At 33.4% G+C, this 72,089-nt stretch overlaps 1 pseudogene; it reads left to right on the top strand.

Annotated features, from left to right (window-relative positions):
• Nucleotides 1-12,652: 12,652 nt before the first annotated feature.
• On the top strand, nucleotides 12,653-26,142 carry LOC141489462 (large ribosomal subunit protein uL23-like; annotated as a pseudogene).
• The last annotated feature ends 45,947 nt before the right edge of the window (nucleotides 26,143-72,089 follow it).

Genomic DNA, 72,089 nt, shown 5'->3' on the forward strand with positions numbered 1-72,089 from the left:
AAAATAATTCCTTAAAAATAGAATTGAGTAAATGACTTTATGAGAAATCATGAAACAATAAAATAAAACAAAAATGAAGAAAAAATAGATGTGAAATATCCCATTGGAAAAAACAACTGACCTAGAAAATAGATCCAGGAGAGATAATTTAAAAATTATTAGATTGTCAGAAAGCCATGACAGTAGCTAATTGGATCCAAATGATGTCAGGATAGGAAGACTCAATTAATCTGAAATTATAAAAATGTAAGATGGTGAATGATACAACAAACATATAATTCATAGGAAGAACCACATTTAGAGGAAAAGAAAGTAATTCAGCTTCTGGACAAGTGAATTTCAATATACACGTTGAACAGACATGTAAACAGAGATATTCTTCAGGTAAATGCACATGTGAGTCTGTAATTAAAAAGAGAAATCAAAATTGGAAGAAAGAGTTAGAGATATCTCCAAAGAAATAGAAAGCAAAATTATGGAATTTTATAAAAATCTTGACAGGAAAAAGAGCAAAATAATTCTATAGGAAGGAAGACAGAAATGGAGAAGCACCTATTTTCAGAAAGATACGGAAGATTACACAAAAAGGATCAAGAATAAGGAAGTAAGCCTGGACTGAGCATAAGCAAGAAATCTGTATATTTAAATGTGTATCCAGCTGATAAATATAGTCAGTATTTTTGAAAGTTTTGAGAAGATAAAGCAGATGAAAAATGATAATATATCTTGTGGGCTTTTTAATTAGTAAGTGTCCAATGACTTTAGAGAAAGCAATTCTGATAAAGTTATTGAGTAGAGGTCAGATTTTTTTTTTTAGATTTTTCAAGGCAATAGGGTTAAGTGGCTTGCTCAATGCTACATGGTTAGGTATTTATTAAGTGTCTGAGGTCGAATTTGAACCCAGGTACTCCTGAGTCCAAGGCCAGTGCTCTATCCACTGAGCCACTTAGCCATCCCCTGAGGTCAGATTTTTTTTTAAAGTATCAAAGAATAGGATCAAGCAGGGGGAAAAAGAGAAATAAAAAAATGTCCTCTAATTGTATCAATGAATCAAAGGGTGATGGCATAAAGCCATGTATGTATACTGGAAGGAGCATGCAAAGAATGAGATTGAATATACATTAAAAATAATAGAGAAGAAAAGTACATAGTTTAAACCAAGAAATTATCCTTAATAAGAAATAGATATTTCTATGCTTAGGAGGAAGGAAAATGTGATAGATGATGTTATTAATTTTTGAGGAATGCTGGAAGGGAGATGATGAAGCTCAAATCAGATTGAGTAATCATCTTAAGAAAAAAATCTAAGTAATCTATGATAAATTGTAGTGAGCATATGTGAATGGGGGTTTAATTGTGAGATAAAAAATGTAAAAATGATTTAGTCCATTCATAGGATTTCAATGGAAAAATAAAATTTGAAATCATCAAATCCAACTCACCCATTTCACAGATGAGAAAGATTTCAAAGAAATTGTGTGAGTTCACCACAAAGAGTAACAAAATCAAAATGTGATTTTAACTGTCTTCCTTTTCCCCTGATTTTAGGATCACTTTTCCAACTTTTATACCTTGGCAAAGGTTATTATTCTTGCCTAGAATTCACCTTCTTTTCATTTTGATACTTTGGATATTTATCTTCTTTCTATACTCAACTCAGCTCTCTTTACTTTCCCTTATTCCTATTGACAAGTCCTTCCTCATATCTCTTCCTCCTTAAATTATTTTATATTCACTTAAGTAATTCACCAAACCTCTTTTGGCCTCAGTTTCTTGAATTATGAAATGAACAGGTGGATTAGATATCTAGTTCTGGTAAGGCAGGGTGATAGAATGAAAAAGATTATTTAAGGCCACATTTTGTTTCATTAAAATTCATGGGATGGGAGGTGAGACTAAACAAAGATGACAGAAGAAAGGTCTACTGCACTGGGGATCACCCAGTGATAGAGAATAGTGCCAGCACAGGAAACACCTGAGCAAGACTGTGCAAGCCCACTCATTGTGTACCAGGAGCAGGTCTTGGTAGCACTTGAATTGCAGCAATGGAATCTGGAGCTCTCATTCCATAGGTGGTAGAAGGTTTGGATATCTGTTTAGGATTTCAGAATAAGGATTCCTTTATTGGAATAGATTCAGGAATCCATTGCATTGCACATACCCAGATCTATACCACAATCCTGGATCATAGTACCAAGGTGAGGAAAAGAACTAGTATACCAGAGCTTGAAGTCACAGGAGAGAAGAAACCCTGATCGATGATCCAGGACAGAAAAGAATGCTTATGGTGGCAAACAGATTGGAATACAGACTAGAATAGTAAAGACACTCTCCTTAGAAGAACTGAAAACTAACAACCTCTGTGAACTAGCACTGAAGACAGCTTACATAATAAATTGGAAGTTCTAACAACAGGAATAAAGTCTAATTTTAACAGCAAGTTTTAAGTAAAAAAATAGGCTTGAAAAATTGACCAAATAAAAATTTGGCTACATCCAAATCCTTAAAGAAAAATATAAATTGCTCTCAGCCCCTAAAACAATTACTGGAACAGGTCAAAAAGGATTTTAAAAATTAAATTAATGGGAAAAAAAATTTGGAAAAGAAATGAGAGATACAACAAAATGATGATAAAAGATTAAACCAATTGATAAAGGAGGCAAAAAAACTTGCAGAAGAAAATAATACCTTAAAAAGGACTATAGGAAAAATGATAAAAGAGGCAAAAAATTCAAAGAAGAGAAAAATTTCTTAAAAAAACAGAATTGACAATCCTGAAAAAGATGTATGAAAGCTCACTGAACAAAATAATTCTTTAAAAATCAATTTGGACAAGTAGAAGCTAATGACTCCATAAGACATCAAGAAATAATAAAATAAAGTCAAAATGAGAAAAAAAGAAGAAAATATGAAACATCTTATCAGATTAAAAATGATCTAGAAGACAGATTGAATAGAGATAATTTAAAATCCTTAAAACTTATCTGAAGTAGCATCCTATACCTGTCAGATTGGCTAATATAAGAAAAAAAATGACAAATGTTGGAAGGAGTATGGTAAAATTGAGACCCTGATGCTTTATTGTTGGTGTTGTGAACTGATCCAGCCATTTTGGAGAGCATTTTGATGCTATAACAAAAGGGCCATCAAACCCTTTGACACAGCTATACCACTAACACTAATAGATCTATTTGACAATGAGATAGTACAAAAAGCAAAACGATCTATTTGTGCAAAAATATATGTGGTAAAGAATTGGAAATTGAAGGCATGCCCATAAATTGGGGATAGCTGAACAAGTCGTAGTAAGTAATTGTGATGAAATACTATTGTGTTGCTGCTATTGCTGCTGCTTGTCCTTGCTCTCAAAGAAGACTTTGATATCAGGTAGGTGATGCCATGACATGAATTGGGTTTGAGTTGGGGGGGAGGGAGGTTGTGCTAAGTCACCAGCCTCACTTTCTCATCTGGAATCATCTGAGTCCAGTGATAAGATATGAATTAGGATGACTGGAGATGGTCCTGGATGCAAGGCAATTAGGGTTAAGTGACTTGTTCAGTCATACCGTTAGTGTCAAGTGTCTGAAACCAGATTCAAATTGCCATCCTCCTGACTCCAAGACTCAGTGCTCTATCTATCTGCTGCATAGTTTCAGAAAAATTCTGGAAAGGCATATTTTTTCCAGTAATGTTAGTATTTTGGATATGATAATAGGGAATTAGAGGTCAGTAGAGCGTATTAGGAAAGATAAGTAGATTTGAGAATCATCAACATAGAGGTGATTATTAAATGCATGGAGCTGATGAAATCACCAAATAAAATACTATTTAGAGGGAGAAGGGAAGAGGTTCTAGGAAAGAACCCTGAGGCAACATCTATCATTAGAGGGCATAAATTAGAAGATAAGACAGAAAATGAGATGGGGGAAGAACACCTAAAAAAAGGAGTATATCAGGGTTGAGAGAATGATTGAAAGTGTTAAAAGTTACAGAGAAGTCAACAATGAGAAATGAGAAATTGTTATTGGATCTGATAACTAAGAGATCATTAGTAATACTGGGAAACAGTTTAAGTGCAATGGTTAGGTCAGAAGCTGAATTGTAAAGATTTAAGAGAAGAGAGGAAAGAATGTATTAGCATCTATTACAGATAACCTTTTTTTCCCTTAGTTTTTGCAAGGCAGTGGGGTTAAGTGGCTTGCCCAAGGCCACACAGCTAGGTAATTATTAAGTGTCTGAGGCCAGATTTGAACTCAGGTACTCCTGACTCCAAGGCTAGTGCTCTATCCACTGCGCCACCTAGCCACCCCTTACAGATAACCTTTTCAATGATCCAATGATTTCCTCAGGATGCATAACTGTAACTTTATGAATGTTCACATGTTCTATACCTGAGTAGAACACAATTGAACTGATGGAATGCATGGCTTATTTCTACCTTCATGTCCCTGGCACCAAGGTGCTCTAAAAATGTTAAGAAAAATTTAAATTTAATTGATTTACTTTGTTCTTGTAGTAGCATGGAGTATGTGAACGAGGTGGCAAATGACCATATTTTTATAGAACACTGCCCTCCCATATATCTGTAACTTTCATGCCTCACCCATGGGTCATTTTCAATTTTATTTTAAATTCTCTTATCCACAGTTCAATTTCTTTTAAATCAGTCTAATTTCTTTTACACTCTAAGCCTGTGAGCCTCTGCTAAGTCTCAGAGTTGTTTTAATTCCAGCTCCAAATTAAGATTTAAGGTATAGTCAATGGTTTAAATCAGACTAGAAATCAGCTGGGATAGTTCCATCGTTGTCATGACAGCCATGAGATTCTAAGCTAATTTACTTTAGTGGTTGGGTATTAAAATGACTCATTAAAATAAACATAACGAAGTCTAAGTTCAGGAAAGGGAAAGAAATCTACTTTAGTTGGGATGCATTTGCTGCAGTATTTAACTGCTTTCCTTCTTTTTACACAGAACATTCTCAAAGAAAAGTAGATTTGTAGTAGTATACCGAAATGATTTATATATTGGAATCAAATGTACTTCTTAAACATGGAAGGGAAAGATATTTCAGATGGAAAAATGGCTAGCTCAATGGATTCTGAGACAAGGAGGTAATTCTTTGCTGAGTTAGAAAAACTGAGGCTAGGGACACTTTAGTTGTTTTATTCAATAATTTGTATTGGAAAAATTATTGTAATTATAGTCAAGTTCTTACTCTGCCAATAAATGCTGTAATCTTGGGTTGTTTACAGAAGCACTCTGAGCTAAAGTTTTCTCGATTTTATAATAGGTATAATCAAATTTACTTTAAGGGTTATATTTCTCAAAGAAGACAATATAGCAAAAATAATTGAAAGTGATTCATAAAATATAAGTCACAAAAGGAATCAAAATTAATATCATTAATAAAATCTTGCCACAAATAATCAGCTATGAGAAAAAGTGGGAGGAGATAAAAAAGAAAATTGAGGGAGAGACAGAGAGAGAGAGAGAGACAGAGAAGCAGAAAGAGAGAAATGAGGAGTTAGAGAGAAAAAGAAATAGAGACATTTCAGGTTTTTTAAGCTTTCTTTTGGTTTAGCCTCAACCCAAATGTAGCAGCAAATGATAACTGAAGTCAAGGTGGTTTAATTAATTGAGAATTGTCAAGGGAGCAAAAGTGTAGGTTTGAGAAGAGGCAAATAAAGAAATGTTATGGTACACTCACTGCAAATGGAGAGAGCAATAATAGCAACAATAAACAAAACAAAAAACCTAATCACTATTTCACTATAATGACCAAGTTTATTCTTAAAGAAGAAACAAGAGAATATTCAATACATGGGGAAATATGGGTGTGATTGATTACATATTCATTTTGATTTGCTTGATTTTATTTGGTTGACTTTATTTACAGTATCTCCATTATTCAGTTCAGTGGTTTGCACATCATAAGGATTTACTAAATGTTCATGAAAACAATAAATGTAAAATGGATGTTGGGAAGGATGAATATTAAGATTTTGAATATTATATATGAAACTTTTGAAAAAAATTATATTAGTAGCTGAGAAAATAGGTGTTAAAACTTTTACAATAGAGTAATGATAAACATCAAAAAGATATAATTTTCATAGATGGGACATTGGGTTTAAATGCAAAGAGCCTTGATTGTTTGGTAGACCAGCAGCAACTCTATTTGGCCATCTAAATATTTTATCTATGTCTAATATATTTAGCCCATTATTTTGTGACATCTTATTATTAAGTAGTAATTATACATAAATGAGAGATTCATTACTTATGACATGTCAGAGATGTATTAGCTCTTAACTGATCAAGTTTAACAGAGTAGAATTAGGGATAATTTTCCCTCCCTATGTCCAATTTGGTAATTTAAATTACCCAAGGGAAGAATTTTATAAAGTCTTTGAATAAAGGTTATAAATGAAAAGGACTAGAACATGTACAAATCAGACATACAGATTTAGGGATTATTTTATTTGGAAAATAATAATTGAAGCAAAATATCAAGAGAGAAATTTATGTCCAATTTTTTGAATAATTAAGGGTTATCATTTAACAAATGCCATTAATTATCTTCACTACTATCCTCCTACAATTCTAAAACTTTATAGCATCATAGTATTTACAATGAAGCTGACTTTAGCAGTTATCTATTTTCAAACAAGTCATTTAATGGAGGGAATTGAGGCTGAGACGGGAAATATCTTGCTCAAGGTTGTATAGGTATGAGTCAACTAAGTTTTGCAATAAGTAAAATGTTGGTATTGGAATCAGGAAGACCTGAAATCAAAGATTGCCACACATCCTTTCAAGTGTTATGATATTGGGCTAATACCATAACCTCTCTCAGACTTGTTTAATCATCTGCAAAATAGTGTAATCATAGTAACTTCCTTGCAGGGTAACATTTGAAGATCAAATGAGATAACTCATATAAAACATTCTGCAAACTTTAAAACACTGTCTAAATGGTACTGATTGTTACAATTAGTAGAACAAAGATCTAGACCCAATATACTTTTCTTTATAATTCTTATTCTCACAAAATAGTGACAATCAAGAATAAAGTTATGACTAACAGAAAATGTCCTAAATGTTTGAACTCTATTGGAATTATTTGATATTTTGTTACATTATTAATTTTAGTAGTGGTGATTTTGTGTGTGTGTGTGTGTGTGTGTGTGTGTGTGTGTGTGTGTGTGTGTGTTCTAATGTGGCTAAGTCCATTCATGGAAATTAATTGCTATCTGCTTTATACTCTCCACACTATTATTTAGCCACAATTCCCATTAGAAATATGTGTTCTTGGGGTGAAGTCAAAATGACAGAGTGAAGGCAGGAAATCCCAGAAGCCATCCCAAGACTACTCCAAATGCCTTTAAAATTATGACTCTAACCAAATTCTAGATAAGTGGAACCCACAGAAAGACTGAGAGAAGCAATTTTCTAGTTCAAGACAACTGGGAAGGACCACAGGAAGGGTTTATTCCACTGGAATTGGAAAGAGTCACAGCACAATCAGGGCCTTCACCAGCCACTGGAGCAACATTGGCTTCAATCATCCAGGAACAGCCCATGGGGCACCTAGATCCCTGGGGGCTATTGGATCTGTGACAGCAGGGCTGCTTCCAGACCTCTCTGTCCAGGGATTGCTAAGGAGAACTTGGAAGGTCAGAGGGAAAACTCTGCTGCTCCAGAATAAGCAGGGAGCCTTCAGAACACTCAGTCTATGGATGATAAGGCCAGGGAGATAGCAAAGGTTTCTCTGCTATCCCTGGTACAAGACTCTGTTGCTTTGTCCATACTTAGATTCAGGTCACAACCTTTATGAAGCAAGGACCCTCCTCAAAATTTCAGGGCAGAGAGGAGTGCTTGTGGTCATCCACAGACCAGAGCATAGTCAATCAAAGTGTCTCATAAGACCTCGAAGGAATTGAAGTTCCTGGGTTGGGGGTATGTATGCAAAAACCCTCAAAAGTTCGAGAAAGTGAATCCTCCACCCTAGAAGCAGAGCAGCACCTTAACAAAGAGTTAAAATCAAGTCATAGACTAGGGAAATGAGCAAACACCAGAAAAAAAAAGAATTTGACTATAGACAATTATTTTGTTTCCATGGATCCAAAATACACTCTTGGAAGATGACAAAGTCAAAGGTTCTATATTCAAAACCTCCAAGAAAAAATACGAATTTGTCTCAGACTTTGGAAGAATTCAAAACAGATTTTGAAAATGAAGTAAGGGAGGTAGAGGATAAATTGGAAGAGAAATAAGAAAGATGTGGGAATATCATGAAAAACAAGTCAGCAAGGTGGTGAAAGAGATATAAAAAAGTACTGAAGAAAATAACATCTTAAAAACCAGTTTAGATGAAATGTAACAAAAAGAAGTCTTAAAGGAAAATGAGGAGAAGAATGCCTTAAAAAGCAGAATTGGCCAGATGGAAAAGGAGATAGAAAAAGCTCTCTGAAGAAAATAATTCCTTCAAATGCAGAATGCAGCTAAGGGAAGCTGATGACTTTGTGATTAATCAAGAAACAATAAAACAAAACCAAGAGAATGAAAACCTAGAGGAAATTGTGAAATATCTCATAGTAAAAACAATTGCCCTAGAAAATAGATCCTAAAGAGATAACTTAAAAATTATTGAGCTACATGAAAATCATGACCAGGAAAAGAGCCTAGACTTCATTTTTCAAAAATATTCCCCAGGAAAATTACCCTGATATCCTAGAAGAAGAGGATAAAATAGAAATTGAGGGAATTCATTTATCACCTCCTGAAAAAGATCCCCAAATATAAAGTCCTAGGAATATTATAGGCAAAGTCCAGAACTCCCAAGTCAAAGAGAAACTATTACAAATAGCCAGAAAGAAACAATTCAAATATCATGTGCTACACAGGATTTAGTAGCTTCTCCATTAAGGACTCATAGGCCTTAGAATATGATATTCTGGGAGGCAGGGGAGCTTGAATTACAGCTGAGAAACAACTACCCTGCAAAAATGAACACACTCCTTCAGAGGAAATTCAATGACACAGGGAAATTTCAAACTTTCCAGTTGTAATGACCCAAGTTGAACAGAAAGTTTGATCTCCAAGAATAAGACTCAGGAGTAGCATACAGAGGATAGACAGGTGGGGCAAATTATGAGGGATTTAATGATGTTGAACTGCTTGTATTCCTGCAACTGACAGTTCAAATGAACCTTCTCATTTATTAAGGCAGTTAGAAGCAGAATATATGGATAAGTCAAAGGAAGGAGCTGTATATGAAGGTATAACATATTATAAAGATGGAGGTAATGGATAAGAAAGGAATGTGCTGGGAGAAAGGGAAAGGAGAGGCAGAATGAGTAAAGATATTTTTTTTATAAAAGAGGCAAGAAAAAATATTTACAATGAAGTGGAAGGGGGAAAATGAGGGGGACTGATTGACCCTTCATTCTCCTCAGAAATGTCTCAGAGAAGAAATAACATACACACTCAATGGAGTATAAAAATCTATCTTACCCTAGAGGAAAAAAGGAGGGGGGGGAATAGACAGAGAAGGGGGGGGTTATAGGTAATAGAAGAGAGGAAAGATTATGGGAGAGGATAGTCAGATACAAGGTACTTTTGAGGAGGGACAGGGTGAAAGGAGAAGGGAATAGAATAAATGGGGGTAGGGAGAAACGGGATGGAGGAAAAGACAGCTAACAGTAGTAACTGTGTGAAAAAAATATTGAAGCACTTTCTCTGATGGACTTATGATAAAGAAAGTGTTCCATCCCAAAGACAGAACTGATGGCATCTGAATACAGATGGAAGCACACTTTTTTTCTTTCATTTTATTTTTCTTGAGGTTTCTCTTTGTGGTAGGGGAGTGGGGATTATATCTATTACAAGCCTATTGTAGTAATGTGAAAAAATAAATGAATAAATTAAAAAAGAAATAAATATTGATATTCTACCTCCATTCCACCCCACCCCAAATAAAATATGTGCTCTTAGCTTTTGTGCCATTAAATTTCAATTATTTGACTGGGTGCTCTTGTTCTATATTTGATAAAAAGAGTATAGAAATATCTATAGATCTACATTTGATCTATAATTCTATATTTGACAAAAATAGGGTATAGAAATTATATCTATATATCTATGGCTGTATATATAGCTCTCTCTATATAGAAATAGATATATAGATACACATCTACTTTGTTCAAGTACCACTGAATTGAATGGTTCTAAAACTTCCACCCAACCAATTTTCTATAGCTTATTTATATTCCTATATCATCTGATAAAGGTTCAGCAACATCATCCTACTGGATGTTGAGCATTAAAAGTCTTAAGTGGAGGTGGCTAGGGGGTGCTTGATAGAGAACTGGCCCTGGCTTCAGGAGGACTTGAGTTCAAATCTGGCCTCAGATACTTAATAATTACCTAGCTGTGTGACCTTGGGCAAGTCACTTAACCCTATTTGCCTTGTTAAAAAAAAAAACCAAAACAAAACAAAAAGTCTCAAGTGAATAAGACTACTTTAAAAGTTCTATTTCGCTATGACCTACTCTCAATGTACTCACAAGGTACTTTAAGGTGCTGGCCAGCTCCATTAGAGTTTGACCCTCCTTGGACAGAGAAGATCGGGTATGACAAGGCTATACCATTTAACCCTAATTCTGAGGGTGCAAATTGAAATATGAATTTGGACTCATCAATAGATGAACACTAGTGCCCCTTCCCTCCCCTTCTTCCAGGAAGAAAAATAAATGTGGGCTTATTCTTCATTCACAGTTGAGGCAGCTAGATGCCAGAATGAATAGAACACTCTCTTTGGAGTCAGAAGGAAAGGAACTCAAATTTGACCTCAGACATTTAACATTTACTAACTATTTGAGCTTTGGGTAAATAATTTAACCTTCTTTTCCTCACATCCCCAGGTCATCTTCAGTCATCCTGATGAACATCTGGCCATTGGACTCAGATAATTTTAGAGGAGAAAGTGAGTCTGATGACTTAACACAGTCCCCCCCCCCCAACTTCATGAAAATCCAGTTCACTTGCTTAGCATGGTTTCACCTCCCTGATGTCATGCTCTTTTTTGAGGACAAAGGATAAGCATTATCATCATCATCATCATCATCATCATTGTTGTCGTCGTCGTCGTCATTTATAGTGTTGTGGTGAGACCTTCTTTGAGTCAATAGAGGAAGAACCCACTTGACAGGAACCTTTGATGAAGGAGGAAGACATTGCAAATTGTCCCATCACCTGGATTCCACCATCAGTGTCCTGGGGCAATCACTTTCCCCATCTTCAGGAAAGTCCCCTGCTGACCATTCAGCAGTCAAGAAAGGGAGCAAGAAAAACATTTGACAGAGGCTCATAAGTGGCTTTAACTCTGCAGGTTCACTTAGAAGGGGATGTTCATCCACCTTAATGCCTCTCCTGTGGACCACTCTCTTGCCACCAGTCTCCCTCACTAGACTGTCCTTCAGACAGCTGGGGTAATCTTTCAGAGCCTATTGGTTACCTCCAGGGTTCATTCCATTAGCCTCCCCAAACCAAATATTCCTCAGAAATATCTGATCACTTCAAGCCAAAGTTACCTTGAAAGGGATTTATGAAACTTGTCTACCTTAGGAGTATAGAATGGAAGAGGAAAATGGGCATGTGTCAGAATTTAATATCATTCTAGCCTAGAACACCTCTACAACAAGAATGGGAAGGGGAAGGAGCCTTTGAGACAGGCAGTCCTTGAGAATACCTTTGACTAATTCACATTCATATACAACATCTGTTCTAGGCACTGTGTCAGTGCACAGATCCCAGCGTCTGGGAGAGATAGTCTTATTTCTCTTTCTACCTTGTTCCTTTGTCTGTAGCTTGGGGAAGTCAACATCTCCATGTTAATCAATAAACTGCTACCAACCCAAGGAAGGAATACCCCCACTGCCCCCATCATGTCCATGAAGATATAAGACTTGATCATTCCCTTAGAAACCTATGCTTCAATTTGCAGATTAAAGAAACAAATCAAATTTGTCAATTAAATAGCGATATGATACACAGTTTGGTGAATAGCAATCAAGTTGATCAAAGAAATTTATTAAACTTCTATATGTTTGTATTTGATATAGAAAAATATGTCCAGGTATGAATATATTATGTTTATGTATAGTCATATGTTTATGTTTATGCATTCACTCAGCAATAGATCTGGAGAGTCAGGAAGAAGTGAGTTCAATCCTATCTGTGATATTTACTAGTTTTGTGACCCTGGACAAATCACTTGACCTCCATGTGCCTCAATTTCTTCACCTTTAAATGAAAATAATAATAATAATAATAATATTAATAATAACCCCCAAATCCCAGGGTTGTTGTGAGAATCAGTCAGATAATAATTGTAAGACACTTATCATAGCGTGTGCCATAGTATTCATTAAGTTTAGTTATTAGATAGATAGATATATGTATGTGGATATATGAGTAAATGTGCATTATATGTATATATTTGGGCAGATATCTACATTTTATATGCATGTATTTTTACATATGTGCCTTTGTGTATGTCTGCATGTCTGTATGAAGTTTTATTTATTCCTGCAAAAGTTAAATGCCAAAGGTTTCCATCACTGATAAGTGAATCTAGTTAAGATATAACTACTGCCTTTCCCCCAAAGTGGCACCGAAGGCCAAGATGGAAGCTGTCCCCCCCCCAAGACAGAAGCCAAGGCCAAGGCCTTGAAGGCCAAGAAGGCAGGGTTGAAGGGTGTGCACAACCACAAAAAGAAGAAGATCCGAACATTGTCCACCTTCCGGAGACCCAAGATACTAAGACTTCAAAGGCAGCCAAAATACCCTCAGAAAAGTGCCCCTTGGAGAAACAAGCTTGATCATTATGACATCATTAAATTCCCCCTGACCACTGAGTCTGCTATGAAAAAGATTGAGGATAACAATACCCTGGTCTTCATTGTGGATGTCAAGGTCAACAAGCACCAAATCAAGCAGGCTGTAAAGAAGCTGTATGGTATCGATGTGGCCAAGGTTAACACACTTATCCGGGCTGATGGAGAGAAGAAGGCTTACGTATGACTTGCTCCAGATTACGATGCTTTAGATGTTGCCAACAAGATTGGAATCATCTAAACTGTCCAGCTGCCCTGCTTCTTCACCCACAATAAAAAAGTTTTCCAGGAAAAAAATAATAATTATTGCTACAGTCAGAAGAATGAGGTAAATATCATTGATCAGGTATTTAAATTCATCGGCAGTGAACTTTGGGAAATTCCTCTTCTTGGAGAGGACTTGAAAATTTAAATGAGTTCTGCTTGAATAATGCCCAGACTTCTTTTATCTAACCATATCTTTGTCTAACCTTATGAAGATTTGACATTCCATAGACCATTGTCAGGGCTATACTGTAAAGGTTTAACTGGATAACTCCCTAAATATTAAAAAATAAAATAAAATAAGAAATCCCATTTCTCACTTTCAAGTTAATCTATATTATTAATATTTCCTCTGTCAATTTCTTTAGTGTAAAATGAACAAAACACTAAAATAACCCTGATTTGTACTTTCTTTCAATTTCTTAGTTGTGAATGATCACACAAAGAGTTAACAATCATCTTTCAAAAGCTGGTTGGAGGTATTTTCTGCATACCCCTAATAGTCATCCTCGCTCTTTGTCTTACATATCCTTCAAAACATTTGTTTTCAGATTAGATTTGCATCTTTTTAACTAACTCAATGCTTAAATGCTTATTTATATAATACTGAAACTTAGGAATATATAGGATACTCAAAAGGACAATTCACTAAATGTCAATTTGCCTTCTTTAACTGAATTATTTTTGATAAAGAACATTGTACTCTGCTTCATTACTAATTATATTTGGGCATCTTTGGACGTACCTATATGCCAGCATAAATTTTCATTTCAGATCTAGAGGAAAACTGGAAAAAAGCTCTGGAGACCTTTCAAAGCAAGTTGTAGGGTGTATACCACAATTACAGGCTTCATTTTTGCAGGGATCTTTTTTGAAGACAGTAAAGATTAACTAAATGTTAGTTGGTTGATAGACTGTACTAGAAAATTGAATATTTTATTTTAAAATTACTAGTCTGTGGGTTCCATCATATTTAATTTTTTAAAGTGATTTGGAGTCGATAAAATTGAAATGCATGGTTTTGGAAAGATAGAGGCTGCATGCTATTAAGCAAGAAAACCTAGACTGTTAATTCCCATAACTATCTGAAGTGGGAGGTTTGTGACAGACTTGTGACTGATCCCTTTCCTCAGAGACTATTTGCTGAGTATGTTGGTGTTCAATAAAATGTAATATCCTTCCCCTGATAATAGATATTTGTTGCTTAGCAACAAGTTCTACTTGTATACACCACAATGCATCATTAATTTATACAATTATTCCCTCCAAAAACGAATGGTTTTTATGTTTCAGATTGAAACAATAGCACAACTGGAACAAAATAATTATAAAATTCAAATGTAGCTCTACTAATAGCACTGAAAACCAAAACTGGAATAAAAAATAATTTGGGCTTATATTTTAAGTTAGATTAAATATAAAATAACTCAGAAGTCACTGGATTTAATAAATATATTAGGACAACCAGATTTCAATTCTTTGGTTGAATAAGAAAAACTAACAGTAATTGAAAATATCTTTTTTTAAAATTAATGTTTAGAGTTTCAGTGACTAGAGAGAGGGATCCAGTCTCAAAGTCAGATAGAAGTGATTTCAATTCTGGCCTCTGACATTGTCTTTGAAACCCTGGAGAAATTACATAACCTCTCTATGCCCTCTATGTCCAGAAATGAGTTGTATAGCTCCATTAGTAGATAGTATTCCTTCACCTGGAATTATATCTAGTCTATGAAATTAGTGGTCCAAATTTAAAAATAGTAAGTAAAAAGATTATAAAGAAAATTTTTTATCCTAAATAGTTGTTTTAATATTTAAATTAGAAATAAACTATTGCTTATTCAATATTAGATAAAAGCTGAGGAGATAAGAATAGTATTACTAAAAGCATGTAAGAAGGAAAAATGCTTAAAATCAAGGAAAATTTCCTTTTATCTTTGATTCATTAATACACCTTTGGTATTCATTGGAAGTAGCGTGCCTTGTATCTTCAACACATATCTTTTGAATTGGATTGAATAATTTTAAGTATTGAAATAAGAATTAACTCAAAGTCTTCTAAAATTATCATTTAAATGTTAGAAATTCTGTGGAGAAAACCCAAATCTATGATTATTGAAGAAAATTTCAGTTTGAAATGATAAAGATTTATGCCATCAATATCTTTGTGTTAAAAATGGGGAAACATGGACTTAATGATAGAAGCAGTGGAGTAGATTTGGAAAGAATTGAATTACTGATTTTACACAGGAGAAGTCAATGAATCAGTGCCAATCTTGAGGCAGCTTCACTATGTATGGAGTGCTCCAGGGATAATTTTTACTCTATTTTTTCTTTTTAAAATTTATTTATTTTCATACATTTACATATTCATATTTTCAAGTTACAAAATTTCCTTCAACTCTCCCTTGCCCCTCCCCTCAGCAGTGAATAGTCAGGTATTTTGATAAACATATTTACAGATTAGTTTTAATTATTTTTGGTATGAGGAATTAGGATTAAGGGAAAGAGATACATAAGAGAAAATTTTTATAAAGTGTTCATTGATTCTGGAGGGTTGCTTTGTTTTTTGTGTTTGGGTGTATATTGTTTTGTTTTTCTTCCTCTGGATGGGGACAACATAGTCCATAACTAGTCTAATATAGTCCTAGCTTTCTGATTCTCTGAGAGGTTGGCTCTGTTTTAAAGATGTTTTTAATTTAATAATTTTTCACTAATTACATCTAAAACATTTTTAATTTTCATTTTTAAAACTGAGTTCCAAATTATCTCCCTACTTTTCCTCCCCCCCCCTTAAGAGGGCAGACATTTGATATAAATAAGATCTGTGTGGTCATGCAAAAACATTTTCATATTAGTCATGTTTTAAAAGAAAATATAGACCAAAATAAAAGACCCCCCAAATATTTCTTTTTTAATGTGTACTTTGATCTGTATTCAGACTCCATCAGTTCTTTCTCTGGGGATGGATTGCATTTTCTATGGTTAAGTCTTTCAAAGTTGTCTTGAAGCATTGCATTTTTAAGGATAGTTAAGTCATTCACAGTTGATCATCTTACAATATTGCTGATATTGTATACAATGTTCTCCTGGTTCTATTCATTTCGCTTTGCATCAGATCATATAAGTCTCTTCAGTTTTTGCAGAGAACATCTAGTTCATCATTTCTTTAATATATATTTGTTTTTATTTTTGTACAAATTATGTTTTTAATACATCACTAAAATATTCTTGTTTAAGAGTAAACATAATACCCCTCCCCTAAAATATAAACCCTCATGAGCAATAAAGTAAAGAGAAAAAAAATAAAAAAATAAAAAATGTGCTTCAGTCTGTGTTCCAACACCACCAGCTTTGTCGCAGGTGGATCACATTCTTTATGATAAGTCCATCAAAAAAGCTACTTCCATATTTTTCCACCAATGCCATTGCTGACTGCAACTTCCTCCATTCATACCTCCCCACTACCATATACTATATTTTCTCTCTCCTTTCACTCTGTCCCTCTTCTTAAATGTGCTGTAGAGTAGCTGAGTGGTGGAGCAGACTGATCACTAACCCTGGGGCCAAGAGGTCCTGAGCCCGCATGCCACCCCTAAGGCCCAGCAATCACCCAACCCTGTAGTCCTTGGACAGGCCATCCAGTTCCAGCCCCTTACAAGAAGTAAAAAAGAAAATGTGTTATATCTGACCACTCTCCCCCACAGTCCACCCTCTCCTCCATCACTCACATCCCCCCTTCCCTGTCCCCCTTCTCTTCTTTTTACTATAGATGTCTATATCCCACTGAGTATATATGCTGTTTTCTCTCCAAGCCACCTCTGATGAGAGCGAAGGTTCCCTCATTCTCCCTCACATTCTCCCTTCTATATCATTGCAATAATAAAAATATCTTATTATATGAAATTAGTTCATCATTTCTAATACCACAACAGTATTCCATCACAATGACAATTTAATAAAATGAAAATATACCGGGGCGGCTAGGTGGTGCAGTAGATAAAGCACCAGCCCTGGAGTCAGGAATACCTGGGTTCAAATCCAGTCTCAGACACTTAAAATTACCTAGCTGTGTGGCCTTGGGCAAGCCACTTAACCTCATTTGCCTTGCAAAAACCAAAAAAAAAAAAAAAAGAAAATATCCCAAAAATTGTTCAGCCATTCCCCAATTAATGAGCATTCCCTCAATTTTCAATTCTTTGAAACCAGAAAAGAGCTACTATAAATATTTGCACATATTTCCAAATTGCTTTACATGATTGTGGAATAAGTTCATGACTCTGGTGCACTAGTATTTCAGTTTTCCTATGTACATCATTCTTTTTTTTTTCTATTCTATTAGTCAATCTATTAAGTGTGAGTTAGCATCTCAGTACGGTATCTTGGATTATTTCATCTGAAAACGGACTTTTTAAAAATCATTTATCAATTATTAGAATAGCTTCTACTTCTATTAGAGATGAAGCCTCTATTAAAGAAATATTTGCTCACCATTTTCCCTTCATCTTATTTTATTTCCTTTACTTCCTTTCACCTTGACACCCTTAAAATATTTTCCCTTCTGACTATTGCTTCTCCAATATACACTCACTTCCATGAACATTCCTCTTTTCTTATTCCCTTCCCTTTTTTTACTTTCATGTAGGGGAAAAATAGATTTCTATGCTCCATTCTATTCCTCTTTTGAATCAATTCTATTGAAAGCAAAGTACAAGTGCTCCCCAAAACCTCTCTCATGTTCTCCTCTACTTTACTAGTTTTCTTACATCTTTTATATGACACAATTTACTCCATTCTCCCTCTCTATTTCCCTTTCTTCCAGTGCAGGTCTCTTTCTCACACCTTAGTTTTATTTTTCAAGACATCATCTTAGTATATTCAATATAAACCTGTGCCCTGTCTCTATATACTCCTAATTCCTTTATAATGAGAAAATTCTTATGATTTACAAAGTATCTTATTAAATCTCTTATTATTTCCCCTTCCTGATTTTCTTTCTTTGTTCATCTTGAGTCTCATATTTGGGAGTCAAATTTACTATTCAGCACTGGTCTTTTCATGAAGAATGCATGAAAATCTTCTATGTCATTGAATATCAATTTTTTCCATTGAAGGATTACACTTAATTTTTCTTGTAAACCTATCTCTCTTGCCCTCCATAATGTCAAATTCCAATTCCTGTGATCTTTTAATATAGAAGTTATAAAATATTGTATTAGCTTGCTTGTGACTTCATGATACTTGAATTATTTCTTTTTGACTACTTTCAATATTTTCTCCTTAAAATGGGATTTCTGGAAATTGACTATTATTCTTGAGCATTTCCATTTTGGGATTTTTTTTCAGGAAATGATTATTGGAATCTTTTAAATTCTATTTTACACTTTGTTTCTAGAATGTCAGGGCAGGGCAATATTTTATAGTAGTTTCTTGCGAGATGATATCTAAGCCCCCCCCCCCCCCACCATCATGATTTTCAGGAAGTTCAGTAATTTAAATTTATTTCTCCTGGATCTATTTCCAAGTCAGTGGTTGCTTCTACTTGTACATTTCTAATTTTTAAGGAATCATTTGCTTCATTGAGCTTTTGTATCTCCCTTTCTTTTTGGCCAATTCTATTATTTTAATAAGTTCTTAAATTCAGTGAATTTTTGTGCTTTTTTAAATTTCCATTTGATCGATTTTGCTTTTCAAGCGATTCTTGTCCTCATTGAATTTGGACTTCTTTTTGCCATTTGGCCTATTATGTTTTTTAAAGTAATATTTTCTTCATTTGTGTGTGTGTGTGTGTGTGTGTGTGTGTGTGTGTGTGTGTATGCGTGTATCTCCTTTACTAAATTCTTGTCACAATTTTCTCGATAGTCTTCTATTACGCCCCTTTTTCTTCCTCTCTCATTTGATTTTTAAAATCCTTTTTGAGCTCTTACATAACCAGAGATCAATTCATAGTTTTTTCCTTGGAGGTTTTAGTTTTGGTTTTGTTATTTTCTTCTGAGTTGGTGTTTTGATCTCCTTTGTCACCATAGTAACTTTCTATGGTTTGGATTTTTCTTTTTGGCCCTTTTTCCACCTTAGGACTTGACTTTTTTCTCTTTGTTAAAGTAGAACTCTGCTTCCAGGGTAGAGGGTAAACTGCAAACTGCTGCAAACTTCAGAGGTTTTGTATAGCTATTACCAGAGGTACTCCTAGGAACCTGAAAGTTTTCAGTGCTTCCAAAGTAGTGTGATCTAAGAAGATGTATGTTTAATAATTTCTTTCCAAGTTTTCTAGTTTATGAGTAGCCACAAGCACTATTTTTTGTTATAGAAAAGTAAGGAGGATCCTTGCTTTTCTGTGGTCACAAGTTTTGATGTGCTAGTGATCCTCTTTACCGTGAGACTGTGTCCCAGGACTTCAATCTAGATCTAAGTATCAGCAAAGCAAGATTTCTTTCTCCATTGTCAGCAAAGGTACTCCTGTAATCTTTTGATAAATTTTTCTACTTCCTACCTGTCTATTGACTGAGAGTTCAGAAGCAGCCTCTGTAGCTGCTGATTCAGAGGCTTCCAATACCTATTACTACTGGTTTACTGGGGTCTGATTTGAACTGACTCACTCTGCACTGGACTGCAACCCTACACTCACTCCAGTGCATTCCTGCAAAACTTGAAATTGTCTTGTGCTGAAAAATTATCTTACCCTCCATCCTTTTGTAGATTCTACTACTCTAGGACTTGTTTTAAAGCATTATATAAAAATCTTTGGGGGCAGCTAAGTAACACAGTGGATAGAGCACAGGCCCTGGAGTCAGGAGTAGCTGAGTTCAAAATCAACTCAGACACTTAACAATTACCTAGCTGTGTCACCATGGGCAAGCCACTTAACCCCATTACCTTGAAAAAACCTAAAAGAAAAAAAAATCTTCAGAGAGATTTGGTGGAGAGCATGGCAAATCCCTTCCTTCTCTCTCTTGTCTTTTCTCTTTTGTCTTGCTCCACCCACAGATTGGCTCTATTTTATTAAGCATTTTTATTAAGGACTTGGATAAAGTCATAAATAGTATGTTAATCAAAAATTCAAGTGACGTTAAACTGAGAAGAATGTTTTTGAGTTGTTCTCCAAAATAATCTTGTCAAGAAAGAATGATCAACTTAATAAAATTTTATGAATTTTAATAATGTTAAGTATAAAGTCCTACATGTGAGCTTTTAAAAGAAATCAGTCATATATTAAGCAGACATAACAAGAAAACAATTCCTTTAAAAAAACACTGTCTTTTCAAGAAAAGCTAAATTATAAATGAGCAGCAGTACATTGCTGCAGCAAAAAAGTAAAAAGTAAAAATTTCCATTATGCAACTATCATATTAGAGAGGAAGGTGATACTTCTAATATACTCTCAAATAAATAATCCTTATTTTATGGAACATTTCATATTTTAGGAAAAAAAGCATTGTTCAATGATATTATTTACGTAAGGATATGAATTGCTTTGTAACATGAATGGTGGCTATGCCCTGTGAAAGCAGGTTGAAGAAATTTAGTTTCATTAAAATTGAAGGTTTAATGGAAAAGAAAGAATGAGAACAGTTTTCAGATATCTTTAAACAAAAAAAAGAGTTGTTATGTAAAAAAGAATTTTACTTATTTATTTTCAGATTTTAAAAGCACATTTTATTTCAATAAATATTTTTAGTCACAGGTAGATTTTTTTGCATTCAATTATTAATTATAATTTCTAATTACAATTTTTTCTTTCTTGACTGTCCCCCTTCTTGAGAAGGCAAAAAATTTGATATTAATTATAAATATGAAGTCATGTAAGATATATTTCCACAAGGGGCAGCTAGGTGGCGTAGTGGATAAAGCACCGGCCCTGGCATCAGTAGTACCTGGGTTCAAATCCGGTCTCAGACACTTAATAATTACCTAGCTGTGTGGCCTTGGGCAAGTCACTTAACCCCGTTTGCCTTACAAAAAAAAACATAAAAAAAGATATATTTCCACATTAGTCATTTCAAAAAGTAAACAGATCAAACACACACACACACACACACACACACACACACACACACACACACACAAACACACACACAAAAGAATTCACCTATCTTCATTCAGAATTTAACATTATTCTCTCTCTACAGATGGATTACATATTTCATCATTTTTTTTGAAATTGTCTTGAATCTTTCTCTTGATCAGAGTAGATAAGTTTTTCACAATAGATCACCCTTACAATATTGCTACTAATGTGAACATGAAAACAAGCAGGTTGGTTATGAGAGTTTGCTGAACCATTTTCAGTTACTCATTTACATTTGCCATCAACCTTTCAGGCAATTCTCACCTTCATTATATATAATTCTTTTTATCAAGATGTTTTTTCCCTGATGATGCCTTTTAATTAGGTCTTTTTTTGCTGTTTCTTTGTTTGAAATCATAATTGATATCCATTAAGTTTTTTAGCTTTAACAGAAGAATAATATATTCTGTTCCTGTCCTTTACTTATATCCTCTTTGTGTCTCTTTACTTCAAGTTTGTTTATTGTAGGCAACACATTATTGGATTCTGGTATGTAATCCATTCTTCTATCTGCTTCTGTTTAATGTATGAGTTGATAGTATTAACTTTCACAGTTATGATTTAAATTACCAATTTAAGTGACATTTTAAGTGTTGACTTTCTATCATTCCTTTCCTCTTCTCTTTAAAAGTTTTTCCTTTGACATTTTTTATGAGATAATTTTCCCTTTCTTCTCGTTTCCTTTTTCACCCAATGCATCCTAGTTTCTTACCTATCTGTTTATTTTACATAATCAACTCACTCCTGTATCGTCATTCTATATAGAATCTTTATAACTACCTTAACAATTAAGTTTTTAGATATTTTATACATCATCTTCTCAAATAGAAAGACAGTTTAACTGATTTCTTCTACATTTATCCTTTTTTATTTTTTAAAAAAGATTTTGAGTTTTACAATTTCCCCCCTAATCTTTCTTCCCCACTCAAGCCCCACAGAAGGCATTCTGTTAGTCTTTACATTGTTTTCATGGTATACACTGATCTCAGTTGAATGTGATGAGAGAGAAATCATATCCTTAAGGAAGAAAAATAAAGTATAAGAGATAGTGAAATTACATAATAAGATAACTTTTCTTTCTAAATTAAAGGTAATAGTCTTTGGCCTTTGTTCAAACTCCGCAATTCTTTTTCTGAATACAGATGGTATTCTCCATCGCAGATAGCCTGAAATCATCCCTGATTGTTGCACTGATGGAATGAGCAAATGCATCAAGGTTGATCATCACCCCCATGTTGCTGTTAGGGTGTTCAATGTTTTTCTGGTTCTGCTCATCTTGCTCAACATCAGTTTATGCTAATCCCTCCAATCTTCTCTGAATTCCCATCCCTTCTGGTTTCTTTTCTTTTCTTTTCTTTTCTTTTCTTTTCTTTTCTTTTCTTTTCTTTTCTTGGTTTTTTGGTAAGGCAAATGGGGTTAAATGGCTTGTCCAAGGCCACACAGCTAGGTAATTATTAAGTGTCTGAGACGGGATTTGAACCCAGGTACTCTTAACTCCAGGGCCCATGCTTTATCCACTATGCCACCTTGCCGCACCCCCTTCTGGTTTCTAATAGAACAACTGTGTTCCATGACATACATATACCATATTTTGTTAAGCCATTCCTCAAATGAAGGACATTTACTTAATTTTCAATTCTTTGCCATCACAAACAGGGTGGCTATGAATATTTTTGTACAAGTGATGTTTTTACCCTTTTTCATAATTTCTTCAGAGTATAGACCCAGTAGTGGTATTGCTGGATCAAAAGGTATGCACATTTTTGGTGCCCTTTGGTCATAATTCTAACTTGCTCTCCAGGAAGGTAGGATGAGTTCACAGCTCCACCAACAATGTATTAGTGTTTCAGATTTCCCACATCCCTTCCAGCATTGATCATTGTCCTTTCTGGTTCATTTATACTTTTTATGTTTCTCTTGAGCCTTGAATTTAAAAAATCAGCATTTCTATTGAGCAATGCCTTTTATATAAAATCAGTAATGATTGAAAGTCTTTTATTACATTAAATATCTAATTTTCCCTTGAAGTATTATACTCAGTTTTGCAGGGTGGATTACTCTTAGCTGTAATCCCAGACTTTTTTGGTCTACTGGAATTCCACAATTCAAGTCTTCCATTTCTTTTAAATGGAAAATGCTAAATCTTCTTTAATCTTGATTATGGCTACACCTTTAATGATCTTTTTCTTGCTGTTTGAAGAATATTGTTTTTGACTTGAGAGCTTTGGAATTTTGCTACAAGGGCCCTCAAATTTTTCATTTTGGGATATCTTTCAGGTGGTAATGTGAACTCTTAATTTTGTTCTCTGCTTCTAGTATATTTAAGCATTTTTTTCAAGAATTTTTTTGGAATGTATCTAGATTCTTTCTTTGATAATGTTTTTCAGGTTGTCCAAAAATTCTTAAATTATTTCTTTGAGTTTTATTTTCTAGGTCAATTGCTTCCAATGAGATATTTCTTTTTCTACTATTGTTCCATTTTCTTGACTTTCTTTTTCCTTGATATTTCATGGAGTCATTAGCATCCACTTCCTCAGTTATAATTTTAAATAATTATTTTCTTCCCTGGGGGTTTATGTACCTCTTTTTCCATTTGACCAATTCTGATTTTTAAGGTGACATTCTTTTCAATTTTTTTTGTTTCTTTAGACAAGCTGATATTTGTTGTCTTATAATCATCTTTATTTGTTATCATTAATTTGCTTATTCTTCCTCTACCAAGTCAATCTTACTTGATGTGAACAACAGTTTGGACATCATAGGTTATTTTATTCCAATGCTTACAAATAGAATTCCATCTAAAACATACAAGACAAATGAAAGCTATTCAATTGAAAGATTTTCAGGCAAAGAAATAGTGCAGTTTTCAAGGGATTTTATTAATATGGGCAAATCACTTAACCCTGATTGCCTCACATCCAAGGCCATTTCCAGTCATTCTGATTGATATCTAGCCACTGAACCCAGATGACTCTGAAGACAAAAGTGAGTCTGATGACTTAGCATACTCCCTCCACTCCCCCCAATCAAATCCAATTCAGTTGCTTGTCATGGCATCATTTCCTTGAAGTCTTGGTCTTCTTTGAGAATGAAGGACAAACATAATCATCATTATCATTTCAACATCTCAGCAGAGCTGGGATTCTAACCCAGGTCCTGTACCTAAAAATCCAGTGGCCTTCTTAAATATATAACTGGCTCTGAGAAGTATTTATTAAAGATTATCTGTGAAATTTGCCCAATATGAATTCTAATTAAGGTTATAATTTGATTTTGAAAACTGTTTCCATAGTTGAATTCTTCATATATTGAATAATTATTCACTCACTCTCCAGGTTTTTATTCTTTCATATACAAATCCAAATTATTGCATTCAGTTTGTCTGCATTTTTATCTTTAGTCCAAGTTTCTTAACCTAGATCCATGGAAAAAATTTCAGAAAGCTCATAACTTGTATATGGAAAAGTAATCACACTTTTCTTTTTACTAACTTTTAGTTGAAATTTAATATTTACTTCAATTATGTTTTTTTAAAAAAAATACTAATCTGAAAAAGAGTTCATAGATTTCACAAGACTGCCAGTAAGTTTATAATACACACATACACACAAACACACACACACACACGCATACAAACAGGTTTGAAGCTTGTTGTAGTCATTAGAGTTTTAGGATTGTAGGTTGAGTTTTACCATAAGAAATAAACAGAATATTTTATTCAATTAATATATTTTTTCTATCAATAAATATAAAGGGGAAGTAATAACAAAAATAACACATATATTTGTATAAGAGCAGTCTTCATTAAATGAAATTCTAATTAAGAATAAAAAATCTAGAACATAATGCTTTCCTGAATTGTATATGCCTTCCTCAAATATACAGAGTAATAGAATATGAATCAATCACAGACACACAGAAACACACACATACAAACACACAGTAAACCACGGAAGATGGATCAAAATGTTGAAGCACTGAATGATGCTTCCATAGAGCCCCATTTTGAAGTTTTAACTCTTTGTCTTTCTTCTCTTTCACTTTCATGGGAGAATTGAAGAATCTTGAGGTTTGGAAAACTGAAGGAACTACACAGATCCACATAGACCAAAGTGTTTGTTGAAATGATAGACTGTTTAAATGATTCTACTCAATGAAATATGGGGAAAAAAGAAATTAAGCAAAACATGCAAAGGTTTTTTGATCTTGTCCCATGGAGACTTAGGACGGAAATCTTGACACTTGAAGAACAGCAAGATGTTTAGAGAATAGCCCTGTGATTCAGTTTCATTGACTGACTGTTCTGCATTTCAGGAGCACTTAATATTGATTGATCCAATTGAAAAGAGCTTTAGCAAAGGCAAAGCTCTGAGCACTGTCAGACATTTCTTACCAGGGATTTTTTTCTTGTCAAGTGATGGTGTGTTATTGGGCTACAACTGTAAAATAGTTAAGCTTAAGTATCTGGACTCCAGGATAAAACAGATGGTGTAGCCCACTCTTTTTCTTATTTGAAAACTGGTAATGCCTTAGCTGGACTTCAGCTGAAACTAGAAGAAAGAAGTTCTACAGACATCTACCCAGAGAAACTATACCTAGCATCTACCAGGAGAGACTAGATGGCAGAATACCATCCAGGGACCACAACAGCAGATGAAAAACAACACCCAGCAGCAACTGAATATGACTCCCATATCTCTGACTTAGAAAAATAAAACCCAACACCACTCTGGGAACCAAGTCAAATCCTGTGAGAACAGTGGAGCTGATGAATCTCAATAAGACCCAAAAAGAGATCCAATGTGATGACATTTCCTGAAGAAATCATCAACTGCATTTTTGGAAGTAGGCTATATCTTTACATGTATACCACATCCATTTCTTTTCTACTCAGAATCTTGTATGTCTCTATAAATTGTAAGTAAATTACAAGCGTGCCTCTTTGTTTTTAGTCTTGTTACACTTTCCTTCCACATATGAGTTCCTTAGAAATACATTGCCTTCACATGAGTTGGAGAGTACAGCTCAAGTTATTAGAAAGAACATCTCTGACATCTATCTTAATAGGCATTTCATCAAATGTTTTGCCTGAAATAATTATTTCCTCTGACAAAGAATGGCAATCATGTTGGTGGGGGAACGACTTGTTCCTATTTGGTTTGAATAAAAACTTATAAATTACCTTGAAACATATATCTTGTCTGGGGGGGGGACCCATATTTGAGAGGAAATTAAAAACACATTGTCTAGAGATTTCTGAAAAAAAGTAAAATGTAAAGCAGAGCCAAGATGACTGAATAAAGCAGGGACACACCTGAGCTTTCCCCCCAAACCCTTCCAAATATATTCAAATAATGAGTCTAAACAAATGCTAAAGCAGCAGAATCCACAACTTTCCAGCCCAAGACAATTTAGATGATCAGCAAGAAGGATGGTTCTGGGGCAGCTGCTGGCACAGCAGATAGAGCACTGGCCCTGGAGTCAGGAGGACCTGAGTTCAAATCTAACTTATACCCTTAATAATTACCCACCTCTGTGAATCACTTAATCCCATTGCCTTGAAAAAAAAAAGAAGGTTGGCTCTGTGAGGGTGAGAGAGAAGCACAGTCCAGTGCAGACCACACCAGCACAGACCAGGACTCAGCAAACTGGGAGTAAGTGCCTGAGTTACTGAATCTGGCAGCAATATGGTTTCCAAACCTCTCAAACTTGGAACTCAGAACTTAGAACAAAGAACTTAAAACAAGTCAATTGTTGCATAAGAACCAGAGAACCCAGATCAGCACAGGCACCATCAAAACCTGAGCATTAGCAAAAACTTACAGGAAAGTGGCAAAGTACAATGTGCTGTGTGCAAAGTAACAGCAATATTGTGAGATGATCATCTGTGAATGATTTAGCTATTCTCAGCAATATAATAATCCAGGACTACTCTAAAGATTTTATGATGAAAAATGTTATCTGTGCCAAGAGAAAAAATTGATGGTGTCTAGATACAGACTGAAACTTCTTTTTTTTTACTTTCTTGATTTTTCTTCAGGTATTTCTTTTTTGGTCTATAGTTTCTTTCACAATATTACTATTATGGAAATGTTTTTCGTGACTGCACATAAAATCTATAGCAAATTACTTTCTTTCTCAATGAGGGGTTTGAGAAAGAAGAACAGGAGAAATTTTGGAATTCAAAGTGTTAAAAATGAATGTTAAAATTGTTTTTACATGTAACTTGGGAATACTAATAAAAGAAATTAAATGACTAATCTTAGAAAATGTTTCTTCTTCAAAAATAAGCAAATAGGGGCGGCTAGGTAGCGCAGGGGATAAAGCACCGGCCCTGGAGTCAGGAGTACCTGGGTTCAAATCTGGTCTCAGACACTTAATAATTACCTAGTTGTGTGGCCTTGGGCAAGCCACTTAACCCCATTTGCCTTGCAAAAACAAAAACAAAAACGAAAAAAAGCAAATAAATAGAAAGAAGTTCATGTTCTATTATTCCTGTTCTCTAAAGAATTTGAAATCAATGTCATGAGGTTATCAACACCTCTGATGTTATCCTCTGAGTACATTTAGTTGCCTTTGTAACATGCTTTTCCCCCCTCAATTAAATGAGTTTCAAGTTTCTTGATCCTCTAAAAAAAAATTTTGTTTGTCTCTAGTCTTCTTTTCTAAGTGGGTTGGTTTAATACTTTCAGTCTTAAGTACAGTTGAAATGCCCCAGAATGATCTGACATTCGAACTAATTGTTGAGATTCTTTGTTCTCAAAATTGTCTTCTCTAGAGTCATAGTTGTCATATTTTTTTGAAATTTAGGAGGGAAATTACAGGCAAATTCTTTGCAAAAAGAGAGGTGAAAGTGAAAGACTTACTTATAAGTTAAGAAAAGTGAATGCTACAGAGAACTGTAATGTACTAAGTGGAATGAAATAAGTGCCTTATTCATAGAAAGAACCCTTAAGTCCAAGTATTGAACAACTCCTAGGTTCTCATTTATGGTGATAGCACAGCTAAATCACATTTACTAAAATCAATTGAAAGTCATTGGAGGGAGGTATCTGATATCCCAATCACAGAATCACAGAATTTCAGAAATGGGATGGATTTTAGTGGCCACCTTGTCTAGTCTAAATCAGAAAAAACTGAAACTACAGATCTCAATGACAAAAAAAAATCATTAATTACTGAGGCAATCCATTACATCTTTATATAGTTTCCATTTTTAGGAAGTTTTAAACTTTTTTTTAATATTACATATAAATTTTTTCTCTTTAACTCCTACCAATTTCTCCACAGAAGAACCAAATACAGCAAGTTTTATTTTTCTCCTGCATGAAAGCCCTTCAAATACTTGAACATGACTATCCTAATCATTTTCCACCCCACTCCCAGAATTTCAACTCTTCTGGTGCTAATTTTTTTCCTTCCTTTCCAGTGCTGAATATTTTGCTCCAAATTTGGACCAAAATACAAATTTCAGAAGGGAACAATTACAGTTGCAGTTTGTCTTAATTTCTTCCTAACTACTTTATAAATGAACCTAATTCTCCTAAATAACAAATAAAACTTACAGAAAACATATTTTTCCAACATAACATGCTCTTGCATTAAAGAATTAAAACACTTATACTATTTTATATTTTATATTGGAATCTGGGTATGTGAAGAGAAAAAGTCTCAGACTTCAAGTAGTTTTAGCTTTATATTAAGGAAAAATCTTATACCAGGTAATGTCGTGGGGAGAAAGCTCAAATAACGCGGGCATATGGATCTCTGAGTTAGATATTTCAGTTCATTTTTTTCTAGGTGGGTGACATGTTGTTCAGTTGTTTTAAACCATGCCTGAGTCTTTGTGATTCCATTTAGGAATTTCTTCGCAGAAATACCAGAGTGGTTTGCCATTTCCTTCTCCAGTTCATTTTACAGATGAAGAACTAAAACCATCGGTGTTAAGTGACTAGCCCAGTGTCACATGGATAATGTTTGAAGTCAGATTTGAACTCAGGAAGATAAGTTTTTCTGGCACCAGGTTCAGTGCTCTATCCTCTGTACCACCTAACTGCACAGATTGGTGACATGTCAAATAATGAATTGCACTGAGTTAAATATCATATAAAATGATGAATTTATTCTGTGTCTTTAAGGGACTTTTACTATGTGGATAGGGGGAGAGCCAAAGAAATTTTATGTGGACATTTTGTCAGTATGATCTCCACAATTTCAAACAATTATTTTTTAAAGACCAACCCTTATCCCTTTCCTCACAAAAAAAAAAAAAAATCTTTCAGGGAAGCTGAAAGAGAAAAAAAGAAAGAAACACCAACTGGGAAGAGATAGAACCATTAAAGATTTTCTTTTAAATAAAATCCACTCAAGTGCATCCAGGCTTGAAAGGCAAAAAAATAAAATAAAATGAAACATGGACTTACTGTAATCAAACTTTTCTATTGTCTGTCACTGAAGTGAACACAAGGCACAGAGGGAGCAATAAAGGTAGGTTTCACATTGTTTAAATTTTTAAAAAGACAGCATTTAATGAAAGGCATTTTAATAATGAAGATGACATACACAAGTCACTATTTGCCTGTCCTAGTTGAGTAATGATTTGATTATCCCATATGTCTTTATTCTACCAATAATGGAGGAGGAAAAAAGGTAAGAAACAAGAAAGACTTCTTTTTTTTATTTATTCTTTTCCTACTGCACCATCTATTCAATGTTTTTCTACTTTTTTTTTCAATTTGATGAAAGCACAGACCTTACTTAGTGTGGACATTATTGTAAGAGTCAACTTCTTTGGAAAAAAACCGACTTTTTTTCAACCCTTCTTTAAAATTTCAAAAAAAGTAGGAATAATGACTATATGGTTTAGTGGGTGTTAATGGTACATCTGTTTCATGTCAAAAGGTGACACTATCAGGGAAATTTTTTTAAAGTGTTAACTGTATTCATTTTATATGCACTTTTAATCATTCACTTATTAATGTTTGGAAAAAAGATATTGATGCCAAAAATGTCTGTCATTCTGGGATTGTGCTAATATACCTTCTAAATTTCTTCTTGACTTTAATTCTTTATAAATTTTCCCATTTTTTAATTTATTACTTGATTTTTTCTTTAATAAATTTATAAAATTATTCATTCTCATTAATTTTTAATGAATGTGCCAACTATAATATTTCATATAGTGAGGGGAGCACATAGAATAATATAACATAGAAGTTTACTTCAGGGATTTTAGACTCAAAGGAGAAAAAAATAGATGGATGACCAAATAGTCATAATATAAATAAGTATGCAAAGCAAAGGTGAACATGGGATTTTAATACCAGTATTCAGTTCTCTTGAGTAGATCTGTGAATTTCAATGTTTGTATTTTAGAACAGATTGGCAAAAGATTTCTTGTATATTGGCACATGTGGCACTTGTATTTTGATCTCGACCACCAATTTTCTCTTACTGGAAATGGCCTGTACCTCTGGGGTGCTGGGCTCATATTGGTGAGAATTAGCATAGTATTACTCCTAAGCATGCCACTCTGACACTTCTTGGTAATCTTCACATGCTGACCACATTCTTGTCCCAGGCTCCTTGCCAACTCCTCTGTACTTTTTAACTTTCCCCTTTGGAATATAAGCTTTTTCAGGGCTGAAATTTTTTTACTTATTTGTATTTATCATGGTAGCATAGCTCAGTCCAAGTATTTATAAATGCATGTTTTTCTATTTATCTGCAAATATATGTCAAAAAGCTGACATTCTATAATTACAGGAATCTTTTCTCTTTTGATAGCAACATTCCTTTAATTTGAATATTATAAAACAAATTGATAAGCAATATTTTCTTTCCTATTTTGAATCAATATGAAATGAAATAATATATGAAAAAATATTTTGCAAACTAAAATATCCTGAGAAAGATTTCAGTTCTGTTTCAACTGTAGTGGTTAAAGATGCTATAGATTATGAAATTTTTTGTTTTTTTCAAGGTAGTAGCATTCAATGATTTGCCCAAAGTCACTCAGCTAAGTAAGTAAGTATTAAGTGTCTCAGGCAGATTTGAATTCAGGGACTCCTGCCTCTAGGGCTGGTGCTCTATCTTAGTGTCATCTAGCTGCCCCTATACTTTATATTTTAACTCAAGAAAGAATAAATAAATGTGAGCACATTGAATGCCTATTTCAGTCTTTTAGAAGTATATTGTACATGATTAAATGAACGAAAAGAAACATTTTATAAATTCTTATTATAGGTAAAGCACTGGGCTAAACACTAAGGTTGTAAATAGAAATAAATATTTCCTTCTCTGAAAAAGATCTTGTTTAAATAGAAAAAGACAACTCATAAAGGAGAGATCAGAAGTAATGTTGATGTAAAGACCTCTTAGGGGAAACCAGTAGACTCAATTGTAAGACCCAACAATCTAGATGACAAATCATCTACTTTGTCAAAAATGGAAATGGGAAATAAATCTTATGTACAAAAGTATCTCACTTAATATCATTTTCATGGATAATAGTTTCTGAAATTTAATCATTTGACAGAACCAGGGACTTTAACATCAGGATCTTCAATAATTATAAGAGCCAGTCACTAGAATTTATTTGACTACTTATATGTTAGGGATTATGTTAAGTGCAGGGGATACAAATAAATGAGAAAATAAGATCATTTTCTTCATGGAACATCTTCCAGGTGAGAAATACAATATCCAAATAATATATAAGATAAATATCATATCAATGGAAAATTATATCAAACAGATGGCATTAATGGTGGACCACTGGGATGGTTGGTGTATATGGTTTGTGTGTAGAGAATAAAAAAGGCCTCTACCAGAAAGTAGCAATTAAAACAAGTAATTCTATAAAGTGAAGGTAAAAAAAAAAAGGGAGAACATCGCAGGTGAGAGGTATAACCATTGTAAAGATAGTGTGATAACAATAATTAGACCTTTGGACCTTGGAGTACATCAAGAGGTATATGGTAGAAAAATGGGCAATGTAGTTAGGAAAATCACCTTGGTAACTAAATGTGGGGTATTTTGAAATGGAAGTAAAAGAGGTTAATTTGAAAAGTGTTTTAGTAATCCATGAGCAAGGTAAGGAGGGACATGCATTAGGTAACCAGAGTGGCACTCTTTGAGTTTAAAGATGAAGCAGATAGGAGACATGTTTTGACAAGAGAAATGGCAATGCTAGCTAACAGTTTATATATTGCAGATGAGAGAGAGTATAGAATCAAGGATGGTCCTATGTGATTAGGAGGATCATGGTGCTCTTTACAGCAATAAGAATGTTTTGAATAGAAAAATATTTTGGTAATACTAATTTTTGTTTTGGGCATTTGAAGTTGATATGTATATGAGATAGATAGTTGAAGATGTCCAAAAGACATTTCTTTTGATGTGGGATTATTGTTCAGGAGAGAAACAAGGGCAGGATATATAAGACTAGGAATTATTTCAAAGCTAATAAGACTTCCAAGTGAGATATAATAGAGGCAGAAGAGAAAATAACAAAGTATAAAAATCTTTGGAGGCATCCATGTTTAAGTAGTTACCCCTTTCATAAAGAGATAATAAAAATGAGAAAAGCAATTAGAGCATTATGAGGAAAACTAGGAACATTCTCAAATGAGAACTCAGAAATAGTGTCCAACTTCCTACCAGTCTTGCCCTATCCATTGTCTTAGTTTTTACCCAGATGCAATGTTCAGAAGAGTAACCTGTTGAGTTAACAACTCTCTATGCACACTCTGGAGAATTTTTTAGTGTATGAGTGATATTAGACATGATCTTTTGGAATATCACTTCTACAGTTATGTGAAAATTTTGTTAAAGAAGCACGAGATTCCCAAATGGAAATGCCAAAGTGGGGAGGGGGGAACTATTCCAAAAGTTCAAGCAAAAGATGAAGAGAGTCTACACTAGGATGATGATTATATGTGTAGATGTGAGAGCTGCTATAGGGGTAGTAAGACTTGGAAAATAACTAAATATGGGATATAAGGTGGAAGGAGAAAGCAAAAATAACTCCAAGGATTTGAATGTAGATTAATGGACAGATATATAGTAAATTTGTAGAGCTTGAGGAATGTATTGTACATGCAATTGAAATGGTTAGTTGAAAATTGTTGAAGTGAAACTGGATCTGAGGGAGAAGATTGGTGATAGCTATCTAGTCCTGGAAGTCATCTGCATGGTCAATAATGGAACACAGGGGAGTAGATAAAAATCTCAAAGACAAAGATAATAGATAGCAACAGAGAGCCCAGGAAGAGCTAGAAATAAGGCATGAGAATAGTATAATTAGCCATCAAACAAATCTCAGGAGAGGTCAGACAGGAGAACTGAGGAAGAAAAGTATTCTGAAAACTTAGAGAGGATATAAAGTCAAGGTGGAGAGGATAAAGTGCCTCAGGCTTTTGGGCAATCAAGAAGGAAAAGAATCATGAAATTGCTTCTGAATTGAATAATTAAGAGATTTTTGGTCATCTTGGAAAGAGCTTTTTTGTTTTTTGTGGTTAGAGGCATATTACATGAGATTTAAAAATGAGAATATTTTCAGACAAAATAAGACTTGTGGAAAGTATAACTTACCCAAAGGGTCAGAAGGTTAATGACTTACTATCTTTGTGTTTCTTCCCTGGGAATAGGTTCCCTGTTGCAGATTAGAATGACTTACTGCTGTTTCATTGCTAGTTGTACAAATAAATTAATCCTTGCCAATAAATACAATAAAAAGTTTTCCTCTACTCTGTTCTCTAAAAGGACTAAGAAATCACTGTTGCATAGTCAATGTAGGGTTGTGCTTCTATCTGTTAGATTTTAGTTTGAATTCAGTTATATACAGACACTTACTAGTTGTGTGACCACAACAAAATCACTTATGCTATCTCACCTTCAGGTGCCTCTTCTGTAAAATGGGATTAGTTATATCTGCTACAGACTTTTCACATCCAGTTTTGGGAGGATATGATGAGTTGGTACCATATATAAAGTACTTTGTAAATCTTAAATTCCTATGAGAAAAGTTATTATTACATTTGGAAAATTTCAATAACCTTTTTCTTATCTTTTTTCTCTTATTAAATTCCCAAACCAAAACAAAGCAAACAAAAAGTCATCTAATTCAAAGAAAAAATAGTGTTACAAGCCACTATTGATGTTTGCATATTAAGATGATTTTCCAAAACAAGAAATATGTGTCATTTATCAATCCCCTCTTCTCCATGGTAACTCTAGGTCAAGAAATATCCTTTAGCAAAATAATTTAATGATGAAGCAAAATGGAATGCCTTGGTCCGCAAAGACAGAAATCTAACAGATGACCTTGTACTTTTTTTTAGGTTTTTTGCAAGGCAAATGAGGTTAAGTGACTTGCCCAAGGCCACACAGCTAGGTAACAATTAAGTGTCTGAGGCCGGACTTGAACTCAGGTACTCCTGACTCCAAGACTAGCCACCCCAAACCTTGTATTTTCTAAGCACAAGCACAAAACTATAACCAAATGATCTTTGACCAGATTACACATTTCAAGAAAAACAATTTTTGATTAAAGAATAATACTTTCTAATTTTCATTGTCTCGGTCAGCAATCAATAGCTGGGGAGGAGTGTTTTTATTTTAAAGCTTTGAATATCTGGACACTATCCTAGGAGCTCCAGAAGGCATGTAAAATCACTGCCAAATAGGATTCATAAGCATCTCAGAGAGTGGGTTGGGCTTGTTTCCTGTCAGGAACCAAAAAGCTATTGATATTCACAAATGCCATGAGATGATTTTAATATTCATATTGGTCCTGTCAGAAGCCAGACACAATATGATGAACTTCTAAAGAAGGGAGAGGCTGAACTCCAAATCAGGTCACTAGCTTTGTATTTTCTGTTTTGTACTTATCTCCTCCCTAATTATACTATGCTCTAACTGCTCTGTGTCCACCAGTAAGTTCTCAAGTCCTTTTTGAATACATGAAATGGAGCTGAATGACTTTCTCTATATATGCTCTTTTAAAAAATGAAATGTATTAGAATTATTTTTTTAATATTATAATAAAGCTGAGCATTTTTGTTTCTATGAGTCTATTAGGTATATATTACAATGGGAGGTTGTTTGACAGATCAATATGTCTATTTCCTTTCCTTGGGTTTATTTGACTTTTAAAGTTTATTTTAAAATTAAGTCAGTGCTATATTTAGAAATCAGAGATTAAACTTGAATGCAGGTTTTTCTGAATCAGAAACTTGTACTGTATCTACTTCACTAAACTGCTTCATATAGTTTCATTGCAAAAAAGGTCTCTTAAAATACCAGGTCTTCAGGCAGCTAGGTAGCACAGTGGATAGGACACCAGCCCTAGAGTCAGAAGTACCTGAGTTCACATGTGACCTCAGACACTTAATAATTGCCTAGCCATGTGACTTTGGGCAAGTCACTTAAACCCATTGCCTTAAATAAATTTTAAAAAATTTAAAATAAATATCAGTTCCTCTAGTAGGAGACAGTGGAAAGAGCCCTGGGTGTAAAGTCAGGAAGAGATGAGTTCAAATTGACCTCAGACATTTACTAAGTATCTGACCTTGGGCAAGACCTTTTACCTCTGTTTGCCACAATTTAATGAAGAAGGAAATGGCAAACCACTGCAAGTTCTTTGCCAAGGAAACCCATGGACAATTTGGTTCACAGGATCACAGAGTTACTGAATATGAACAATAAAAACAACAGCTACACAATGAGACTAGCGGTTGACAAAAAAGGGGCCAATACATATTCTCAGATCAGACACCTATGTGCGCTGTTTGGAGCAACTGACTTTAGCTACAATCATTCATGTGTGCTTGATTTTTAAATTAGAACAGAACATTGGGCAACTCTGCTCAAATTAAGACAGTTGTCATTGTTTGGCAAGATTTCCACCTCCATACTCAGAAGCTAGTTAGGATCATCGGACACTGAAAGAATTAATTTATTTTATCTGATGGTGATAGATTGAAATTAAAACAGAAATGAATTAAATATGTTATAGATAATTACTTTTTGTAACTCAGCTTACTAAGGTGTCAGACTCTCAGTACAATTCTACATGTCAAGTATTATATTCTGACTTCCCATGACAAACAGATGGGCTCTACTAAGGAACAGAAAAAAAATAAAAAAAAAGAAATCAAGCTCAAGTCCCATTTTAACAACATAATCTCGATTTAAAATATCTTTGAGCTCTAAATTTAAATAGATCACTTGAGCCTAAGTCAATTAAACACATGTCTGGCTCCCACAACATTGAAGGCCCACACAGAGGCACAGAGGCCTTCCACGATGCTGCTCACCATCTGTGGTGTAGCATTCCCAGCCCATTTAAAACAAAACATCCATTTGAATTATACCTTTTTGGTAACACATTCAGATGCTATAATTATCCAACATTAAAATTAAAAATACACAAAGTCAGCAAAGGTAAAATAGTAATTACTAAATGTCAATCACACCCAGAAAACTGAAACAATATTTTGATTAGTAGTTAGGCAGAGAGGCAAGAAAGAATAAAGTAGGGAAAGGCCTGATGGAAAGAAGGAATGAAGGAAGGAGGGAGGGAAAAATAAATGATAATATTTTGATTATTACCACAATCATACAGTGGTTAATTTACTTTAATAGCCAATTTTAAATATTAAATTTCATCATATTTTAGCACTGTCAAAAGTTTAAGCTATATATCAGAAATAGACATTCAGAGTAGTTTGCGGTGGTATGGAGAGAGCAGAGTTTAGGTTGTCCTTTTTTTTAAGAAAGACTTTATTTTTTTATTTTTACAATTTTTTCCCCTATTCTTTTTTCCCTCCCCCCACTCCCACAGAAGGCATTCTGTTAGTCTTTACATTGTTTCCATGGTGTACATTGATCTCAGTTGAATGTGATAAGAGAGAAATCATATCCTTAAGGAAGAAAAATAAAGTATAAGAGATAGCAAAATTACATAATAAGATAGCAGGTTTTCCCCCCTAAATTTAAGGTAATAGACTTTGGTCTTTGCTCAAACTCCACAATTCTTTTTCCTGAATACAGATGGTATTCTCTGTTGCAGAGAGCCCCAATTTGTCCCTGATTGGTACACTGAAGGAATGAGCAAGTCCATCAAAGTTTACCATCACCCCCATGTTGCTGTTAGGGTGTACAGTGTTTTTCTGGTTCTGCTCATCTCACTCAGCATCAGTTCATGCAAATCCTTCCATGCTTCCCTGAATTCCCATCCCTCCTTTCTAATAGAACAATAATGTTCCATGACATACATATACCATAATTTGTTAAGTCATTCCCCAACTGAAGGACATTCACTTAATTTCCAATTCTTTGATTTGGGCTGTCTTTTAATAATGTATGAAGGGATTTAAAGGGGAAGGGAATGAGAATTAAATGCCTACTATATGAACAATATTATCTCATTTAAGAAGAATCCCTCCTCTAGATTAGAATAGCTGCTATGTAACAGATGAATACTTATTTTTATTTGTCCAACAAGAATATTTGTCCTGATTTCTTCTGAGGAATTGATGATTTTATTTATTTTCAATCACTGTCAACTGCTATTATATTATATTATAAGCACTGGATTACAATTGCATCAAATTGTATGTGGAACAAGTGTCCATCTAATGTGAAATTTACTTGATAAGTATTTTAAGAAATTTTCCTTTTTAGCTTTAATTTATTTCCATAAAGAATCTATCTATTCTTCCAGAAATATATAAAATAAGTCTAATCTTTCCAAAGGATGGATCTTCAAATAGTTGAAGACAACAATCTCTTAGGTTTCTCTCAACCAATCTCGATTTTCTTCAACAAATCCTCATATGTCATACCTTGTGTTCTTTTAAGGATGAGTTCTATGTCAACTTCAGTCTCTCTTCTCTCTCTCTCTCTATATATATATACATATATATATATTCACATTCTTATGTGGCCCATTAAACAATTTAAATGATTTTGAATTTCTTATTTAGTTTAGCATTCAGTCAATCAATTAACCAACATTTAATTAAGTACATTTTATGCATCAGAGAAGTGTGGTAGTTATTGGGAAATACCAAGACAAAACAATACAGCAGTTCTTCGCCTCAAATAGTTTATATCCTATAAGGCATGTAAAATATACATTTGAAATTACATATACAAAGATACAAAATAAATAACATTAAAAACAACAAAAGTGGCTCTCAAATAACAAAGGAGGAAGTTAGTCTTCAACTATAGATAATAAGATATAGGGTATATAGAGTAATAGGATATAGAGTTTCTTGAGCAAGAGTGTATATGGTTTTGTCTGTGTGTGTGTGTGTGTGTGTGTGTGTGTGTGTGTGTGTGTGTGTGTTTTCTGTGCTTTAGCAAAATCACCTTGGCAGCTGTGGGAAGGGAGAATTCAGTTGGAGAGGCTTGAGATTCTTGAGATTTGAACCCTGATTAGTAATCTCATGCTGATTTAGTTCATAGATAAAATGCTCCAGCCTAGGGTATTGAGTGTATGAGTATACAGATGTCTTAGGAGCGAGAGAATCTGTGAAATAAGTGGAAAGAAAAAAAATTAACAAATAATTGAATATTTAGTAAAAGGGAAAGTAGAGACTTTTAGGATGACACCAAGGTCAGAAACAAGGAAGAATGACTCCGCCTTTGCCAGAAACGGTGACATTTAGTAGATTTTAGGGCAGCTAGATGTTTAATAGATCAGAACACTGTTCCTGAAGTCAGGAGGACCTCCATTCAAGTCTAAAAGTCACTTACCAGCTATTGACCCTGGGCATTCACTTTAACCTGATTGTTTACCATTCAGGTTATTTCCAGTCATCTTGATCCATATCTGGCCTCTAGACCCAGATGACTCTGGAGGGGAAAGTGAGGTTGGTGACTTAGCATAGTTTCCTCACTCAAATTCAATTCATATGTATGTAATGGTATCATCTCCCTAATATCATAGTTTTCTTCAAAAATTATGAACAAATATCATCATATTTTTTTGAGAAAGATTTTATGTCCTGTTACGCACTTTTGTATTTGGAATGGTCATGAAGTATTCAGTGAGAAATATATAAAATGTAGTTGTTGATGTGGACCTGAAGCACTGAAGTATGGAATGGAGTTGTAAGATTTCAATTTTATCAAATGGATTGAGTGATGGACTCCTAGAGAGACTTGGAGTCCAGAAGACCTCATTTTATAATATATGGGTGATGATGTCAAAGTTGTTTAATCACTCAGTATTTTCCAGCACTTACCTAATATTCTAATTTACAAAGATCTTGTTGATATTCATAATTTATTTTGTCAGAGGGAATTTTTACTTTAGTAGCTCACTGTATTGATGGAATCATAGTCCACCAACTAAAAAAAAAGGAAAAAATGGTTGCTAATTTAAGATTGCTGTCAAATTGCTCACTTATAAATTGGCTCAACACCTAGAAAATCTTTTTAATCATTAAAATAATTACACTGTGCAATTTGCAGTGTTTCCCTCTTAATGCCAAATATATAAATCATACCAAAAACTCACTGATCCAATCAGCTATTTGATTACATATACACCAATTATCCATGTTATCAACTCTTCCTATCAGATCCCAAATAAAGGTACATAAGATTTCAGTGGCATGAAATGCAGTTCATACACACTTAGGGAACTATCTATTGAATGCTCCAGTTGGGAGAATATGATTCTTTTGTTTTAGTTTTTGTTGTTTTTATTGCAAATGAATTATTCCTTTACACTTTAAAAAAAAGAAAATAAGATTCCCAATAAAGACTGGGAAATGATGAGTTATATAAAAAGGCCTGATGAAGTATTTCATAGAATCTCAGATTTTAGATTTGGAAGAAAATAGGAAGCTTTCCCATTCAACCCACATTTCCAAATAAATTTATATTATAATCTATCTGAGGAATAATTTACAATTAGGGAATAGGGAAGACTGATGCCTCTGGTGTGAGTGGCTGAGCCCTTTTCAGGGCTACTGTCTACCTTTGGTATCCACCTCTTATTGACTGACTGAACTCTCACTTTGGACTCTAAGAATCTGAGCGTCTTTAACATCCCTGGTCAACTATTTTAGAAAACCAGCCAAAATAGGTTGAAGGTAACTAAAGGTAACCAAACCCATTGTTAAGTTAGAGGACTGTCTAATCAAACTTGTGAAAACTTCCTCCAGTGGAATGGGTAAATGAGAATAGCTTGTTCCAAGATCTATGAAGGCACCTGAAGATGATATGAAATTCTGAGAGCTTGATTAGACATTAAAGATACCAAGGTCATCCACTGACTCCTGAGCCATTACTGATAGTCTTGCATTTTGTCTTGCTTCTGTGTTTTGATGCTTCTGGAAGAGGGAAGAAGGCCAATGATTATGCAATTCTGTCTCACTTAAATACAATTTATGTATGAATCGAAAGACATCACTACTCTTTTACCATTTTTACTTACCTCAAAGTCCTATGGTTACAGACAAGTGAAGAAGCATTAGGTACAGATATAATGGGAACTATAATCACAACCCTGCACACAGGTAAACCAGGCCATATGGTTGACTTATCACTGGATTGAAATAGCATTGAGATTCAGTAGTTCCATGAATGTCTGAGGAGCCTTTATCTAAAGAACTGCACTGCTTGCTTCCTGACAGGACAAAGGGGCTAGAAAAGCTGCCCTAAAAATGTTTGGCTTTATCCAACCCTGGCCTGCTTGCCCAGCAAATAGCAGATCTCACCTTGCAGCTGAAATACATACAAAAAGTATACAAACATCACTTGTAAAGATGATTCTACTTATCAGTATATGGAATGTGCACATGCTTACAGACAAGGCAAAATTAAGTAGATTTGAAAGATGAACAGCTCTTGTTGCAAGAGAACTAATAGAAGCCCTGAGTGAAATAAGGCTGAAAAATGAAGCCCAGTTTACCCAAGTACAATCAGGATACATTTTTTTTTTCTGTAGTGGCTGCAATGATGGGAAACTGTGAAGTTGGTATGGGTTTCTAATCAAAACTAATCTAGTCAACAAACTTGTATAGCTCCTGTGAATAATAAGCTCAAGACAAAGTAATTTCTCTTTGCAGGAAAGGATCAATTGTATCATTAGTGCATATGCTCTCACCATGATGAACCTTAATGAGGTAAAAAAATTATGAAGACTTAGAGACCTTCATTATCAATGTGCTGAAAGTGGACAAGTTTGTAATACTGGATAATTTAATGTCAAAGTACCTAAGAACTATCAAACATGGCAGGGAATCCAATGGAGCTATGGACTCGGAAATAGCAACAGTAACAGTCACTTTTCACTGAAGATTTTTTTCATTTTAATACCTTCTCATCATCAGTACTGTCTTCCATTTATCTAAATATAATAAAACTTCATGAATGTACCCTCACAGCAAACATTAGCATTTAATATGTTATTGTAAGGTGAAGAGTCAGACAGGAAGTAAGAATGGCAAAGGTGATATGTGGTGTAGAGTGCTAGTTCAATCATAGACTTATCCTCTGCAGGCTAAACATTCACATTCAACAAAAGTAGTGGCCCCAAGGCAAGATGAACACCAGAAGACTTAATGTCAACAATTTAGGGTGATCAATGTGTGAACAGTCCATTACTAATTTGGAGAGAAAGTTGACCCAACACACAGCTGGCAAGGATGTACCATAAAAGAAGTAGCCAGCTTTCAGACATTTGCTGTAAAACACTGCATTTACTCCTGGGGGCCAGAAGAATTTGCAAATATCAAGACTGATTTAATGAAAATGATGGTTAAATTTAGAAGTGGCTAAATGAAAAATGAGAACTATACACAGTTTACCAGCAGGATAGTTTCTAAGAAGGCAGCATTAACTCTATCAAAAGTAAAGTGTGAGTGAAACTTAGAAAGTTGTAAGATTCTTCATTCAGTAAAAAGACAGAAGAACTTTAGTCTTATGTTGATAGTAATCATGCAAAATATATATTTTATAATGACCTGAAAGCTATTTATGGTCCAAAGATCTATGATGCATTTCTTTTTTCTAAATTCTTTAGTGTTTTTTTTAAATAAATATTTTATTTGTTTTTCCAAGTACATACAATATTAGTTTTTACCAATCTTTTTTTGCAATGCTGAGTTTTACATTTTCTCTCTCCCTTTCTTCCCTCCACCCTCCCTCTGACAGAAAGCAATCTAATATAAGCTTTACATTTGTAATCATGCTAAACATAGATCGATATTGAACTTGCTGTGAGTTAAGAATCAGTTCCAAAAGGAAGAAAGAAAACATTAGAGAGAACAAAATGCCATAATACATAAGATGACTTTTAAAAATTGAAGATAATAAACTTTGATCTTCATTTAAACTCCACAGTTCCTTCTCTGGATATGAATGATATTTTCTATCACAAATCTCATTAAATTGTCTTTTATTCTTGTTCTGCTGAAACATGGTTGATCATCACCCCATGTTCTTGTTAATGTGTACAATGTCCTTCTAATTCTGCTCATTTCACTCAGTATCAATTTATACAAGTCTTTCCAGGCTTTTCTAAATTCCATCTCTCATAATTTCTTCTTAGGAAAATAGTATTCCATCACATACATATACTACAATTTCTTTGGTCATTCCCCAATTGATAGGCATCCCCCCAATTTCCAAATTTATGGTGTATTTCAACTGCTCACTGCTGTTAGATCAACATTGATTAGTGATGTCAACATGATCCTGGAAAGTTGAACTAAACACTTCTTTCTCTCTGGCTTTCCCAGTCACCAATGGAATGAAAAAAGACTGTGAGCTTGTTCCCATGTTTTTTAGCATGATATTATCAGTGATGTTTTCAATATAATTTCAGTGAGAATGAAAATAGCATCAAGGTTAGCTGCCATCTGATGATAAATTATTAAATTAGTAATGGTTACAAGCTAAAACTAAAATAGAGAGAGAGTTAGTGTGTGACTTTTTTTGCCATTTAATGTGTATTCGATGCATTTTCTAAGATTGAGATGCAATATAGTATGGATCAATTTTTTGTTCTTTGAGTTAATTTTGGCCCAAACAATCAACATCAAGAAAACACAAGATCTTCACCATATAGAACCACATCATCCATACATAGAAATATCATTTATAGCAAATAGAGATCTTTTGAATGTTATGGATGAGTTAACTCACCTTGTTGACATTATACTTTCTATGCATGTGCACATTGATCACACGAGCAGCCAGAGCTAAATCAGTGCTTGGGATGCTACAAAAGAAGGTGTGCAAGAAAAGAAGCATAAGACTGCCTAGCAAATTGAAGGTCTACAAATTTATTGTCCAACTTCATTATTGTAGGTCTATAAAAGCTGGATAGCTTAGTAGTACCATGTTAGGGAACTGAACCACTTGTTCTTTAATTGCATTTTCCTGAAATAGTGTCCTTAGAAAAAAGGGTAGGCTTTAGGGGAAAGGTTATAGGTTCTATTTTGCACCTTTGTATTCAAAATGTTTATGGGTCAAATACACTCGATGATGTGTAACAAAAGCGCTGAAGTTTCAATGAGAGCTGCTTCTATTATTATGCTCTCTTCTATTTATAATAACAATGGTTGCTGAATTTTGTCAATATCTTTTTCTGCAATTATAAAAAATCACATATTTCTGCTGCTATTTTTATTGATGTGGTCATTTATGCTGATAGTTCTCCTAATATGTAAATAGCCCTATTTTCTTGATATAAATTCCACCTAGTCATAGTGTATGATCCTTAGAATGTATTGCCATAATCTCTTTGCTAATTTAAAAAAAAATTTACATCAATGTTTATTTTGGAAATTAGTCTATAAATTTCTTTCACTGTTTTGAATCTTCTTGGTTTCAGTACCTGCCCCATTAATGCATTGTAAGAAGAATTTGGCAGGGCACTTTCATATATATTACCAAATAGTTTATATTGAATTGAAATTCATGATTCTTTAATGTTTGATAGAATTCACTTGTAAATCTAATGGACTCTAGAGATTTTTCTTAGGGAGTTCATTGATGGCTTATTTAATTTTGTTTTCTAAAATTAAGGTAAAGTATTTTATTTCCTATTCTGTTAATCTTGACAAATTATATTTTTTGTACATACTTGTCCATTTCATTTAAATTGTCAGATTGATTGACATAAATATTATAAGCAATATAGTTCTGAATTATTGCTTAATTTCTTCTTGATTGGTAAAGTTAGTTACCTTTTCATTTTTGATAGTGGTAATTTGGATTTCTTTTTTTAAATCATGTTAAACAAATGTTTATCTAATTTTATTTTTTCTATAAAACCAACTCTTGGTTCTTTAAATTTGTTTATTTGTTCAATAGTTTTCCTATTTTAATTTCATTAATCTCTCCTTTCATTGTCAGAATTTCTAATTTGGTATTTTATTGGGAATTTTTAAGTCTTTTTCTAGATTTGTTAGATACATGCCCAATTCATTAATCACTTCATTTTCTATTTTGTTCATGTAAGCATTTAGAGATGAAATTTCCCCCTAAGAACTGCTTTGATTATATCTAATAAGGTTTGTTATGATGTCTCATTATTTTCATTCAGATTTCTTCTATGATCTGCTGTTCAACTCACTTATTCTTTAGCCTCAGATTATTTATGTATTTATTTGATTTTTACAAGGCAGTGGGTTAAGTGAATTCCCCAAGTCACATAGCTAAGTCAGTATTAAGTGTCTGCGGTCACATTTGAACTCAGGTCCTCCTGACACCAGGACTGGTGCTCTATACGCTGTGCCACCTAGCTTTCCCTAGCATTAGGTTATTTAATTTCCAAATTTCCAAATAATTTTATTCTATCTTTCCATAACCCATATTATACAATTTTTATTGTATCATGATATGAACAGTATGAATTTAATATTTCTTCCTTTCTGCATTTTATTGTGAAGATTTTATGCAGCAATAAATGGCCAGTTTTTGTGTAGGTGCTATGTTCTGCTTAGAAAAAAATGTATATTACTTTATATTCTCTTTTCTGGGTGATTTAGATATGTAAACAGGCAAGCACTTTCACACCCTGTTGTTTACCATGTTAAGCTTTATCCTGAAAATTCTGGAAGATTTCAAGATTTGTTGCTTATTTTGCAGTTAGATTTATTTAATTCTGAGAAAGGGAAGTTGAGGTCCTTCAAAAGAATAATTTTGTTAAAAAAAAAGAATAGTTTTGTTATGCTCACCCCCTCCCTTCTTTCCCTCTACTTAGGTCCAGTGCACCTTTTGATGTGATTTAATTTACTCTATTCTGCCTCCCCCTTTCCTCTTCTCTCAGGAAAAATCTTTTTTGGGTTTCACACATGGATAATTTTTCATTTCCCTTTTTTGAGTTTGTGTTTTGATCATTCCTATTCATAGCAACCTTCTATAGTTATGGCTATTTTCAGATATTTTGTTCATTTTTAAAAGTTTATTTCTGTTCATGGTGCATAGGGGTTCTGTCCCAAGTTTCTTGGGCTAGGTACCACTGTTTTGTCACTGACTTTATGTGCTAGGGCTTCAGTTGTTGGTGTCTTGCCTTACCACACTTGGATGGCCTAGCTCGGTCAAGCCTTTTGTGCCCTGGATTCCAGGGCTCATAATTTGCCTTCTTTGCAGGGGCTGGAAGACTGACAGCCTCCTGTACCCCAGTCTTCTGAGCCAGAATTGACATGCTTTGGTTGCTGATCTAGGCTGTGGATGAGATGCTCTCAATGGCTTGGCCACACCCTGTCTGCACTAGATTTTACATCCCTTTTACTCAAGTGAGACTGATCTTTCCTGAAGTTCTAAAATAGCTTAAACTGTAAAATTGATTCACTCTGCCTTTTTGTAGATTTTGTTGTTCTAGAATCTTTTTTAAAGACTTGATTTAATGTTATTTCCAAGGGAAACTGGGAAGAGCATAGACAACTTCCTGGATTCTTTCTATAATCTTGGCTCTACTTACAAAAACTTCTCAAGATCTCTCTGAAGAACTTTGGAATCAATTGTGATACATGGAAAATATTGGCCTAGAGTTATCAAGTATAGGTTGGACATGAAAGTACATTACTCTATGAACAAAGCAGAAATACAGTAGCTCAAAAGAAATGAGATGTACAAATTAAAACCATCTCCTGTCTAAATGTTCATTTGAAATATTTGTATCCAACATACAGCAGAGTCTTTTGAATTTGTTTTGGACTGATCAGTCATAGCTGGACACATTATACCTTGACTCCAACATAGTGATACCATTTTGATCTTCTTTGAGAAAAATGTATAATAACAAACCAACTAATTTCTAGCCTTTATTTTATGTGCTTTGATGAAGAGAAACTTTCTTCATCCTGTGGGAGAACATTTTAATTTTGGATCACTATAATTACTAGCTAATGTTGACCCTACCTATGACCTCAAGTATAAATTTAATTTTTGCAAATTTCTACTTTATATTTTCATCTATAAATTAGAAATAGTATCTTTCATGCCATGTAAAAGAATTTTTGACAGAAAGTTAGCTGTAAAGCATAACATGCAAAATAAATAGAATTATATTCATTTTGTGTGCCATATACAGTAAGGAATGCAAGCATTTTCATTTTTATTCTGTTCAAAGCAAAATGGACATTACAACATATTTATGATGTCATCCATGGTAAAATTAATTTCAAAGTTTAGAAGCTCCCTGTTTTCTCAATTTTTCTCAGTTTTCTTCTATACTTGTTTCTTCTCTCCAAACTCATTTCAATTGACATAACAATTACTATTTCAAACTCTTTTCACCTCTTTTCTGGGTGATTTAGATATGTAAACAGGCAAGCACTTTCACACTCTGTTGTTTACCATGTTAAGCTTTATCCTGAAAATCCTGGAAGATTTCAAGGCTTCAATGTATGACATGACAAATGAATGGTTTTCCTAATTAATCACATTACTGTGCTTATATTCTTAATATTAACTACATTGAGAAGTTTTAATTGCACTTTCTTCACAGGGTAAACCCTACAGCTGGTGTGCTATTTTCATGGAATGATATATATTAGCTGGCAAAGAAATTGTGTCTAAAGGCTAAAATTTTTATTTTAGAAAGATTGTTTGCATGTAAAAAGCCTCAGCCAAAACCAAAAGAAAACATTTCCCCACAGAATCCATGGGCTTGAAGGCTTGGTCTGTTTGAAAGGCTTGGTGATAAAGAGCACCAGTAGATTCATGACTTTAGAATGTGAATTATCATTAATATTCAAACAGACACAATTTACAAGAAGAAAACCTATTAAAATAAAAGCTTCATTTCCCCTGCTGGAAATCAGTGAAGATTTTATTTTCAGTATTATTCTTTTGTCCCAAAATTGAAAGGATCAATTATCATTGAAAAGAGGGTTAAGATGTGTGTGAAAGGTTGTGACTGTTCTGAGACACTGGAAGAGGTGGGGAGATACAGGTTATATGATAAAATTTCCAGAAGACAAATCTTACAATGTTTAAGATTTACATAAAATGATAGGTGCAACCATTTTCAAAGAATATATTTTGCTAAGCTATTATCAACTTAATATAAATCAGCTGACCCCTCATATTACCATTTTCCCAAGTGATAAAATACTGTGACTGAAAAACGATTGAAGAACAACAGAATTTGTCCAAAGTGAGAAATAGAAAGTTCAGATAAAAGAGATTGTTGGTGTTAACGATGTTTTTTTTCCCCAAAGATACTAGAGTGGTTTGTCATTCCCTTCTCTAGCTCATTTTATAGATGAAAAAACTGAATCAAACAGGGCAAAGTGACTTGCATAATCATAACTAGACCAGAGTTTGAACTTAAGTCCTTCTGACTCTAGGACTTGTACCTAGCAGACTAGAGAAAACAGATACAAATATGCACATGTTCCTCAAACTGTTACATTTTTATCTTGGAAATTTGGAACATTTGGAAATTTGAGAACATTATAAGTAAGTCAGACACCAGAAAATAATTGAATTGATTCTCTATTGCTCAATAACTTTTTTTCTAAGCTTTTCTTTTTACAATCTTCACAATATAGGATCAATAAATCTGTAGGAATGATGACAAGATCCTATTGTATCCTCTACTAGTAACTGGTAGAATTAATCATTTAGATCCCTGTGGTTAAAAAGATTCACAATTAATAAAACAAAAAAGGCATATTGATTCATAGCAAGTTTCTAGAGGCATTTGCACATATTAGAAGCACAAAATTGACATATATCAGTTGCAATGTTGAGAAATATATAGAATATGAATTGTCATAATTATGGGTCTCTCTTCTTTCTTTAGCGTTTAATGTTTCCTGTTCTATAATTCTAATCCATGGATAAACTTCTGAATCTTTTGGACCTCACTTTCTTCATCTGTAAAATGTGAACAATAGTAATTGGACCATATGCCAAATAGAATTTCAGTGAAGATAGTACTTTTAAAACTTAGTATACTAATCAATATTAGTATCAATATTAGGTTACTAATCAAATGTGAGTTATTCTAGAAATGGGTCATGTTGTTTTTCCCCCCCTTTAATTTCTTGAGCTTTATCATGGTTGATAAATTCAGATATAAAAATATGGCAAGGTTTTTTTTTAACCTAAGGCATATAATGGATTTGATTCATTGTATCATCATCTTGAGGCTTTTAAATTTATTTAGAATTTTGAAATTTTCCCCCTAATCTCACTTCCCTCCTCCCACCACCCACAGAAGGCAGTCTGCCAGTCTTTACATTGCTTCCATGGTACACATTGATCTAAGTTGAATATGATGAGAGAGAAATTATATCCTTAAGGAAAAAACAATAAAGTATACATCCTGAGATTTTTTTGAAAGAATTACTATTAATTTAATAAAATTATTGGAAACAAAGGGTTTGGCCAGAAAAGATCATCTAGATTCTTTTTTTAAAAAAAGGAAACCAACTATCCCTATTTAAAGACAGACATAGTACTGTTTCTAAAGCTATATAGCACAATTTGCAAGATACTGATTTTTATAATGAAATTGGAAAATGAAATATTGAAACAATTAAAATGATAATATTTATGTTGTAATTTCAGGTATATAAAATGTGTTTGGGCTTGATAATTATTTCTGTTAGAGAATAATAGCAAAATAAATTACCAAGTGTATGAAAGTTGAATAAATTTAACACCACTGGGGAAAGAAAAGAGTATGTTTTCAGACCAGTTTAAGCCAAATCCATCTCTATTTGATGCTATTCAAAATATAAAACTGGTGATTTAGAAGCCTATATTTGTAAATGTACCAATTATTTTATATCTTATAAAAATGAGACAGGGAGTAAGGGTCTTTTCAGTAGAGAATATTCAATGGTACAATATTGTCTAGTGGAAAGAGAGTTGGATTTTGGTCAGGATGCTCATGTTTGTACCCTGACTTGGCTACAAATGGGACCTTAGTTAAATCATTTGAAACTACCTGAGCATCAGTTATTGATGTCTAAAATGAAGGGGGCAGGTAATATAACCTTTGAATTACCTTTCAGGTTACAAGTCTATAATTCCATTAAAATTATATATTTTTTAAGCCAAGTTGAGGAGGAATCTCTATTTTCAAATTATGAATGCATTTTCCCCCTTGGTATTATAATCATGTAATAAAAATGCCAACCCCTAACTTTTATTGTCTGGTACTATGAAATATCTATTATATCTTTATCCTCTTTATCCTCTCTTCCCAATTGTACATGTGTGTCTGTTTCATTGATTAGCTGCCCATCAAATTAGTTTGTGATCAACTTCAGTGATAATCCCCGTTATTTACAATAGGTTTTCATTAGTCTACTAAGTTTCATGCATCTCTTGATCATAGAGTAGCAACTCCTATGGGGCTATATTCTCAATTTCTACTCATAATGGTAGTTGGGATTTCAAGGCAGTGATTAGTCCTTTAGGAACCTGAGGTGTAAGAGAGAATCTGATATTTTTGGTATTGTCATTTGGAAACCCCAAACAACGTACTTTTCATTTATTATTATCAAGTGTCTTTGATTATCTTTTAAGCACTATTATAAGATCAGTTCATACAAATCACTGTATTTATCTTAATTTTTTTAAAGTCTATGGCAACCCACATAATAACATGCAAAGTCCAAGGGAAGAGTCATTGAACTGAGAGCATAATGCTATTGAGGCACATCTATAGAAAATATATAATTCTTGGTGTTGGAAATCATTTCTTGAGAACATAAAATATACTCATATCTCAATTGCTGAAGCTAGGCAAGATATTTTGGAATTTAAAGACTCCATTATTCTGGTTCTCCTTAATTGTCCAACAATAGGTCTCAGACAAAGTGCCACTTGGTCATTATTTGGTACCTGATTGACTCAGAGTGAATAGAATAATCCTCTCTCTCTCTCTCTCCACCCCACCCCCGTCTATCTCTAGTTATATATTTATATCATCCATATCTATATCTATCTCTTTCTCTCTCTCTCTCTCTCTCTCTCTCTCTCTCTCTCTCTCTCTCCATCTCCATCTATCTATGTCTATGTCTATGTCTATGTCTATGTCTATGTCTATGTCTATGTCTATGTCTATGTCTATGTCTATGTCTATGTCTATGTCTATGTCTATGTCTGTCTGTATAAATTAATCAGAAACCCTAGGTCTTTCTCTCACAGACTGATTTTTTTTAGATTGTGCATATGACTACTTCATTTCCTTCTTACTTGCCTTAATGATAGAATGGCTGTGGCCCCAATCAGAATGAAATCTGGAAAACACCAAGGTCTTTTAAAATTCAAGGTCTTTTCCACTGGTCCACAACTCTATTTCTTAGTCAATACCAGACAGTTTTAAGGACTGATGCTTTATAATAATTTTAGACCTGGTAAGGATAAGCCTCCTTCTTTTGTACTTTTTTTTCACTGAATCCCTGGTAATTCTTGATTTTCTATTTCTCCATATGAATTTACTTACAACTTTTTCTAACTCATTAAAGTAATTTTTGGGAATTTTGATCATAGGGCACTAAACAAGTACTTTAGTTTTGGTAAAACTGTCATTTTTATTATATTAGCTCCACCTATCCATGAATAGGTGATGTTTGCCCAGGTAGTTAAATTTGATTTTATTTGCATGAGAGAAATTGTTTTCAAAAAGTTTTTGAGTCTGCCTTGGCAGTAGACTCCTAGGTATTTTATTTTGTCTGAGGTTACTTTATATGGGATTTCTCTTTCTAGTTCTTTCTGCTGTATCTTGCTAGTCATATATAGAAATATTGAGGATTTATGAGGGTTTATTTTATATCCTGCTACTTTGCTAAAGTTGCTAATTATTTCTAGTAGTTTTTTAGATGACTTTTGGAATTCTCTAGATATACCATCTTGTCATCTGCAAAGAATGAGAGTTTTGTCTCCTCCTTCCCTATTCTAATTCCTTCAATTTCTTTTTCTTCTCTTATTGCTGAGGCTAACAGTTCTAATATGATATTGAATAGTAGTGGTGGTGATAATGGGCAACCTTGTTTCACCCCTGATTTTTTTGGGAATGCCTCAAACCTATCCCCATTGCATCTAATGCTTGTTGATGGTTTCAAATAGATACTGCTTATTATTCTAAGGAACAAGCTATTTATTTCTTCACTCTCTATTGTTTTTATTAGGAATGGGTGCTTTTTTATCAAAAGCTTTTTCAACATCTATTGATATGATCCTGTGATTTCTGATAAGTATGTTATTGATATAATTAATTATATATAATAATTTTCCTAATATTGAACCAACCCTGTATTCATGGGATAAATCCTACTTTCTCATAATGTATTATCCTAGTGATAACTTGTTGAAATCATTTTGCTAAGATTTCATTTAAGATTTTTGCATCTATATTCATCAGGGAGATAGGTCTATAATGTTCTTTCTCTGTTTTAACTCTTCCTGGTTTAGGTATCAGCACCATATTGGTCTCATAGAAAGAGTTAGGCAGAGTTCCAACTCCACCTATTTTTCCAAAGAGTTTATGTAGAATTGGAACCAATTTTTCCTTAAATGTTTGATAGAATTCACTTGTGAATCCATCTGGCCCTGGAGATTTTTCTTAGGTAGTTCAATAATGGCTTATTGAATTTCTTTTCCTGAGATAGGGTTATTTAGGTTTTTAATTTCTTCTTCATTTAATTTGGGCAACATATTTTTGTAAATATTCATCCATTTCACTTAGATTGTCAAATTTATTGGCATAGAGTTGGGCAAAAATAATTCCAAATTATTACTTTAGATTCTTCCTCATTGTTGTTGAGTTCACCTTTTTCATTTATGTTACTAGCAATTTGGTTTTCTTCTTTCTTTTTTTTAATCAAATTGACCAGAGGTTTATTAATTTTATTATTTTGTTTCATAAAACCAGCTCTTGGTTTTATTTATTAATTCAATGGTTTTCTTGCTTTCAATTTTATTAATTTCTTCTTTAATTTTTAGAATTTCTAATTTGGTATTTAATGGAGAATACCATCTGTGTCCAGAGAAGGAATTATGGACTTTGAATAAAGACCAAAGACTATTACCATTAAATCAGAAAAAAACCCATTATATTACTATGTAATTTTACTATCTCATATTTTGTTTTTTTTTCTTAAGGATATGATTTCTCTGTCATCACATTCATCTAAGATCAATGTATAACATGGACCCAATGTTAAGACTACCAGAATGCCTTCTGTAGAAGGGGGAAAATTTGTAAAACTCAAAATAAATAAAATCTTTCTTACAAAAAATGAAGTACTATAAAAATGCTAAAAAAAAAGTCAAGGTTTTCCACTGCATCCAAGTTCATCTCCAGTTGTCCTATTCCTTATCTGGTCATTGTATCCTTGAAGGCTCTGGAGAAGAAAGTGAGAAAATGACTTGACACAGCTCTCTCTCACACTTAAATCCAAGTCACTTGTGACTTTTGGCATCTCCTTCCTGATGTCATGGTACTCTTTGAGAACAAAGAACAAACAATGATAGCAATGAGTTTTTATTTCTATGGATATCTACAAGTTCAGAAATAGAAGCTGAGAAGTGGTCTGACAGTCCTTAAAAATGAGACTTTTTAAAGACCCAGAGAAAAGATTTACCCATTTTTCTCTCATATTCTTATAAGTGCAAGTGAATAGTACTTCTTGGATCATAATGACAAGATATGTGAAACCTTAGGATTCCTCATCATAGAATTATATCTGTTGTGAATGAAAAGAGTAAAAAAAGTAAATACCAAGCAAGACCTCATAAGTGAAAGTAGATGAGAGTGGCATATAAATCGACCCCTTAAAATCAAACATTGTTTTTTAATTGAATTGCCTGCTGAGCATAACAAAAATCAAGACTCTGTGAGAATCAGATTCAGCCTGGTGTGCACTTTAAATGAAGGTGACATAAATTGCTTTTTTGGGCTCTCGCAGACTAATAGAGCTTTAACAAGGCTTTTGGAAAGTATTTCAACAGAGATTTTGGTGATTTTTTTCCCTCCCCCAGTGAAAAGTCATCTCTCCTGATGGTAACTCAATCATTCTTCTCAGGTACTTCCCTACCTACACTATATCAAAGACCCCTATGGTTCACAGGAGGAACTCACTTAGCAAAATTCAAACTAATTAAAAAAATAAAAGCAACTTCAATAAGACTTTAGGATACTGAATTTCTGAATTAGTGTAAATGTTTTTTAAAAAAAGTTTTTCAATAAGTTCTGCTTAATAGCATACCCTGCCTTTTCAAATTGCTAGCTATCAGAAATCAAAAAGATTCTGTTCATATTCACATGCAATCATCCATGAATGTATGAACACATTCACTCACATACTAAGAGAAAACAAACTTATAACTAATATTGTTTGCCAAGCTATACATCTTTCTAATCCAAGTTTATCAAATTTGCTTAAGTTGAACGGAAATTTCTTGACCTTGAGCAAATGATTTGGGAAAACATATAACAGGAAATCTAAGAGCAAAATATCATTTTCTTTGGATATATATATATATATATATATATATATATATTTGTTTATGCACACATAGATGTATATATACGAGCATACACATGTGTATTAAAAATATATAATACTTTGCTTGTCCTTTTCAGTTCTGACTGTAGGTAGTGAATTCTTATCTTAGGATCTCAAACCATGTAAATTTTGTGAGTCCATGATTCCAACAACTAATGTTGCAGCCAGTTAAATAGGGAGGTCCTGAGAAGCCATAATTTCTGAGCAAAAGCTTAGGTGGGAATTTAAGATTTGGATTTGTAATAACTTCCAATCTAGAAGTTCATTCCACCCTTGGGCATCTCACATTGGAATTTGGTTCCATAATAAGGAACTCTCTTCTAATTGTCTGATTTCTCCCCAAATTGCCATTTGAAAGAAAGTGCCCTGGATCAACTCTTTCTTCATTCCTCTACTGACTATAAACTGACTCTCAGGACTTTCTCTAGTTTCCCTCACATTTACACTCTTCAATTTCATTATATGTTCTATGTGCTATGTCTAAAATAGAAATTCCTTAATTTTTTTTCCTGGTTGTATTTGTATTCCTATCAGTTTATAGAGTCCTTGGAACATTTGCTTTGTTCAGTTATTCTGCAGTGTCTGACTATTTGTGAACTTATGGATGAAAGCAACTTAGGATAGTCTATCATTCATTATACCTTAAAATCTGTCAAGTTCATGTTCATTGTTTCCATGATATAATCTTTTCATCTCATCTTTTCCTGTTATATGTTCCTTTTGCCTTCAGTCTTTCCCATCAGGATCTTTTTCAATGAGTTTGTCTTCTCATTTTGTTATCAAATTATTTAAGTTTTAGTACCAACAATTGATCTGAATTAATTTAAGTATTGATTGAGTTGATATCTTTGTTGTCCAAGGGAACATTTTCCATATTTTCAGATGAGGTTATTAATGTTATCTATAGCCATATTAACAAACAAATAATCAAAAAACATGTTCTAACTCACAATTGACTGGAGAAACACAAATTAAAACAAATCTGAGGTAATGTTTTATATATATATATATTTGCATTAGCTAATAGAACAGAAAAGGAAAAGGACAACTGTTGGAGGGGATTTAAGGAAAATGACACATTAATACACATTGGTGGAGTTGTGAACTACTTCACCCATTCCATATATCAATTTGGAGCTATAGCAAATGTCACTACTAATTGAATCCCCAAAGAGATCAAAAACTAAAAGGAAAAGCTCTCATTTTCTCAAGTCTTTAATAGCAGTCATTTTTTAGTGGCAAGGCATTGAAAATTGAGGGGAAATCCAATTGTTGGGGAATGACTGAACAAATTGTGGTGTGTGATTATGATGGAATGCTATTCTGTCATAAGAAATAATGAGCAAGATGCTCTCAGAAATACTTGAAAAGATTTTACATGAGGTGATGAAAATCAAATAAACTGAGTACAAAGTAAACATAATAATTAAGAATGATCAGCTGTGAATGACTTAGTTTTTCACAGCAATTCTTGGTCCAAGACAACTGAAAAGGACATAAGATGAAGAATGCTATTCATTCTCAGAGAAAGAGCTCATGATGTCTGAATATAGATTGTAGCATATTTTAAAAATTTTATTTTTCTTGAGGTTTCTTTCTTTTGAGAGGGTAGTCCATGTTTTCTTTCATAGTACAACTATTATAGAAATGTTTTATATGACTACACAATTGCTATCTTTCTCAATAAGTGGTGGGGTGGGGAGGGAGGGAGGAAAGAATTTGTAATTCAAGTCTTGTTAAAATATGTTAAAAATTGTTCTTAAATGTAACTGGGATAAATAAAATGACAAATAAATAAAAATTTTAAAGTGTCTAACCTAGCACCATGTTTAGAAAGTGTCAATTCTGTAACTGTTTAGTTTTTCCTCATAGACCCTCACACCCATAAATTGCTACTGAAAAAAAAAATCATAGTTTCAGCTATCCAAACATTTGTTGATAATGTGATATCTCTTCATTTTAGAGTGCTCTGCAGATTTGCCCTAGTTTTCCTTCCAAGGAGCAAGAAGCATCTTTTCATTTCATCTTCAGTCACTGCTGTGATCTGTGAGTACAAGAATATAAAATCTTATACTTCTTCCATTTGTTCTCCCTATATTTGGTAGGAAGTGGTGGAACCAGGCATCAAGATTTTATATATATTAGATATATATACATGTATATATGTAAATACATGTAAATGTACATATGTAAAGGAAAATATTGTGTACATTGCTTATATGCATTGTATAATGAATATATGTATATATGTACTGTATTTATGCAAATATATACCTATATGAATTTATATATACAAACATATATGTATATAAATATATACATATATGCCTATATATCTATACTTATACCTATATTGGCCATAGGTATCTATATGTAGATATATATATATAATATATATATATATATATATATATATATATATATATATACAAAACATATAAATGTTATGTGTAAATACGTATAGTTTCAAGCCAACTTTTCCATCTTCCTCTTCTACTTTCATTAAGAGGTTTCTTATTCCTCTTCATTTTATAACTTCTGTATAGCTGTAATTGTTGATATTTCTTCTGACAACCTTTACTGTGACTTACATCCATCCTTCCTGGCATATCATATGATGTACTCTTCATATAAGTTAAATAAACAAGATGATAATGTACAGCCATGTCATACTCCTAATTTTAATCAGTTTTTTATTTGTTTTCAGTTCTCTTTTTGAGGAGATAAATAAGATTATCTGTTGCTCCTATCTCTTTGATAGTTTGTCAGATTTTTTTGTAAGTGTGTTTGTGTGTATGTATGTGTATGATTCAGAAAGTCAAAAGTTTTAGTATAGTCAACAAATCAAGAAGTAGTTTTTTTTTTTGTTTTTTAAATGCATTTTCTTTCACCATAACCAAAGAAAATATTGGCACTTTTATTTCTAGTTCCTTTGATTCTTCAAAACCTAGTCTGCTTTTCTGCTAACTCTTGGGTCACATTTTGCTGAACACTTGCTTGCAGAATCTTAAGCATAATCTTGCTGGTGTATGAAATGAATGCAATTATTAAGTAATATGAGCATTCCTTAGCATTATTCTTCTTTGACTATTTGGCATCAGTGGGTGGAGCATGAATTTTTATTACTGTGATATTAAAGGGTTTACACTGTATAAAAATAGATGTCATTCTGTCTTTTTTTGAGATTACACCCCAGAAAGAAGAAGAGATTACACCCCACTACTGTTTTTCTCATAATTTCATTGAGTGTGAGGGACTCTATTTTTTTCTAAGGAATTCTTGTCAACAATAGTATATGTAGCAATAACCTGAATTAAATTTGTCCATCCCTGCCCATTGAAGTTCACTGATATCCAGGCTGTCAATCTTTTAATTTCTTGTTTGACATCATCTGGCTTATCTTGATTCATAGATTTTATATTCCTTGTCTTTCTTATACAATATTAATTTTTACAACCTCAGACTTTCCTTTTGTCATCAGATGAGTTTTCACAGCTGAGTTTCCTTTTGGCTTTGACTATTTCATCAATACTAGAGCAACTTATAGTTGTCTTTTCTCCACTAGTATATAGGACAAATTCTGACCTGAGGAGCTCTTCTGATGTGACCTAATTATATTCACATTTTTTCACATTTGAAGACAAAATTCTAGAGAGCAGAGGCTATCTTATCCTTTCTTTATATCTCCAATGGCCATCTCAACACATGCCACATGATAAGCATTTAATAAATGTCTTCTGTCTGGGTGACTATTTTATCTTCCTTCCACTTTCCAATTCCCCTATTTCTATTTAGAATTCTACTGTCCTTCATGTCACTAAGATTTTCAAAAATTCACAATCTAATACTTTCCCTGCTTACTATTGTCTTCTTTTCAGAGTTGCTATAATGAATTAATAGATATTATATCTTAATTTTCTTTAGTCTTTATCTAATTTTATTTTGTAATGTATAGTGATTTGTAACAATTCCATAATTTTTCTCATATGATTTTTTGTGATGGGATGAATAATTTTGAAAAGGCCTAAATTAGTTAATACATCATAACTTTATTTCCCTATGTTTTAAAAGCACACATATATTTGAACATACACTTGTATGAGAGACAGTAATGCTTTGTCCTGAAGAAATTGAAATGAATTTCCAAAATAATTTTTAAATGGCATTGACTCTAGGTCGAAGAAATGCAAATTCAATATTTCTTTTTCCAAAGCTAATACATTTGATATATAGTCCCAAGTATTTTACAAAACAAAACATGTGAATGGGTTTGCCCTCATTAGTTTTCAATACAAAGAAACTAAGCTGTAGAAGGCAATAAAAAGTGCATTAACATCATGAATGTCTGTAAAATAGCAAACTTGCAAAACAAAATGGACATTAAAAGTCACTGTATGATAGAATTACATATTACATTCCCATTACACTCTCAGAGCTGGCAGCTTTAGTACATCCATTACCGGCATGGGATTTGAGTGAAAGTAGAGGGGTATTAGTTCCAAGTGATTTTCATTAGGGTTAATCAATCCACCTTATCACACTGAGGATCAAAGAAATGAATTTGAATTATAATTACTGTCATATAGAAATAGTCTGCACATTTCTGAACAGGTTTCTATATCATAAGGGTGATCACTTTTTTTAAATAACTAATTTCGTTCTAATCAAATACAATAAGAAACTATTAAGTGTGGACAATAACCATGACACTGTACCAGGCACTAGATATTAAAAAGGAGCAGAAAGAAAAACAAAAAGAAACAGGCCATGGTTTCAAGATAGTTACATTTTGTTGTAGGTATATAGGATATACAAACAGAGACATACATATATAATGAGTTCCAATATGGCTTATTGACTGGAAAACTGGCATCAAAAATGAAATGATTTATATGGCAATTTTGCCTTTGATGTACAGTTGCTGCATGACTTTAGACAAGTCATTCAGCTTTTCTATATCTTATACAACTCTTTCAAGTCATTATATTAAAGAACTGTTGGAATTTAAGTTGCAAGGTACAAACATTTAACTTTCCCTCACTCAGCCCTAGTTTTCCTATCTGTATCATGGGTACAATGAAAGCTGTATTATCTACTTAATAGAATGACTGTGGGTGGGGTCAATGAAATAGTGGATTTATGTCTCTTTTTTATTCTTAATTTATATGCAAATTTCAGTTTTAATGATTAAATGGTTTTTTTAAAAAAATAATTTCAGCTATTTAAAATTGCAATAGATTTTCTCAGGTAGTAGACTTTCCCCTCACTAGAGAACTCCAGGTAAAGGTTGATAAGTCACTTGCTGAGTATTTTTCAGAGGTGATTATTATTCATGTATAGTTTCAATAACATTTTTAAATTTTATTTTTTTTTCCTGTGCCATTTGGGTGAATGAAGAATAATACTAATGTAATTTTTTATGCTCTCTCTGAATATTGAAACAATTGAAACTTGGGCTCCCAATAACTGAAATGCAAAATATTAACATGTCTTTTGTGGAGGGGGGTGATAGATAATATGCTAGCAAATTCAAGAGAAATCCAAGCTTCTCTTATTATACGTTTCTTTGAATTTCTTTGAAATGGAGAAATACCAACCAAAAACATGACTACTAAAGAATTGATCCTCAAGATAGAAAAGGGATTGTGATTATAAATTCAAGTTGCCAGACCCAGAAGAACTTTCCATTAGGGAAGCAAAGAAGGCTAGGTTTATATGTTTGAGTCATTTTCTTTGAACTTTGAAAAGTCATGAAGAATGGGAGATTCTACAAAACTCCAGGACAAATGTCTTACTTATCAAACATGGAAAGATATTCATGAAAAACATAGTCTAGTAAATTTCACTTCAGTTAGTAGCAAAATTCTAAAAGTCTATTGCTAAAGCTATTATTTCACTTATGGAAAGAAAAAAGTAAGCACAGTTTGCATGATTTTATCAAGGATAAATAATGGAAGACTAACCCCATTTATTTTATTGACAGGGAAAAAACTGGATTATTTTTCCTCTAGACTACTTATTAATATAGTTATAATTATATATATATATATAATAACTGCATTTTACTTGTCTACCTATGGGATACAATACGGAATTCAAAAATTATATTGTATGTCATAAAATAAAGAGTAGGTATTGATTTGGTTTGATGTTGTCTTAGAAGGCAGTCTGTGGTAGAATGATATACCTCTAGATCTATCTTTCTCTCTGTCATCTCTCTTTCTTAATGTGCTTTTATATATATATATATATTTGGGAATGTTCATATAAATCCATGTATAGGTGAAGAATTCCACATATGCAAATGAACTGTGTTTACATGAACACATGCTCATATGTATGCAAGACCAATATGGACACACACATTACAATGTGTATTTATGCTCACACATATTTATGTGCATATACATGAACACATATGTTTACATTGGATATTTGTGCACACATGCACATATGTATTGCTTGTATTGTTTGTATATGTATTTTTACATATATACATTTCATGTGTACATAAATGCATGCATAGACACATAGAGGTATAAATGTATATATGCATGTTTGTAATATGCACATACACGTTTATATGCATAGATAGATGGATGTATAGATAGAATGATAGGTAGAAAGATGTATGATAGATAGGTATGATAGACAGATAGATGGATAGATAGATAGATGATAAAAAGAGATATATTTAGATATATTTTTGTTAACCATCTTCATCCAACTGTCATCTATAACATAACTGTCAGCTATGGCTCCAAGAAGCTGTAGCAAACCTTGTGGCAACACCTTAGTGAAACTATCTCATCAGATAGGCTAACCCAAGAGTGTGAAGACTTCCTCTAGAGGAATGAAGGGATGAAAATAATTTGTTCCCATGGTCATGAAACAGGTGCTAAAATTCACTTAGAGCTTGGTCATACATTACAGATATGAATATGATCCATGGAATTACAAGTCATCTCCAGTCATCCTGACTTTTGTTCTACCAATGGACTTTCATGTTTCAGACAGTGAAAGCAGGCAGATAGATTGTGTAGTGGGTAGAACACTGGCCCTAGAGTCAGGAGGGCATAAGTTCAAATCTGACTTCCAGCGCAATACTAGCTGTGAGACCCTGGGAAAGTCATTTAACCTCATTGTCTTGCAAAAACAAAAAAAATGTATTTCTTTAATTCAGATTAAGCGAAGTTGATAACTGTTATGCAGCTTGCCTCACTTTAATCCAATCCATGTTGGTAAAGACATCACTTCTTTTTCTTTTTCTTTATTTATTTTCATACATGTGAACATGTATATTTTTAAGTTACAAAATTTCCTTCCACCCTCCCTTCCCAATCCCTCCCCTGAGCTGTGAATAGTCATGTTAGCATTGTGCATACATAGTTTAATACACGTGTTTACAGATTAGTTATTTTCATTATGAGGAATTAAGATTAAGGGTAAGAGATACAAAAGAGAAAATTTTTATAATATGTTCATCATATTCTAAAGTGTTGTGCTTTGTTTTGATTTTATTTCTCTGGATGGGCATAACATAGTCCAAAGCTGGACTAATATAGTTGTCCTAGCTCTCTGAACTACTGAGTTTCCATCAAGGTTGTTCATTTCACAAAGTTGTTGTTAATGTCTACATTGTTCTCTTAATTCTGCTCCCTTCGCTCAGCAAGTCATTCCATGCTTCTCTAGAGTACGACTTTCTATGATTTCTTAAAAAACAATAGTATTACATAGTATTCATGCACCATAACTTGTTTAGCCATTCCCCAATTAATGGGAATCCCCTCAATTTCCAGTTCTTTCCCACTGCAAAAAGAGCTGCTATGAATATTTTGGAACATATGGCAAATTTCCCTTTTTTTAAAAAATAATTTATTCTGGATATAGACCTAGAATTGGAATTACTGGGTCAAAGGTCATGAACAGTTTTTATTGCTCTTTGGGCATAGATCCATATTGCTCTCCAAAATGGTTAGATTCATTCACAACTCTACCAGCAATGCTTCAATGTTCCAATCCTCCCACAACCCCTCCAACATTAATAATTTTCATTTTTTCTCATCTTGGAAAAATCTGATAGGTATGAGATGATACTTCATTGTTTTAATTTGCATTTTCTAACCGATAATGATATAAATCATTTTGTCATATGACTATATATAGTTTTAATTTCTTCATTTCAAAACTGTCTGTCCATATCATTTGACCATTTATCAATTGGAGAAATGATTTTGACCTTGTAAATTTGATGCAATTCCCTATATGTTTTAGAAATGAGACCTTCATCAGAGCTCCTGTTTCCCAGCTTTCTGCTTTCCTTCTAATTTTGGCAGCATTGATTTTATTAGCACAAAACTTTTAAAATGAATATAGTCAAAATTATTAAAATTGTAGTTTATAATGTGGTCTAATTCTTGTTTTGTCATGAATTTATCCCCTTTCCTGATAGAGTATTCCTTGATCTATTAATTAATCTATGGTATCACTCTTTATGACTAAATCCTATACCCATTTTGACCTTATTTTGGTTTAAGAGGTGAGATGTGGATTTATGCCTAGATTTTGCCATACTGTTTTCTGGTTTTCTCAACAATTTTTGTCAAAGAGTGAGTTCTTATCCCAGAAGCTTATGTCTTTGGTTTTGTCAAATAGTAGTTTGCTATAGTTATTAACTGCAACTTCTTTTGAACCTGTCATAATCCACTGATCCATTACTCTATTTCTTAACCAGTACCAGGCAGTTTTGATGACAGCCACTTTATGGTTTAGCTTTAGATCTGGTAGACCTTTCTTTACATTTTTTTTTATCAGTTCCCTTGCTATTCTTTTTTCCCCCAAGGCAGTGGGGTTAAGTGATTTGTCCAAGGTCACACAGCTAGGTTAAGCAACTGAGGTTGGATTTGAACTCAGGTCCACCTGACTCCCCAGGGCTGGTGTTCTATTCACAGTGCTAGCTAACTTCCCCCCCTTGCAATTCTTGCCCTTTTGTTGCTCCAGATAATTTTATTACTCTTTTTTTTTCTAGCTTGGTAAAGTAGTTATTTGGTAGTATGATTGGTATGGCATGGAATAAGTAATTTAATTTGGGAAGAATTGCCATCTTTATTATATTAGCATGACATACCCATGAACATTTGACATTTTTTCAAATTATTTAGATCTGAATTTATTTGAGTGAGAAGTGCTTTACAATCATGTTCATAAAGTTTCTGGGTTTTTCTTGGGAGGTAAACTCCCAAGTATTTAATGTGATCTATAGTTATTTTAAATGGTATCTCTCTTTCAATCTCTTGCTCTTCGACTTTGTTGTTCATACATAGAAATACTGATGATTTATGTGGATTTATTTTATATCCTGCTACTTTGCTGAATTTATTAATTATTTCAAGGAGTTTTTTAGGTGATTTTCTCAGGTTCTCTAAGTATACAATCATATCATCTGCAAAAAGTGAAAGTTTTGCTTCCTCATTGCCAATTCTGATTCCTTCAATTCCTTTTCTTCTCTTATTGCTTCAGTTAGCATTTCTAACACTATTATTGAATAGTCATGTTGATAAAGGGCGTCCTTGTTTGACTCCTGATTTTATTGGAAATGTTATGAGTTTATTCCCATTATATCTAATATTTGTAGATGGTTTTAGATAGATACTATTTATTATTTTAAGAAAAACTCCATTTATTCTTAATCTTTCTAGTGTTTTTGAAGGAATGAATGTTGCATTTTATCAAAGGCTTTGCCAGCATCTACTGAGATAATCATATGATTTCTTAGTTTTACTATTGATATGTTTAATTACATTGAGTGTTTTCCTAAGGTTGAACCATCTCTGCCTACCTGATATAAATCCTACAGATCATGGTGTATTATCTTATTAATAACTTGTAGTCTCATTGCTAAAATTGTTTTAAAGATTTTTTTTGATCAATATTCATTAGGGAAATTGGTCTGTAATTTTCTTAGTCTGATTTGGTTCTTCCTAGTTTAGGTATTAATACCATGGTGGTGTCATAAAAAGAGTTTAGCAGAAATCCTTCCTCTCCTATTTTTTAAAATAATTTACGTAGAATATTAATTAAATGTTTCTTAAATGTTTTCAAGAATTCACTTGTAAATTCTTCTGTACCTGGTGACTTTTTCTTATGATTTTTTCAGTTTCTTTTTCTGAAATGGGGTTATTTAAGTAATTTATTTCCTCTTCTGTTAATCTGGGCAGTTTGTATTTTTTTAAATATTCATACAGTTTCCTCAGGCTATCCAATTTATTAGCATACAATCGGAAAAGTACCTCTGAATTATCTCTTTAATTTCCTCATTGGTAGTTAGTTTACCCTTTTCAATTTTGATACTGGTAATATGATTACCTTCTGTCTTTTTTTTAAAATCAGATTTGTCTATTTTGTTGGCTTTTTCATAAAACCAATTCTTAGTTTTATTTATGAAATCAATGGTTTTCTTGCTTTCAGTTTTATTAATCTCTCCCTTAGTTTTCAGAATTTCTAATTTGGTATTTAATTGGGGATCTTTAATTTGTTATTTTTCTAGCTTTTTCAGTTGCATATCCAATTCATTGCTCTCTTCTTTCTCTGTTTTATTCATATAGGTATTTAGAGCTATAAAGTTTCCCCTCAAAACTGCCCTTGACTATTCCAAAAATTTTGATATGTCTCATTATTATTATTATTATTATTATTATGTTCTTGGATATAATTATTATTTCCACAATTTGCTGTGTAATCCACCTATTATTTAAAATAACATTATTTTCTTTCAAATTAGTTCTTGGTTTATCTTTCCTTGATCATGGTCTGAGAAATGTGTATTTATTATTTCTGCCTTTCTATATTTGATTTTAAGGTATTTGTGCCTTAGTACATGATCAATTTTGGTATAGGTGCCATATATTGCTGAGAAAACAGATATATTCTTTTTTATACCCATTAAGTTTTCTCTAAAGGTCTATCATAGCTAAGTTTTCTAAAATGTCATTCACCTTCTTAATTTCCTTCTTATTTTGTTGTTAGATTTATCTAGTTCTTACAGAGGGAGATTGAGGTCTCCCATTATTAAAGTTTTGCTGTCTATGTCCCCTTGTAATTCACTCACCTTTTCCTCTAGGATTTTGGATGCTATACCACTAGGTGCAAACATATTTAGTAATGATTCAGCTTCATTACCTTTTTTAAGAGACATATATTTTTTTCTTATCCCTTTTAACGAGATTGATTTTTGCTTTTACTTTATATGAGATTAAAATCGCTATCCTTGATTTTTTTTTACTTCAGTTGAAGCATAAGATATTTTGCTCCAGCCTTTTACCTTTACTCACATGTATCTTTAGGCTTCAGATGTGTTTCTTGTAAACAGCATATTGTAGGATTATGGTTTATAATCCATTCTGCTATTTACTTACATTTTATGGAACAGTTCATCCCATTCACATTTACAATTAAGATGATCAATTCTGTATTTCCCTGCATGCTTTCTTTCTCCACTTACATTTTCTCTTTCCTTTTCTCTCATTCTCACCAAAATTTTATTACCTTTCCCCCTTTAACTTTTCTTTTAAAAATTTCTTTCAGTTTCTTTCACTTATACCTTCACCTTCCCTTTTATCAGTCTCTTCTACCCTTATCTTTCCCTTTCCCAGTCCTGACCCCCACTTCCATGTAGATTAAGTTAGATTTTTAAACCCAAGTGGGAATGTATTTTATTTCCTCTCTAGGATAAATATCTTGAATAGAATTTACTTAGCATTCACATTCTCCCTTCTTTCTCTCTCTCTACAATTTTAAATCTTTGTGCCTCTTTCCATAGGTGTTATTTATTGTTCTTATACTATTAATCAGGTATTATCATTAATCACAGTTTTATTATTTGATTGCTTGTTAGGCTCATATTGTTATTAAGATATCATGACCAATTTTTTGCTTGATTGTTTGATAAGCAGCATTGACTCAAATTGCATGAAATCATAATTATAATCTTTTTTTTAACCATACCCCCTTTTAAAGTATCTTTCAAGTACACAATCCTCCTCATGAGCCAAAGTATCATCCAGAGCCATATCATTTTTTGAATTATTTGTGCTCCTCCGCCCAGGCCTATTTTCTCTCATGCTTTACCCCTCCTCCCTTGTCCCAGAGTACTTAACCCCTTGCTAAGTGAATTAAAGGTTAAGTCAAACCCTGATCTAATAAACAAGAATCTTACCTCTTTATACTGGGAGGCTCTGAAAGTCTCACCTAAGAGTTTTTCAAATGATTGTAAATTACAGAAACAACGACTCAGGACTACCCAGCTTATGATGCCCTCATTAGACAAGGTGCTGAGCTTTTTCAACACAGCAGAATTAAAGTGGATCAAAGGATAATGAGACACTTAAGTTTAAGGTTAACAGTCCTGCTTTTCTTCAGGGATTTTTGTCTCAAACATAGTGATGTCATTTTGAAACTCTTCAATGGAGAGATAAGACCCAACTATACCTGTATCATTTAAGTCTATTTTCTTTAATTATCCAAAAAGAAGTGAAGATCTGCATAATTAGAAGTGTTACATCTTTCCTTTTAGTATTGTATATAATTTGATGGTCTTGACCCCATTTGTTTTGTTTTGTTTGTTCTCCTTCCCCTTTACATATACCTTTTTTTTCAATTTAGCACCTGATTTGTGCATTTAGCAATTGAATTCTCTCTTCAGTTCTGGTCTTTGTGTCAGGAAATTCTGGAAGTTCTCTATTTCATTTAACATTCATCATCACTCCCATGTTGCTGTTAGGGTGTATAGTGTTCTTCTGGTTCTATTCATCTCACCCAGCATCAGTTCATGCAAATTGTTCCAGGTTTCCCTGAATTCCCATCCTTCCTGGTTTTTAATAGAACAATAGTGTTCCATCACATACATCTACCAGAGTTTGTTTAGCCATTCCCCAATTGATAGACATTCCCTCAATTTCCATTTCTTTGCCACCACAAATAGAGATGCTATGAACATTTTTGTACAGATGATGTTTTTACCCTTTTTCATAATCTCTTCTGGGTATAAACCCAGTAGGGGTATTGCTGCATCAAAGGGTATGCAGATTTTTGTTGCCTTTTGGGCATAATTCCAAATTACTCTCCAGAAAGGTTGGATTTGTTCACAGCTCCACCAACAATGTAATAGTGTCCCAGATTTCCCACATCCCTAACAACATTGTCCATTGTCTTTTCTGGTCATATTGGCCAGCCTGAGAGGTGTGAGGTGGTACCAACCTCAATGGACTTGCTCATACCAACAGGGCAACACTCAGAAACAAATTTAGAATATCTGGGATGGAGAATGCCATCTGTATCCTGAGAAAGAATTGTGGAGTATGAACAAAGACCAAATACTATTACCTTTAATTAAAAAAAATTATCTTATATAATTCTGCTATATCTTATACTATATTTTTTCCTTGAAGATATGATTTCTTTGTTATCACATTTAACTTAGATCAATGCATACTATGGGAACAATGTGAAAACTAACAAACTGCCTTCTGTGGGGGGGGTGAGGGGAGAGATACAAGATTGGGGAAAAATTATAAAACTCAAAATAAATAAAATCTTTCTAAAATAAAAAAAAATATCTTTTTCCCTGCAATATATGCTGAATTTTGCATGGTAGTACATTTTGGGTTGTAATTCCAGGTCTTTTGCTCTCCAATATATGCTATTACATGTCTTCTAATCCTTCAGTGTTGAGGCTGATAGACCCTCTGTGAGTCTGATTGTGTTTTCTTTGTATTTGAATTGTTTTCTTTATGCTGCTTGCAATATTCTCTCCTTTTTTTGAGAGTTCTGGAATTTGTCTATTAACAGCCCTTGTCTATTAACAGTGTTTATACTGGGGTTTCTTTTTGGAGGGGTTCTTTCACTGGTTATATTTTGTTTTAGTAGATTTAGACAGTTTTCCCTTAACATTTCCTGCAAGATCTTTTCCAGGTTCCTCTTCTGATCTAGACTTTCTAGTAGTACAATGATTCGTAGATTGTCTCACCTGGATCTATCCAGATCATTTGTTTTCCCTGAAAGATACTTCACATTTTCTTCAATTTTTTTCAGTCTTTTATTTTGATGGAATCTTGTGGTCTTGTAGATTCATTGGTTTCTATTTACTCAATTCTAATTTTTAAGGTTTTATTTTCTTCAATTAACTTTTCTGTTTCCTTTTCCAGTTGGTCATTTTTACTTTTAAGGAAGTTCATTTCTTTAATCAATTTTTCATAATTTTCCTGCATGACTCTCATTTCTTTTTTCCAGTTTTCTTCTGCTTCTTTTCTTTTCTTTTCTTTTCTTTTTTTTTAAGGTTTTTGCAAGGCAAATGGGGTTAAGTGGCTTGCCTATTTTCTTTGGTTTTTAAATACTTTTTTTTAGTTCTTTGATGAGCTTTTGCATTTGAGTCCAATTTAAAGACTGTTTTGATACTTCTCCTGTGAGTGATTTTTCACTGCTTTCTTCTTCAGACATGGCATCACTGTCATTGTTGTCTGTAAAAGTAGTTTTCAATAGTGAGAACTCTTTTAGCCTTTTTTGCTCATCTTTGTTGTCTTAGCTCTATTCCTGAGGTATAGGGTGTACAGATACGAGTATTTTTTTCTTTCTTCTTTCTTTCTTTCTTTCTTTCTTTCTTTCTTTCTTTCTTTCTTTCTTTCTTTCTTTCTTGCTGTGACTGTGGTCTGACTTCTGTTTTGTCATTTGTCAAGATGCATCCTATGCAGTCCAGTCCTTTCCTTTGCAGAGGTTTTTTTTTTCTCCTTTATATGCAGATTGTGACTTAACAATTACTTGTTCCCAGTCCTGTCTTTTACCCTAGTGTTTTCAAGGTTCAGACTTTGTTTAGGGTTGGGATCCTCCCTGTTGGCTTGCAATCTAGCTGCCAGGACCTCTGCTGTGGTTAAGATGTAGGGACCTGGATTGCACTGTGGCTAAAAGCCTTCTGCTGGCTTTCTCACTCTCCTGCCTCCTGGACTTTATTCCCCTTTTCCCCAAAGAGAAAGACTTTGACTGAAGATCCTCCATGTTGTCTACAGTTGACAACTTCTTTCAATCTTCTCTTTTTCTTGGTAGTATCTCTAATTTGAATGTCAGAGTAGAGGCTTCATTTATCTTTGGTAGGGAAAAGCTCTAGGAGCATGTTAGCTTCATGCTATCATCTTGGCTTCATCCTGGAAGGTTTCACAGGAAATCACTTTTGATATCATTGACCATATTTGAATAGGAAGGATGAATGATCCAAAATTATTGAAAATCAACAAAACTTATATGAAAAATAGAATCCTGAAGACTGTCCAGATAACATGTAATAATTACTAGACTTTCTAGGATTTTCTTTTCACTTTGGTTCTAGGACAAGGACAGGTAACCTCCAATCTGACAGTCATTAGTCTGATGTTGCCAAGGCAACTGCAGGCAGGACTCAAATTCCAATTAATCTTTTTTTTCACTTTAAATTTATTTATTTTGAATTTTACATTTTTTTTCCCCTAATCTCCCTTCCCTCCCCCTCCCCCCCAGAAGGCAGCTGGCAGCTTGTTAGTCTTTACATTGTTTCCATGATAAACCTTGATCCAAATTCCAATTAATCTAAGAGCTTCTGAGGGGTGAATTAATTATATCTTTGTTTAGGTATAGCCAAAAAATGATGTTATAAATATCCAAATGGCTCTTACCAGGGAAAAAAAAGGGTCCCATTCCCTGTTCTAGTATATTAGGGCAATTTTGCCTGATAATTTCAGTGAAAAATGCTATTCAAATTTTTCATTTTCATGAGTTTCAGGTATTCCAAAATTTCATGGCTTATTTCTTCTGGATCTATTCTTTAGGTTATCTATTTTTCTTATATGGTATTTTGCATTTTTTTCGATTTTTTTCACTTTTGATTTTATTTGAATCTTGATGTCTCATAGAGTTGTTCGTTTCCACTTGCTCAATTCTAATTTTAAAGAAATTATTTTCTTCAGTTAACTTTTGTATCTCCTTTTCTATTTAACCAGTTTGACTTTTTCAAGAGTATTTTCTTCTGTGAATTTTTAAGCAACTTTTGTTTAATTTTCTTTTAGGTTTTTTTGCAAGGCAATGGGGTAAAGTGACTTGCCCAAGGACACACAACTTGGTAATTATTAAGTGTCTGAGGTCAGATTTGAACTCAGGTACTCCTGACTCCAGAGCTGGTGTTCTATCCACTGAGCAACCTAGCCTAGTGATTAATTTTTCATAATTATCTTTTTTAATTCCTATTTTCCAAATTTTTCTTCTGTATCTCTGATTTGATTTTATAAATTCTTTTTGAGTTCCTCCAAGGAGAACTTTTGGCTTGAGAACAATTCATAGTTCTGTTTTAGGCTTTGCATCTGGGAATTTTGACAGTATTATCCTATTCTGAGCTTGAGTTTGGTCTGCCTTATCACCATAAAAGCTATCTATAGTTAGGGTTTTTTCCTCCCTCATCATTTTCTCCTCTATTTTATGAATTTTAAAATTGAATCCTACTTTCTGGACTTTTGGGATACTGTCTTTTTCTTCATGGACTAGAGGGAGGAGCCTGGTCAGTAGCTTAATATGTTAGGGCATATGGACTGGCAACTTACATGTTGTACCAGGAAATTTATTTTTTATTCTTATAAAATATTTTATTTATTTTCAGTTTTACAACTTTTCCCCTAATCTTACTTTCTCCCCCATCCCCCACATAAGGCAATTTGTCAGTCTTTACATTGCTTCCATGGTATATATTGATCCAAATTGAATGTGATGAGAGATAAATCATATCCTTAAGGAAGAAACATAAAGTATAAGAGATAACAAGATCAGACAATAAGATATTAGTTTTTTTTCCCCTAAATTAAAGGTAATAATCCTCTGTCTTTGTTCAAACTCCACAGTTCTTTCTCTGGATACAGATGGTATTCTCCATCATAGAAAGCCCCAAATTGTCCCTGACTGTTGCACTGAAGGAATGAGCACATTCATCAAGGTTGATCATCACTCCCATGTTGCTGTTAGGGTGAACAATGTTTTTCTGTTTCTGCTTGTCTTGCTCAGCATCAGTTCTTACAAATCCCACTTCCCTGAATTCCTGTACCAGGAACTTTTAAACTGATGACTCACCACTGTCTTGAGGTTGCCTGGCCTATGCATACTTGCTCTGATTCAAGATTGGTCACTAATCTACTTTGCCATGACTGGAGGCTGCACACCTGGCTCTCTGCATGACTGACTTGTTTAGTTAGGATCATGGAATCTCAGTAACTGATCTATACTGGGGCTAGAGGCCTCTTACTGGCTTACCTGGGCATCACTTATGTTGGGTTACCTTCCCCTTTTATCCAAATGACACAGACCTTTCCTGTAGTCCTTCAAAGTAATTTTGAACTGCACAATAAATTCACTCTGCCTTTTGTGGGTTCTGTCACTTCAGAATTCATTTTGAAGCTGGATTTGAAGTTGTTTGGATGGAAACTGGGAAGAGATCAGGCAACTTTCAGTCTTTTCTCCATCATCTTGTTTCTACCTTCTAGGATTTACAAAAGAGATGAAGTCTTTAGGGTATGTGTATGATAGGCCAGCTCCCTGGATGAGTCCTAGATAAAGAATGAAGTAAAGCAGGGCTGTCTGCTTTCCCCCCATGGTGTTTAGCATGATGTTATTAGATGCCTTCAATGTGTCCAAAAATAATATTATCAAGATCATTTTCCACATTGATAATAAATTATTTCACTAGGAAAAAAACCACTATTAATGTCAAGATCAAAATGAAAGGGAGTTGGTGCATGTCTTTTTGTTTAAAAATGATTATTCATGAAAATTTTTTTCCCTTAGAGATATAG

Source organism: Macrotis lagotis, chromosome 5 (assembly GCF_037893015.1).
Source record: "Macrotis lagotis isolate mMagLag1 chromosome 5, bilby.v1.9.chrom.fasta, whole genome shotgun sequence".
NCBI classification, from domain to species: Eukaryota; Metazoa; Chordata; class Mammalia; order Peramelemorphia; family Peramelidae; genus Macrotis; species Macrotis lagotis.